The 71,165-nt window shown below is 44.7% G+C and overlaps 5 protein-coding genes and 1 long non-coding RNA gene across 6 annotated transcripts; 3 read left to right on the forward strand and 3 right to left on the reverse strand.

Annotated features, from left to right (window-relative positions):
* Positions 1-5,235: 5,235 nt before the first annotated feature.
* Positions 5,236-6,021, reverse strand: LOC123177402 (oleosin G). Its single transcript, XM_044591172.1, has one exon. It carries the CDS (start codon positions 5,862-5,864, stop codon positions 5,361-5,363), a length of 504 nt encoding a protein of 167 aa, XP_044447107.1. The 5' UTR covers positions 5,865-6,021; the 3' UTR covers positions 5,236-5,360.
* A 3,840-nt stretch (positions 6,022-9,861) lies between these two features.
* On the reverse strand, positions 9,862-14,815 carry LOC123183226 (protein CHUP1, chloroplastic). Its single transcript, XM_044595994.1, has 9 exons — positions 14,355-14,815; positions 14,221-14,270; positions 13,406-14,134; positions 11,423-12,727; positions 11,142-11,273; positions 10,871-11,052; positions 10,579-10,690; positions 10,289-10,432; positions 9,862-10,205 (listed from the first exon to the last, which is right to left on the reverse strand). The coding sequence occupies exons 1-9, from the start codon at positions 14,431-14,433 to the stop codon at positions 10,104-10,106; spliced, it is 2,835 nt and encodes a 944-aa protein (XP_044451929.1). The 5' UTR covers positions 14,434-14,815; the 3' UTR covers positions 9,862-10,103.
* Positions 12,684-15,103, forward strand: LOC123183228 (uncharacterized). Its single transcript, XR_006492476.1, has 2 exons — positions 12,684-12,748; positions 14,788-15,103. It is a non-coding gene; the product is annotated as an uncharacterized lncRNA (long non-coding RNA).
* A 16,411-nt stretch (positions 15,104-31,514) lies between these two features.
* Positions 31,515-36,720, forward strand: LOC123183229 (mitogen-activated protein kinase 17). The gene is made up of 11 exons (XM_044595995.1): positions 31,515-31,954; positions 32,918-33,323; positions 33,422-33,552; positions 33,639-33,698; positions 34,150-34,299; positions 34,702-34,857; positions 34,967-35,104; positions 35,189-35,262; positions 35,414-35,515; positions 35,887-36,070; positions 36,284-36,720. Exons 1-11 carry the CDS (start codon positions 31,604-31,606, stop codon positions 36,347-36,349), a joined length of 1,818 nt encoding a protein of 605 aa, XP_044451930.1. The 5' UTR covers positions 31,515-31,603; the 3' UTR covers positions 36,350-36,720.
* A 5,638-nt stretch (positions 36,721-42,358) lies between these two features.
* LOC123177414 (probable auxin efflux carrier component 3b) lies at positions 42,359-45,466 on the reverse strand. Its single transcript, XM_044591176.1, has 5 exons — positions 44,141-45,466; positions 43,725-43,989; positions 43,394-43,637; positions 43,209-43,285; positions 42,359-42,730 (listed from the first exon to the last, which is right to left on the reverse strand). Exons 1-5 carry the CDS (start codon positions 45,273-45,275, stop codon positions 42,661-42,663), a joined length of 1,791 nt encoding a protein of 596 aa, XP_044447111.1. The 5' UTR covers positions 45,276-45,466; the 3' UTR covers positions 42,359-42,660.
* Positions 45,467-68,882: 23,416 nt separating this feature from the next.
* Positions 68,883-70,201, forward strand: LOC123161169 (DEAD-box ATP-dependent RNA helicase 21). The gene has a single exon (XM_044579019.1). The coding sequence runs from the start codon at positions 68,984-68,986 to the stop codon at positions 70,199-70,201; it is 1,218 nt and encodes a 405-aa protein (XP_044434954.1). The 5' UTR covers positions 68,883-68,983.
* Positions 70,202-71,165: the final 964 nt, after the last annotated feature.

The following is a 71,165-nucleotide window of genomic DNA, read 5'->3' on the forward strand; positions in this document are numbered from 1 at the left end:
ATACTGTAATATGCATGTCAGCCTCCTAATCTTCTTCACTCCTAATCTCGTTCACTAGTCTTATCTAATCTACACAACTATGCTTCGATTTGAGATATGTTGTACATGAAAAAACACATCGACGTTGTGGTTCCATTCAAGCAACTGGTTCGTGATTTCATTGATTGTACATGTTCAGTTTCGTGTTTATCTTTGGAGCTATTTTGGATGAATTTCAACAAATTCATCGCACACGGTCATCCGTTTGAATTTTCCTTTGACTAGTAGCTTCATCTATCCGTTTTGCACGACTTTCGCGTTCTATGTATTCTATTTCAAAGGTTGTAGACAAATACATATACATGTCACTAGTCCCTTCTAATCTTATGAGTGTACTTTACACCGTTTGCTTCGAACTTGTGGGAGTGCTCTCACGTGTGTGCTGTGTTCATGCGAACGTGTGTGCGCGCGCGCGTGTGCATGTGTTGTTCATGTGACCATGTAAACGTGTGTGTGTTGTCACGTGTATATTCTACTGTAACCTCTCTGTTTTAGTGTAGTTGTTAACTCCCAATCATGATGCATGTATACAACCAAACACTAGAAAGGAATTGCTTTTACAATGCAGACAATCTATATGCAGGTGACCAAACAATATGGAAACATCATATTTTGCCTTGTATCTTCTCGACCAGGCTCTACTTAGACTGGCCCGTTTTTTCCATGTAACTTCTAAATATCGGTGCAGATAGCCAAACTTGTCACTAGCAATGACGCATCCACCTCCTATTTATCCTTGCGATGGTAGGATCCGTGAATTTTAAAACCCTAAATTTAAAGTTTCCAAATTTTCCAAAAAATACACGTACACATAAAGTGTTGTCTACGAGCGTGTAAAGTTTCAACATTAAATACGTTAATATACACGTAACTGAGCGTAGCTTAGATAACTAGGTTCTTTGTTGTGAAACTAGCTCACCATGATTCAAGTCTTAAATTTGGCACTGGCATTCGTGTTTTTGGAATTTATTTCAGAATTTTGGTGAAGTCCGTTCAGTCGGAGGAGATGTTTTCATTAAATGCGAAGGTGTTTATGGTGATCACTTTATCAACCTTAAAATATTGTGCTGGTTCATTATCTCGGAGTTCTCATAGGAATAAGATGTGTGTGCGTGTATTTACATGGATGAGTGTAAATGCACTATTCAGTATAAAAATGTTCATGATTTTTATAGTTCACATCGTAACGTCTATCATCATAAAAATTACGAACTTGTAGAAACACCCTATGTACTATATGTGTATTTTTTTTCAGGATCCTTTAGCTTCAAAAGTTGATTTTTAGTTAGTTGTCGTTACTATGCCTTCAAGTTGAACCCTTCCAATCTACAATTCTCTTAATCAGCGGTATCTGGTGCATAGTGCACTATTCTTGTGGAGCCTTAGCACGATGATTGTCTGACTGTCTACTACAATAAGTTTTGTCCGGCTCCGATGAGGGAGGAGAAATGATAGCGACACACTTTTGGCTCACTCCAGATAGTTGGTCTATGAAACTGGATGTAACTTCTATTATTTCGGACCTTAGTTGTACTGCCATGAGATATGAAGAATAGATCCAAAGTTTTTGTTTCTTCCAAAAAAAGACATCCGAGGAGAACCCCAAAAAAAGATAGAATTAGTGCTCAACGTTGTGTGCACTTATGAGCAGAATTTCTTAGTATTTTTGCTTGCATCTTGTTGGATGTCATTTGGACAAAAAAAATTGCATGAACCTAAAATATTTTGAAGCTTCAGATTTCTTTTTTGTTATTTTTTTTAAATTTTAATCGAAGGTGAAATACATCCGTGTTTAGGTATTACAATTTTTTCTTTCCTCCTAGCGGCGATGGCGCGAGTCCACCCCCCCCCCCCCCCTCACGCCTTGTTGTTGTTCAAATCAAATTGAAACCGGAGCAAATCTCGTGAGTTATTCAGCCCACATAAGATTGAAGATGAGGAGGAGGAAAGAGCAAAGTCGGAAGGGGTAGATTCCTAGCCTAGTTGCCATGGGGATGTTGGCACTAAAGTGGTTCATGTCCATGCAGTTGGGGCGGCGGCAGCAGATCGTGAGTTTTTCCTCCTAAATTCAAATCACTGACAAAATGCAGCGGCTCGGGAGCAAAGTAACTCTCGGAAGGGAGGGGCAGAGAGCAGCAATGCAAGCGGATGCGCTTTTTCCGGATTGAGATCATTGAAAAAACTTGTCAATGCAGGTGTTCTTTTTGTTTGGGGGGGGGGGGGGGGGAGTCAATCCTAGTCGGATGGGTTATTTTTCCTGAAATTCAAATCATAGCAAAAAAAAAAGCTTTCGGAATGGAGGGGTGGAGAGCAGCAGTACAAGTGCATGTGTTTCTTTTCTTTCGAAAGGTCAAAATCATTGCAAAAGATCCGTGGTAGTACGAGAAAAAAGGTGATTCAATTCAAATCATAAAAAAGAAATTCAGTTGTGCTTTTCAGAAATTCAAATAAAAAAGGACTTACGGTCACTCTGTACATCTGCCCCCCTACACACACGAAGTCACATATGTGAGGCCAGCGAGCTAGGGTGACGGGCCGGCACGACCCGGCCCGGCCAGCAGTACTGGCCCCCTGCACACACGAAACCACATCTGTGGAGCCAGCGAGCTAGGGTGACGGGCCGACACGAACCGGCCCGGACAGAAGCACATTGTGACTGCCTTTTTGCCTCCGCACGCCAGGCGTGCGTCCTCGGCGAAAGATCGGTCAGCGGCACGCTATTTAAGCTGGAGTATACAGAGCTGAGCTCTCGGGGTGGTACAATACGTCTAGTCAAGTTGGGCTGTACACACACAAAACGAAATTAGTCGCCGCACGACGCATCTACAAGGAGGCTGACATCCTTCTTATGAAGGAAGTAATTGTGGCTGGGGTCATTGGGTTGCCGTAAAAACCCTCCTACTATGCTCTTTCCTAACGTGCCAAACGGCATAAGAGGCAACACAGATCTTTATTTCTTTCTGAATTAGTATGTCTTTTTGAAGGTATTGTGCCGCCACCTTTCGCGTTGCTGCGTTTATCCGAGTGATCCACAAACGACAAAAATCCTTCTTTTGCCTACCTTTATCTCGATGAGAGGAAACAAAAGATTTTTTTACCTGTTAGGTAATCATTTGATTAAGTCTTAAATGAGCCTCTTTAAAGTTTGAGGCAAATAAACGCATTTTTGTTCGTCGTCTCGGGGCTCTAACGCTTCACGCTGGAAGCCTCCTGGACTAATGCGATGATTGTACTGCAAGTGCAAAACTGCCATGAGTCCATCACAACTAATAAATACTCTCTATATATATTCCCGCAAAAGAAAATACTCTCTATATTAAAATATAAGTCATTTTTTACACTATGACACTGTCAAAAAACACCTATATTTTGATAGGGGACTATAATCTATGAATAAATAACCAATTGTTTTCTGTAACAAATAACATATCTAGTATCTTCACTTTGCACTAAACTATGGCTGCTTTAACTCATAAGGCATTCGGACGCCTTAAAAATTCTCAGACGCCCCGGCTATTCAGCGTCACTCATATTCACCCAAATATGGGATAAATATAAGGCGACCCCGAACACGTTACTCATATCCAACTAAATAGTATGAGACAAGTATGGGACGGTCCGGGCACGTCTGCCGCGTCAACTCAGCCCAGCCCTGGTCCACGCATGCCACACAAATATCCCTATCTGATTTGCCCTAGACCGCAATCAACTTCAATCCCCTCTCCGTCCACTCCACTCTTGATTCCTTCCGAACCATTCGATGGCCGACGACCGAAGCAGCACTGGCTTGGGTGGGAAATCCGGCTCTGATGACGACTGGACGAGCCTGCGCGAAGCGGAGCCCGATGATGTGGAGGTCACTCTCTGCATCGCATTGAGTCAAACGTAGCTCGACCAAGGCGGATCCGACAGCGGCGAATCTACTTCGTCAGCGTCCGGTGCCGACCCCTCTCGCCCAGCGTGCAGCTCCGACCACTCCGGTCCACGCCAACGACCAGAAGAAGAAGGGATCGGCGAGGAAATGGTGATTTCCTCCGCCCTTCCAAGTCTGTAATATGCATGTGCACTGTTCAACGATGAACTTCGACAAACTATGGTCCTTGTCCGGCGATGCAGTGGTGATCCAGCGCAGTGGTGATCCGGCACGTTGATGGTGTTCTGCATGGGTTTGGGTTTCGGATATGAACGTGGATGTGAAAGCTAACATATAAGGGGTGCCTCAGCGCGTTGATGCTCTGAGTGAGGCGAATTTGCCAAGTCTGTAGATGCTCTGAGTACCCGGTTGTTGATGCTCTGAGTGAGGCGAATTTGCCAAGTCCGACTGTAGATGCTCTGAGTATCCGGTTACTATCAACTATACCTGGCCATCCCTCGGGCCGGGCCGAGCTTCAGGCCAGGCCTAACCAAACCCAACATAGAAAACCCAGGCCCAGGCACCGTCCAGTCCATGCGTCGCTCATAGAAATCAGGCCTAAGCCCTACCCGTCAATGTAAAAGCCCACAGGGCCTCAAGCTGGGCCTCTTTGTTAAATAGCAAATATGACGGGCTCGGCCCAGCCTTCGGGCTCAATATCCAGGCGCAGGCCTAGCCCGTGAGCAACGTCGGGCCAAGTCGGGTCGGGCTTTTTCGGGCCGGTCAGATCAGGCCGTCCGGGCCCGGCTGCACATAGCCGGGTATACTGTCAACCACATAACTCTGATGAAATATTAATAAAAAAGAAAAACATAAGTCGATGAAAAGCGCCGTCCGGATATATACATGAAAAATGTGATGTATATACATGAAAGATGTCCACACTACGACAGATGTATACCACATGAAAAATCTGTATACGATATTTATGAGCTGAAAGTGAGGCATCGATCGGTCGACATTGTGTTGCCAGACCTACCCTGTTCCTCTCTCCTCCTTCGTCCCCAAGGCTCTGAATCCCCTGCAGTTTCCTCTGAAGAACTCTGCATCCGAGTGTAACTGAAGAACTCTGCATCCGAGTACAAGTGTGTAACCGATACATTTTTTGCTCCACTATGCAGTCTCTGCTAGTGCGTGGCCAAGATGGCCGTCGGTCCAACGCGATCTACCTACAGCGCCAGTGCATGACCAGTTCATCGCCGGAATTAATCAACATGATCGCCGGAGGTACGCCTTATGATCGTCGATCGATCTGACTAAACAGTACAAGACGAGACAAGAACTAACAAACAAACGAAACTAATAGTAGTTCATACACGTGAAGACGACGAGATTACCAACAGCTGGGAGAGTACAGAGACGCAAAGAGAGAAGAACATATCGTAATAACGATCTAGCCGCGACGTGCCTAGGCGCCCGGGGCGGCGTCCTTGGTGCGGTTGCCGAGGTATCCGCCGTACTCGCGGCGGGCGTAGTCCTTGACGTGGCTGGCGGTGTCGGCGAGGCGGCTGCGGGCGCGATCCACGCGGTCGGCGCCCACGGGGTGCCGCCCCGTGAAGTACCGGTACGCCCAGGTGGCCGCGGCGAGGGCGGCCACGGCGAACCCGACGAAGGAGAGCGCCGCCACGGCCACGACCAGGAGCGCGAAGGAGAACGGCACCCAGATGGGGCTGGTCAGCAGCGCCAGCGGGCCGAGGAAGACGAGCGCCACCACCGCGCCCGTGAACGTCAGCCCCGCCAGCACCAGCAGCGCCGCGCCGGCGAGCAGCAGGGTCAGCAGGCCCACCACCTGCGTCGCGTTCGGGAGGTGCGCCTGCACGCGCTGCAGCAGCGTCGTCGACGGGTCGTCCAGGTCCGTGCGCCCCGGCCGCCGCGCCGAGGCCACGCCGCCCTCGCCGTGCCGATCCGCCATGGAAGGGAGAGTCTGCCGGAGGGAGCTAGCCTAGGAGGAGGAGGAAGAGGGGTGGTGGCAGCTAGGCCAAGCTGGGCTGGGGAGAAGGAGACGGCATGGCGGGGCAAGGAGTTAAAGGGGAGGAGAGGGACGCGGGCGCGCGGGCACGTGGCCGGGGCGCCGACCGTGCATGCGCGACGTGTGTGCGACGACGGACGGGGCTGCTCTGCTCGGCTCTGCCCCCTTGTCTATATTCCACCGTGCTCCGCGGATCGGGTTCCATTTTTACTGTAGTTTTTACCGGCGGCACGGCAGGATATGCTGCTGGCGTGATGCCGTTGAGTGGGCATCTGGTGCGGCACGTGTGCGGCGGGGGCGACGGTTCGAGGCGCTGCTGGCTGAGTGTGACACTGACACGGCGATGCCAAGCAGGCCACGGCCGACGGGTGGCCAGGCATGCCTGCGTACATGCTTTGTCGTTGCGCCGGCGGCACTGTTCACAGCGGCGATCTCCTTTTGGGCATCCTGCTGGTGACGCCGGCCGGAGACGTGGGCGACGAGCGGCGTGGCCTCGGTGGAGAGTCGTGGAGATCCACTGAGGTACGCGCACGTACCGACGATGTGTTGCGCGGCAGAGCTTTGGCGAGTTCGTGGTTGCTGCCGTGTAGCACAAATGCACGGCACTGCCTTTTCCTTAACACAGTATAGGCACATACACTATGCATATGCACATACAATCATCTTTATGAATGTACACACATCACCGTATACTTACAAGCACCTCTAAGAGATGAGATAAGAGTCTTCGTAGTCGACGAAAAGGTCTCCTCGTACTGAGTTAATTGCACGTTTGTACCATAATTAGGGCTAGGATGACAAACTAGTACCACTTTACTTTTTTCACAAATCAGTACCAAATTGGAGCAGACCGCAACAAATCGAACTAAACTCGGTATAAACCCAATTTGCAGAGCTTTCGTAGTCAATGGAAACGTCTCCTCCTACTGAACACACATCATCGAAAGGCCCGAAATAAATCCAGGGAAATGTGAGCACCGGTGTCAAGTCTATGACTTGAACCCTATTAGGCCAACTCCAACTGGCCAACGCAATCCCCTTTTTTGTTTGTTTGGGTTGGCTGAAGGGGCGGTGTTCGCCCTCGTCAGCGATATCCCTACTAGGGCGCCCATCCGGCCGACCCATTTGGTCCGCTCGACCTGTTTAATTCTTCTTCAAATTTTAACATTCTATGCATATGAATACATCATAGCTACAACCAAATAAAAATCTCATAGTTACTACCAAATGAATTTGAAATTGTCACAAATACAAATAAAAAAAATCTGATACATCTATTGATTGCCTAGGTGAGTCCATATATGCTCAATCAAATCATTTTGCATTTGAATGTGAGTTGTCCAATCACATATTTCATGATGAAATTGGATGAAATCTGCAAACATTGCCGGTCCATCATGCTCATCCTCTACTATCGTGTTGTGTATGATCACACAAGTAGTCGTCATATTCCACATCTACCACACAAGCAGTCATCACATTCAACATCTTATGTTGGCTCCATGTTCTAGTAGGGTGCCGAACAATAGCCCATCAAGATTGAAGCACACTGAAAGCACACTCCACATCCTTTCTAGCACTCTCTTGTGCTTGGGCAAACCTAACCCGCTTCTCTCCTACCGGCTTGAAGATTGTCTTCATAAGTGTTGACCACTAAGTATAGATGCCATCAAGTAGGTAGTATCCTTTGTTGTATTCACCTCAAAGTTGAGCTCCGGACAGTTGCCTTCTATAAGTCGTGCGGACACTGGAGACTGCGGAAACACGTTGATGTCATTGTGAAAACCTGCCATGCCGAAGAAAAAGTGCAAAATCCAGAGATCTTGTGATGCCACAGCTTCAAGTATGACCGTGCAAGCTTTAACATGCCCCTTATACTACCCTGCCAAGCAAATGCACAACTCTTCCACTTCTAGTGCATACAAATTATGCAACAAAACATCCATGAAAAGCCCATGGATTCATTGATTGCCAACAATCGAGTTGTATCTGCAGCATTTGGTTCTCTCAAGTACTCTGGAACAAATACTGCAATCACAACTTTGTAGAATCGGTACAATGATGCAAGGCATGTGGACTCACTCATGCGGATATACTCATCCGCAAGATCACCGGGGATTCCTTATGCAAGCATCCGGATAGTTGTAGTACATTTTCGATAAGAGGAGAAGCCAACCCTTCTGAGGGCATCATTCTTGTAGTAACCATACTCCATCACTCCCTCCCAAATACAGTTGAACACATGTCTTGCCATCCGAAAGCGTCGTCGGAAAAGCTTGGTATTGAAGAGTGGGGGCGTGCACTGAAAATAATCGCTATAGCATCCGAAAGCGTCGTCGGAAAAGCTTGGTATTGAAGAGTGGGGGCGTGCACTGAAAATAATCGCTATAGAATAGGCAACGGCCGCTCTCTCTATTATGATTCAATGTCGGAGCATGGTCCGGAATCAACCCCATAAACATTGGCAGCATCCTAGAAATGTGCTCATTGATGATCATAGTAGCAACCACAAAGTCCTCATCGTTGGACAAGGAATCGTCCAACGAATATATGATATTATCGTAGAAGAACTCATCCGAGCTCTCGACCATGGTACCTTGTGGCCAAAAGGCTGAACACCTTGCGGGCAGCGATGAAGGAGGGCGTGGTCGAGCCGCGGCCGATGAAGGGCAGCAGGTCTGTTGACGCCGTAGCCCTCCGATGGTGACCATGGAGGCGAGGGCGGTGCCAGCGACCCTTGGCAGGTGTCCCTTCTCATGCTACGACGACAACGATGAGTGGCCACAGACACTGACCTCGGTGGATGCGGCGGCGATGGAGAAGTTGGTGGATGCGCCTGGGTGGTGGTGTTGCAGCCGGAACTGGGTGCCGACAGCGAGGATGGGGTCGAGAGTGTGGAGGGGGAGGGGGAAGAATGGCCTAGATTACTTGGCGCCTTCACCATGGTCCGTGCACCATTTTCACACATGGTAGGTGGCCGGTTTAGTTTTTTTTAAGGAAAAGGTGGGTTGGTTTTTTTTAACACAGTACAGGCGTAAGCGCTCATATATACACGCGTAGACTCACCCCGATGAACGCACACATGCATACCCTACCCCTATGAGCACCTCCGAGACACTGAGCCGGCATATCATCTTGAGATTTTACGAAGTCATCGTAGGTGCCTCGTAGTCGACGGGGACATCTCCTCTCCCTGAACACGCATCGCCGAAAATCCTCGAATAAAGAATAAATGCGAGTGTCCACCTAACCGTCCAAGTTGGTTCCCAGGTGGCCTGGTTTTGTGGAAGGTGTTTTTGCCTCGCGGGCCATTGCGCGCCCAGAAGGCCCATAGCTAACCCCGTCTACGCCGCCTAGTGAAAACAGAAAAAGAAAAGGAGAAAGAGAGTACTATTGCTGGCCATTGTCGCCGGCCAGGTTCCCCTCCCGGCGGCGGCGCTGCCACCTGATTCCCCCAGTTCTCCGTCGTTTTTGAGCGTTGACGCAAGCCGAAGCAGCTCCGGCGAACCGAGCGCAGCCGCCCCATTTCACGCGGTGGGTTCTCTTCTCCCTCTTTCTCTCCCTCGGCCTTCAGACGGCGGCGCCGCAAACTCCACCTTCTCCCGGCTCGCTCCCCGGCCCAGAGCACGGCACCTAACTCAACTGGAATCTGCTTTGGCGCAGCCACCTTCTGTTGTTTTGTTCGCAGGGTCGCTCCGGCCACATAGCCCTGCAGTACCTCGCCACGTTGGGTTTCTGCTGTTCTGCCCACCGGTGCCATGTAAGAATCCTTCTCTTCAGCACAAGTTACTCCGGTTTTGCATACATTGCGTATGATATTAGCATTACCCGCCCGTCCTAGGGAGCTCGCCGGATTGAGTTCTAGGCATTTTAATCTGACGAGTTTTTCTCTCAAGACTGATGCAGACATTTCAACTGCAACAGATTGCCAGATTGGAAGTAGCAAAAACTAGGTAGTAGTATCTCATTACTGTGGTTCACTTTTTACAAACTGCCCGGTTACAGAATTGCAGCCGAACAAACAAACTTGGACAAAAAATCTGGTATGCTTATAGTATGATCTGAACCTGTAGACTTGACATATACAACTTGATTAAGACAACACTGGAATTTACACTTCTCTTTTGTACAGTTTAGCTAGCCAACTAGTTGTGCCCTCGAAGTTAACCTGAAGACTCCGCACTATGTGTCAGATGCCGGTGGAGCGGGTGTCTGCGTGCTGCTCATCTTGCTTCTCAGCTCCTCAAAGACTTTCATGCTGTCCGCGTCGAAGCCTCCGGCAAACTGCGCAATGGCGAACCGTAAGCTCTCGATTTGAAATTTCCATTTGCCTGTAAATACTCATATTGTTGATAAGAAGTACATACCTGATGAACTCGGAAAGCGAATCTGACGCCCTGGAGAAGCAGGAACTCCCTGTTGGGCTCTTTCTCGGTGCCCTGCAGCGCGTCGAGCTCCGAGGTGACCCTCTCCATGTACTTCTTTGCAAGCTGAACGGATGCCAGTTTGATCTGCAACCAACATATGAAGTTAAACTTTGATTCAAATCTTATTGCATATTCCGATTCAAAACTTATACATCTTTATAATGAATTAGTAATTGTATGCTCTTTCAAGTAAGTAAGGCTGCCAGCATAAGTAGTCTAGAGATGCACACCTTGCCAACTTTTCCTGAATCAGATAGCCAATCGACTGGTATTCCATACTCCTTGTACCGTGCGGTGGTCATGTCTCTTGTACGAAGAAGTGCGTAAACACTCTGCTCCACTCTGTCAGAAGTATGACACTAATTAGTTCACTGAAATTATGATTCTTAGGGTAAACCAATACTTATCACAAACATCTTGGAATTCGCAAAATATTGCCAATTATTTTCTGAAAAATTATTACCGATTTACTCTGAAGAACTATGCTATTTGGGAACATACTAGTTCAGAGAAGGCACTTACTTCTCAAGCAACGAATACATCCTCTTTAGAGCTTCTTCACATGGAAGTTTTGGATCGTCGACAAAGGATGTGGCCTTGTTCTCTAGTTTCACCAGGTCCTGATACTCAAAGGCGGCCTCTCTTAATGCATCAGTTTTGCTCTCTGGCCAATCGAAATGCTTTAGCACTGCTCTCTCATCAACCTAAAAGAAAGGTTAATTGATCTTTTTAGTAGTTGATCATGTGCAGCCTAAGTACAATATCTAACATGGATAAATTAATGGGGTCTTACCAAGAATGACAACTCCTCATCCAGCCAGTGTACAAATGCAACGACATCATCGATATTCGCGAATCTTGCTGCTCGGACCTCACTCGCCAGGGACTCAACAAATTCTCCTTGTGTCTCCACATCAGCTTTGACCTGAAACATTCCATGTTTTTGACAATATTCGTCATAATGAGCTGATTATATTGAAGTTATACCTACTGCCTACAATGATCTGCACTAATGATGGACGGCATGGATTTGGCAGGATTTTTATGCAAGGCGGGCCATCTGAAGATACTTACAGCTAATAGGAATGTTGATCTGTTCTCAATCTCTCCGATCATGTTGCTTCTGTTGTCAGAAACATTCGATGTTTTTGATCCCAAAGAGGTGGTGTCCTTCTTGGCTTCACGTTTCATGAGACTCTGATAGAACTCCACGACCTCCGGAGCACGGTGCACCTTGTCACCACCAGCAAGGCTCTTGGATAGAGAGCCGGGAGGCGGCGGTGGCGGCGGAGGGCCACCGGGTCTCCCTGGAGGTGGTGGTGGAGGAGGTGCACCTGGTGGGCGTGGCGGCATCGGTGGTGCACCGCTCGCGGTACTGGTAGCTCCTGAAGCAGCAGCGGCCGATGCCGTGGGTGGTGGACGGGGGACTCTTGGGGCCCTCTTCTCAATTTGGGCAAGCTTCAACTGGGTGACAGCCAGGGGGTTGTTCGGGATATCACTAGATTGCTCACCAGGTTCAGAATTAACTGCAGGGGCCTTCTTCTCCTTTATTTGAGCGAGTTTTGGGGGGAGTGCAGCTCTCGGGGAGGGAACCAGAACTGAACTATAGCCACCACCAAACCTTTGTGCCCTGGCTTGCTCGGCCTTCTCTTTGATCGCCTTCTCCCGTTCCGTCGCAAGCTTATGCCGGTCTTTGTAAGCGGGATACTTCTCATCAGCAAAGCCTTCCACATTCTTCGACATCAACTGGAATGAAGATGCAACATTTGCATCATCTGCGTCACCGGATTCTTGGTCCCTTTTTCCAAATGTTGTAATGGACATACCATCTCCTGCATTTCTGATCATGAGAGACTCCAGGGGCCCCTTTGGTTTCTGGCTCCTCTTCGGAGAGCTACTGGTCAGGGACCGCGAGGACGGGGATGACAGATAGCTGCCGTCATCCTTGCTCCTTCCCCACTTCTTGAGTTTCTGCATCAGGTTCGGCCTCTTGCTTAGGAAGCTGTATCTGCTGGAAGAGCTGTCGATCGAGGCGGTGTCGAAGTCTTCGCTTCTGGGGGAAGAAGGTGCGGAGGAGACACTGTCAAGGTCAGTGTCGCCCTGGCCTCGTTCAGACCCGAATTCGAGCATCATCTGTTTGGCCCTCTCCTGCGACCTTGGGCTGAGCTTCGTGCTGAGGTCGCGGGCAGAGATCTTCCCAGATGGTGTCTGGTAGTTGCGGAGCTCGAATCGCAGACAGGCGTTGACCCAGCGCAGGTACACCAGCTCTTCTACTTCACTGAATCTGTTCATTTGTAGGCCTTCCACTTGCTTTGTCAGGTCCTCGTTTGTATGTCTCAGGTTGTTGATCTCCTCTCTTGCATGGGCAACTACATCACTCTGCATGATGAATTGATGATGGTATGTCATATGTACATTATTGAGGAAGTATGCCATGAAAAAGTATTAAATACAATCTGACACTTGGCTAAAAATTAATTACTAAGTAGCATTCTTCATTTGTGGAACTTCTGGAATTGTGATTTGGATCTGAAATACTAACTCTCATTCTCTCAACATAGAAAAGCACCTCAGCTGACTGTTTGTTCTACTGAACAGGGAAGAAAATTGCATTTATCCTGATAGGAGCAAACCGTTCAATTTCTTGCCCAGATAACAATGTTATGGCGAAAATCATGCTGTCATGTTTAAGAGTAAAGTCAAAACTTGCGGTCCGTCTCATGAGTCTTATTGATTGGTTTGTTTTTTTAGGAAAAAAGCAATATAAAAGAGAGTGCATATCATTAGGTCCTACCTTTTACAAGTGGAAACAAAAGCAAAATCCTAATTTTGAACTAGAGACAAACTAAGAGGATAGGCCTGTACACTACACGGATAGAGACAAACCCAACAAACGTAGCAGAACCACTGCTAGCCTGCCACAGAAACTTGGACCGTCTAGGACCATGCAAATGATTAGGCTAAAAAAAACTGCTGCTGAATATTCTTGTGTCATGTACTAAAATGCAAAAGGCTTTACAAACTTTGCAGAGTAATAGTAACAGAGTAGTGCTATACCTCTGTTATTTTTCCTTGTGCTGCATCCAGCTTCACCATGAGATCCCTCTTCTCATACAGCAGCTCCTTGTTCTTCCTCCTCAGCTCAAGCACCTCCACCTCCAGGTTCTTGAGCTTCTTGAGCTTCTGTTCGATCTCGGCGTCCTTCTTGGCCACCTCCTCCTCCTTGGCCCTGAGCCCCATCACCTGTTGCTTCAGCAGCATCAGCTGGCCTTTTGTCTGGTTGGCCTCCATCTGTATCTGCCGCTGCAGCTCCTTGATCCTGCTCCTGGACGCGTCGAGCTCCTTCTTGGCGGCCGCGCCGCGGGCCACGTCCTCCTGCAGCTTCTTCCTCTCGGCCTGCAGCGAGCTGATGGTGAGGTTGAGCATGTCGACCTCCACCGTCTTGATCTTGAGCTGCTTCTGCAGCTCGGAGACGTCGGTCTCCTGCTCCTTGAGGCCGTAGTACTCGAGCAGCTCGCCCTCGAGCTTCACCTCCCGCTCCTCCAGCTCCCTCACCAGGCCACGCAGCCGCTCCATCTCGGCGGCGTTGTTGGCCATGTGCGCGTTGTACCGGGACCGCTCCTTGACGTCGTACCTGTCACCCGGTATCGGGATGTCGACCTCCCCGCCCAGGAGGCTCTCGATCTCCGAGAACATGTCGTCCTCATCGTCGTCGTCCACCGACGGGGCCGAGTTGATTATGCCGCTGATCGTCTTAACCTCTTCCTCCTCGTCTTCTTTCTCCCCCTGAAATAATCAGCAGAAGCGATGAACAAGACGCAGAACCAATAGTTCTTTGCTGTAAATTGCGGGCAGTGGATGCGTGTACATACATGTCCAGTATGCCGAGCCTTCTCCTTCCTCTTGCCCGCTTGGCCATTGTCTGAAAGAGGCCAGGCATAAGCTTGAGCGAGAAATTCAGATGGACAGAAGGAACCATTGACGGAGTGGAGAACTAGAGGAGTACCTTTCTTAGGCCCCTTGCCTCGCTTAAGAGTGAACGCGGCGAAGGTTGCTAATACCACGAATCCGAGTCTCACAAGCATGACTCCGTGCACTCATCACTGTCCGTTCCGGCCTCGACCGGCAGGAGGAGGGCAAGGCCAGGCAGCTCTGGCTCTGCTCATCACAGAACAGCTGCAAAAGCAGAGCTGGGAGGAGGAAGAAGCACGTGTGAATGGCCGTGGCCCTGGCCGGGGCTGCTAAATGTTCCTCATATCTTTAGTGAGCCAACGAACACCACCGGAGGAACATGTGGATTGGATTGTCTATCTATGTTTATCCCTCAGGAAAGACAGGCTCGTGTAGCACAGGAAGTCTCTTTTCTCTTCTGCTGTGTGTGTCCAATAGTGTGGGACTTGTTGGTAGCTGACAGATTTTCCATATGGTGATGGTACCAGGAGGTGGTGGCTGACAAAAATTTCATATGCTGATGATACACGAAACTGCGGAAGGCTTGTGGCTTTGGAAGAGAGTGGTAGGCTATTGTTTGCTGTGCACAGAAATGGGTGGTGGCTGGTGTGCCTGGGTGAGGGTGAAGCGGGGGTTGTAGTCTGGGTGATGGTGATATATCTGGATTATGATGATGATGAGGCTCACAGGATGGAGCATGGCAGTGCTAGTACCCTCTCCTGGACTCTAATCTGGAGTGGTTTTTGTATATGAAGCAATACTAGCAGGGAATTCGCCTGTTTTTGTATATTGTTAAATACTTTATTAACTTTTTCAAATACAATTTTTTCAAAATTTAATATGTGTTAAATATTTTTAAAATACAATTTGATATTTTTAATTATACAAATCATTTATTTTAAATCTGTGAACATTTTTTACATTATATCAACATTTCTAAAAATGGCCTGAAGATATTTTTCAAACAAGTGAACATTTTTTACATGTAACATGCACATTTTTGAACATGCGAACATTTTTTGAATGTCACAAACATTTTTAAATGTTATTAACATTACTTAAAAGTTGCACGGACATTTTTTGTACACTGCATGCGTATTTCATAAATGTATCCCTTAAAGGTTAGCTTGTTTTTCTTTCTTTTTTGTTTTGTCTTTTGTTCATGTTTTTGCAAATATTCTAATTATATGAATTCTAAAACTTATAATTACTTCAATTTTTTTAAATGCAAATTTGAAAAATATTAACATTATGTAAAAATTGTTAGTGTGGTTTAATTTTTTTGAGAAAATTTAAAAAAAGTTGTGACATTTTAAAAAAATCTCATCTTTAGAAAATGTACAATACATTTTGCAAAATTTATTATACAATGTAAAAAATGTTTGTGTAAAATGTACATTATATTTAAAAAATGTTAACGAATTTTATAAAAATGTTATATACGATGTAAAAACATGTTCTCATAGAAAAATGTTTTAACGCATATTTAAAAAATGTTGCAAAAAATATTCAAAATATGTATTTCAAAAAAATTCTTAATCATGTATTTAGAAAATGTTCAATGTGCATAAAAATTGTTTCAGATACACATGAGAAATATACAACATGTGTTAAAAAATGGTACCTAGGGCTGGATTAACCAGCTGCTCGACTCGGCTCATTATCATTAAGCTCGTAATCACTAAGGTTGTTAATATTAAGTAGCACATATGCCCGTGCGTTGCAATGTGCAAGCATAATGTCCCATAGCACCGGATTCACTGTGAAGAACATGCTGCAACGCAGCATCCTTCTACAAAATGAGCATAAAAAAATACGATGCAATTTAGCCATGTTCATATTTTCTTTCCCGGGCATAATCTCCCACTGATTTCATTTAAATATAGTCCTTCCTTTAATTACCATGACATCCTCACCTGTTTTAGTCGGGAATCAAATCCTACCTTTTCTAATTTAGCAGCCCCAACACATTGAAGCATACAAATCCTTTCTTTTAATTATCCTACCTTTTTACCTCAAGTCATTTCTTAATTAGCCACATCTATTTATTAAGACCACAATCTTTCTTTTAATTATTCCACTGATTTACCCATAATTCTTTCTTTAATTAGCCACATCAGGTTAAACATTTTATTTAAGCCCACAATCCATCTTTAGTTAGCTCATTCGCTTAATTAGCTCGCCCTAAATATGAGGACCGCCACTCATATATTTGAGTGAGTTGGGATTAGTAAATATGATTGGCGCATAGGTCATTGGTTGTTACATTGAAGATCCAGACAGGAGGTCTGGTGTTCAATTCTCACAATGTTGATTTATTTTGACCCAAATATATTTCGCGGTCTCTATGAAAGCCCATAAAAGGCCCATCAACATACAAGTACCTGGCCCAGATCGCTTAGCCTGTGTACGAGCCAACAATACAAAATTTTATTGTGCACTCAAACCAAACAAAAAGGACTAAACCAAACCAGAAATATCTATTCCCTTTAATAGTAGGTATAGATGAGCCAAAACTTATGTTCGGCTTGGTTCGTTTCGTTAAGGTAATAAAAAACATAAAAGAATCTCATGATCCCTCTTTGGCTCTTTATCATTAAGCTTGTTAATATTAACGAGCCAAAACTTATGTTCGACTTGGTTTGTTATGAGCTTATTAAGCCCGCGAGTGTTCACGGGTGCTCGTTAAGGTAATAAACAACATAGAAGGATCCCATGATCCCATCAAAAATCCACAATGGCCTAAATTAAACAAGGACGTTAAGGTAATAAACAACACAGAATAATCCCATGATTCCATAAAAAATTCACAATGGCATAAATGAAACAAGGACATTCAAATGGTAGCAACACTAGCAGCAACAACATGCTCAACGCACAAATCAAGTGCACCTTTGCATAATTTGAATTTTAAAAATAGTAGCAACAAGCTACAGTCAAACACATAAGCTTCCCATCACAACAGAGGCTAGGGCAACTTTCTTTCTTGTGTGTCGGAGAAATTCGCAATAGCATAAATTAAACATGAACGTTCAAATCAAATGGTAGCAACACTAGTACGCATCAAGTTCAAAAAAAACACTAGTACGCATCAGCAACAACACTAAAGTATGGTGCACCTTTGCATAATTTGAACTTTAAAATAGCCAAACACGAAAGCACCCCATCACAAATTCACAAATAACATAAAGTAGCAACACTAGTACACAACAACAACCACACACACAACTCTGGTGCACCTTTCACCTTTGCATAATTTAAACTTTTAGAATATTAGCAGTCCAGGAGCCCAACACGCTATAGTAGTAAAAGAACTTTCCACAAGCTCTTCCACCTTGCTGCCTATACCTTAATGAAGTTGCTATTTTTATAAGAAGTGCCAAAGGCATTGCAGAGTTTTCATACATGCAAATTTCAAACAAACAAAAAATAGACTATCAGGTTTCTTGTAGTAGACCTTAAATGGGATAAGGATTAATAGAAGAAAAGGGCATTGCACTATAAATAGTACAAGAGAAAGAAAGTAAATTTTTAAAATAAAAATCTCAAGTGTCAACTAGTAGACCAACCTGCTAGTTGCTTTCCACCATAGATTCGGGAAAGGGAATGAACTCAACATCATTATCAATGCCATCCTCCTACAAAAGGAAACACAATTTCAGTTAAATAGTCCATTTAGAAATAGTATGTCAAACCTATAAGTAATAGATAGTAAAGAGGAACCAATATTACCACTATGATTCTAGGCCTAATGTGGGTTTCTTTTGATCCTTTAATGAAGCTAAACGCACAAACAAGTGCCTCAACCATGTTTGGCCCTAGAGAGCTACGACAGTCATCGAGAACTCTACCGCTTGTAGAGGAAGTCGGCTTCGATGAGACACTAGTAGCTGGTATAGTCAAGAACTTATTTGCCACGTTTTCCATAATAGGATATCTATGAGCATTAAGCCTCCACCAACATAATGTGAAAGTTGGATCCTGAATGGGATGAGATAACTAGTTAATTAAGACTTGAATGGCTCTGAATTTGTCTCCTCGAGAAAGGACTGAAACCCACTCAATAATGTGGCCATAGATGTAGTTGCTTGCCTACTTGAAGTTGAACTCTGCTTATTGGTGTTCGAAGTCTCATTTTGAAGATTTTCCATCTCATATGTGTCATACATATCAAAGAAATCTGTTTTGATATATCCTGCCTCACTACTATCCTTCTCTCGGCCATACATTTTCTTAAAACAATACTTCACAAGTTTCATCTTAAATCTAGGATCAAGAATGGTGGAAATCACCATAACATTGTTCCGTTTCCGGGCACAACAGAGCTATCCCAATATTTATCAAACTTATCAAGCATTTCTTCCCTCATCATTTTCAATTTGTCATCCCAGGACAAAGCATGCTCTACTATAGCAATCACAATATTCATGATATATGGATAAGAAATGTTGGCAGTGGGGTAGGTAGATCCTGATAGTATAGTGTGTTACCCTCAGCAAAAGATTTCAAGATGGGTTGGATTTTGCCATATAACACCAAATCTTCATTGTCAGGCTGCCATTCATAATTAGGATCTGATTGTGCATGCTCATTGAAAGCTTCCTTATACAAAGTGTAAGCGTCCAACATTATGTATGTAGAACTCCATCTAGTTTCTACATCGAGGCATAATCCTTTCCCAACTTTAATATTCAGAGACTTGCAATCTGACAAGAAGTTTGCCATGCGTGATGGGGATTTCTTTTCTAGTACTTGACGGTTTCTCTAAGCTTGCATATCAAAAGTTGCAATGGTTCGGTGCCATCATTGACTATAAATTCACTATGTGTGCACGGCAGCAAACATGGAAGTACTTAGATATGAATTTGGTTGATCTCCTAGCAATGAACTTCTCCATCAATTTCTTAGCAGCAGAATCATTCGGGGGAACATTATCCATGGTCGTTGCCATGATCTTAGCTTCTATTTCCATTCTTGGGAGCATTCAAAAACATTTTGAGCTATGGAAAAGCCTGAGTGAGGTGGGTCTAACTCTATCAAGTTTAAAAAAGGACATTGCAGAACCCAATCATGATCTATGTAATGAGCAACCACAGCTAGGTAGGGAAGATCCTAGTTGGAATTCCATATATCAGATGTCAAACTAATGTTCTTTGTAGACTTTAGTTCCTTCTTAAGTATTTCTTTCTCAGAAAGGTACACCTTCATGCATTCGGCTCTAATTTTCTTCCTACCAATGAACTTGTACGATGCATTCATATATCTCATGAAGATATTAAACCAAGCATGCTCTACCATCCTAAAAGGGTATTCATGCACAATTATCATCTTTGCTATGATTTTAACGACTTCCGCGTGATCATATTCATGATTCACTAGCACCTGGCTTTTTAGGATCCAAGTTGATTGTACCTTGTCATAGTTGTCTTCCTTCTTGTTCAGATAGTGAGCACAGACTTATGTATGATGATTGAGACTAGTAGTTGCTCCCCATGGAGTATAAGCAAACAACCCACAACGATGCAAGCATTTTGCCTTCATGATGACCTTCCCCGGTTTCTTCCCGCATACAGCTTTGACCTACTTGAAATGCTGGCAACATTTTGCACGCTTGCTCTAGTTTTCCCCACCTTGCCTTACCAACATGAGTTGTCAGCCTTTTTTCTTTTCCCTCTTTGTCTTCTCAGTGCCATTGACCTCATCTTCTTCATCATTTTCATTGTCACCCAATCCTAAAGAAGGCTTTGGCGTATCATCATCCATCTCATATGCATCTACCTCATCAACCTCTTCATACCCTTCATCAACTTCTACCCATTCCTCTATATCATCATCATGTGCACAAAGAAATAGCATGATTTTGATAATCATATTTGGTAAATCATCATTGCATGATTTATTAGGAATATGAATAATGAAGTTCTATTATTTTATACTGTAACTAGAGTCCTATATGAATATACCAAAAGTTGCAATGTACAAAACTGTAACTAGAGTTCTATACAAAAATTGCGATGTACAAAATAGAAATCGAAACTCATTGAGTGAAATCTAGTAGTGCATTTAACTAGTAGCAAGACAAATGGAGTTTACATGCATATTGCATTGTTAACTTTTATACATCTAAACACATGTTGTGAGCACACAAGAAATTTACACTCCTGATCCGGCATCACCATCAGAGATTGTTGCACCCACCCTTGGCCTTTTCTGTGGTTGTGTACCTTGTGGTCGAAGACGAGGAGGCTTCGCTGCGGTCGAGGGTGAGTCCCCCGACGTACCATCGGAGGCCACAGGCTTCTCCGCAACTGCATGCTTGCAGTCAGAGCAGAAGGTGATGGGGCGCCGGCGTTGATCCAGATTTCGGGCGCCCGACTTGCAAATCGCAGATGGGAGATGGGGAGAGTAGAAGACAGTGGAGGTAGGAGGTCGAGACTCGGTGTTCTGCTCAGGAATGCAGATGATGGAGGAGAGAGCTGCGCGAGGGCGGGACGCCGGACGGTTGGGATGGTTGGCGGCTGCCGCCATACCTAAGCAGGAGGGGAATCAACGACTCAACGCCATATCCGTAGCCGCCGCCCTCGAGGTCCAGGCTCCATCTTTCGTTTGGTCTCCTCACTCCCGAGTCTTGTTGAATCGATACCCTATCCTCCCTTGTAGACTACTAGAGATGAAGGAGACCAAACGAAAGATGGACCTTGGACCCCGGAGGATGGCAGCTAGGGATAGGGCGCTGAGTCATTGACTCCTCTCCTGCTCGAGTACGGCGGCAGTCGCCGACCACCCCAGCAGTCTGGCATCCCAAACCCACGGCGTCCCGCCACGGCACACCTCTCGCCTTCATCATCTCCATTCCCAAGAAGATGCTTGATGATGACGATATCTCTTCCACAATCACACCCAACATGACTCCTACACCAGTTATTTCATCTAGACCTATGACTAGAGCACGTGACAGATAAATGGCTAGGTACTTTCGCTCCTCCACGCGGACAATTTAAATAACAAGAATATGATGGTACACTCACATTCTGATTTACTGGTACTCAGGAATGTGAGAGTTGAGCACTGGACACAAAAATCATACACAGAGATAGAAGAAGGGGGTCACTGTTTATTTGAAACAACCAGCCATGGCATGCAAGAATATATCACATGCAAATCCATCTACGAGGTGCACGTCAATGTCAAGTAGTAAATCAAGGAGATGGGCCCCAAAGGTCATGCGTGTTGAGAGCCATGACATGCACATGGATTAGTTGCTCTTTTTTTCACCATGATGGGAATGATCCGGGTGGTATTCGAGACTGATTCATAGCTCTTATCTGATGCCCTAGACCTGCGGAAGGCTGACTCATCTGCTTACTCGGCCGTCATTGAGGATATCAAGTTTCAGCTTAAGCTTTGGTTCTCCAAACATGTCATTTCGTTCTATAGGCCTAGTGCGGATAAGGTTGCACATGAGCTTGCTACTCTGGAGCGTGTGTGCGAACCATACCACTATGTTATGTGGGAGTCGGATGTACCAGCCAATGTGTCTGCTTGTGCGACGGGCAATTTGGCTAAGAACCATTAAGTTATAAAGTTTGCATTTTCCAAAAAAAATACGTGGGCCTAGCACCAGCTATGATTTGTAGCAGCCAAAGAACGTCTACGTGGCGTACGTCGAGGCGGCGAACGATTCATATATACTTTGGGTTTAGACTCGGGTTTTATTGTATCATCTAGCCATCGTTATAATTTGCATCAACAAGATGTGTAGGACTACCGCCTTATTAGACCAACAACGGAACCCCAACTTGTTCATCTCTTTCATGTGCTCAGTTTATTATCCGCAATTTCAGATTGCAATTCATCATAGTTCTTGCCAGTTCTTTCGGTTGCTTGCAAGAACTTGAACCTCATTGTTCAGGTTGATCGTGACTACGACAAGATCAATAACCATCGGAGATTGGTTTAGCGGTTGTCGGGCGTATCGTCGGGTGCGGTATAGATGGATCGTCAAGGTCAAAATTCACCAAATCGATAGTTATCCCCACTCTCATCAAAAGATCGGGTCTGCCATCACATCGAATGGTAGCACCTAGTCCTAAGATCCTGCCTCCACCATCTCCAACTCCATCTCCCATCTGCAATCTGCAAGCCCGGTGCCCGGAAGCTAGGAAAATGGATCAACGCCGGAACCCATCACCTTTCTGCTGCAACTGCAAGCATGGAGTCATGGAAGAAGCATGCGGCCTCCAATGCTATGTCACAGGACTCGCCCTCGACCGCAGCAAAGCCTCATCGTCTTCGACCACAAGGTCCACAAGCATAAAAAAGGCCAAGGGTGGATGCGACAATCTCTAATGGTGATGTCAGATCAGGAGTGATAAATTACTTGGGTGTTCACAACCCGTGTTTAGATAGTTAAAAGTTAACAATGCAGTATGCATGTAAACTCCATTTGTTTTGCTACTATTTAAATGCACTACTAGATTTCACTTATGAGTTTGGATTTCTATTTTGTACTACATCGCAATTTCGGTATAGAACTCTAGCTACAATTTTGTACATTGCAATTTTTGGCATATTAGTATAGATCTCTAGTTACAGTATACACTAATGGAACTTAATTATTCATATTCCTAATAAATCATGCAATCATGACTTGCCAAATCTGATTATCTAAATCATGCTATTTCTTTGTGCACAAGATGGTGATATAGAGGAATGGGTAGAGGTTGATGAAGGGTATGAAGAGCCTGATGAGGCAGACACATATGACATGAATGATGATATGTCAGAGCCTTCTTTAGGATTGGGTGACGATGAAAATTATGGAGAAGCTGAGGTCAATGACACAGAGAAGACAAAGAGAGGGAAAAAGGAAAAGAGGCAACAACTAATGTTGGTAATGTTAAGGTGAGGAAAACTAGAGTCAAACATGCAAAATGTTGGCATCATTTCAAGTAGTTTAAAGTTGTATGCAGGAAGAAACGAGGGAAGGTCGTCACGAAGGAAAAATGCTTGCATTGTTATGGGTTGTTTTCTTACACTCCAGGGGGAGAAACTACTAGTCTCAATCGGCATACAGAAGTTTGAGTCACTATCTGAACAAGAAGGGAAGATGGCTATGACAAGGTACAATCAACTTGGATCCTGAAAAGCCAGGTGCATCTCTTATAGTGTACAGATGATCATGCGAAAGTTTTTAAAATCATAGCAAAGATGATAATTGTGCATGAATATCCTTTTAGGATGGTAGAGCATGCTTGGTTTATATCCTCATGAGATATATGAATACATCATACATGTTCATTAGTAGGAAGAAAATTAGAGCCGAATGCATGAAGGTGTATCTTTTTGAGAAATAAATCCTTAAGAAGCAACTAAGGTATATTGAGAGCATTAATTTGGCATCTGATATATGGACTTCCAACCAGAATCTTTCCTACCTAGATGTGGTTGCTCACTACATAGATGACGACTGGGTTATGCAATGTCCTGTTTTAAACTTGATAGTAGACCCACCTCACTCAGGCTTTGTCATAGCTCAAGAAGTTTTTGAATGCTGCCAAGAATGGAAAATAGAAGATGCGATCATGACAATGACCATGGATAATGCTGCTGAATGATTCCGCTACTAAGAAATAGACGGACAAGTTCACTGCTAGGAAATTAGCAAAATTCTTATCTAATTATTTCCATGTTTGCTGTTGTGCACACATAGTGAATTTGATAGGCAATGATGACATGGAACCATTGCAAACTTTGATATGCAAAGCTTAGAGAAACTGTCAAGTCCTTGAAAAAAATCTCCACCTCGCATGTCAAACTTCTTGTCAGATTGCAAGTCTATGTATAAAGTTGGGAAAGAATTATACCTAGATGTAGCAACTAGATGGAGTTCTACATACAGAATGGTGGATGCTTGCACTTTGCATAGGGAAGCTTTCAATTAGTATGCACAGTCAGATTCTAATTATGAATGGCAGCCTGATGATGAAGATTGGGTATTATATGGCAAAATCCAACTCATCTTGAAATCATTTGTTGAGGTAACCTCTATACTATGAGGATCTACCTACCCCACTACCAACATATTTTATCCACAGACCATGAATGTTAAGATTGCTATAGTAGAGCATGCTTTGTCCGGAGATGACAATTTGACACTGATGAGGAAATCAATGCTTAATAAGTTCGATAATTATTAGGATAGCACTATTGTGCCACATAACAAAAATCGGAAAGATAAATAAGGTAAGAACAATGTTATGGTGATTGCCACCATTCTTGATCCTAGATTTAAGATGAAACTGTGGACTACTGTTTTTCAGAAAATGTGTGGAAGAGAGAAGGGCAGTAGTGAGGCAGAAGATATCAAAACACAATTCTTTGATCCATATGCCACATATGAGATGGAAAATCGTCAGAATGAAGCTTCTCACACCAATGAGCAGAGTTCAACTTCAAGTAGGCAAACAACTACATCTATGGCCATATTGTCGATTGGGTTTCAGTCCTTTCTCGAGGAGACAAATTCATAGCCATGCAAGTCTGAATTAACTAGTTATCTTGAAGAAAAAACTCATTCCATTCAGGATCCAAATTTTAGATTACTTGACTGGTGGAGGCTGAATGCTCATAGATATCCAATTATGGCGAAAATGGCATAGAAGTCCTTGGCAATACCGGCTACTAGTGCTTCATCAGAGTCGACTTTCTCTACTTGAGGTACAGTTCTCGATGTACTGTAGTTCTCTACGCCCAAACATGGTCGAGGCACTTGTTTGTGCTTCTAGCTCATTAAAGGGTCAAAAGAAAACCACATTAGGCCTACGACCATAGTGGTAATATTAGTTGCTCTTTACTGTCTATTACTTACAAGTTTGACATACTATTACTAAATGGACTATGTAACTGAAATTGTGTTTCCTTTTGTAGGAAGATGACGTTGATGATGATGTTGAGTTCATTCCATTTCCCGAATCTATGGTGGAAAGCAACTATCAGGTTTATGCTTGGATACTGATTGAGACTTGTGATTTTAGTTTGCAACTTTATTTTATTTCTCTTCTACTATTTATAGTGTAATGCCCTTTTCTTCTATTAATCCTTCTCCTATTTAAGGTCCGCTACAATACTGTATGAGAAACCTGAAAGTTTACTCTCTTTGTTTGGAAATTTGCATGTATGAAAACTTTGCAATGCCTTTGAGACTTCTCAGAAAAATTGCAACTTCATGAAGGCATAAGCAGCAAGGTGGAAGGGCTCATTGGATGTAGCGTGTTGGGCTCCTGGACTGGTCTGTTATTACTGGTTGTAGCATGTTGCTACTATTTTAGAAGTTTAAATTATACAAAGGTGAAAGGTGCACCGTGTTTGGCTGTAGTCTGTTTTCTACCATTTGATTTGAACATCCTTGTTTAATTTATGCTATTGTGAATTTGTGATGAGAAGCTTATATGTGTTTGGCTGTAGCGTGTTGCTACTATTTTTGAAATTCAAGTTATGCAGCACCAGACTTGTGTGTTGATGTGTTGTTGCTGCTACTGGTGCTACTATTTGAATATCCATGTTTAATTTATGCCACTGTGAATTTTTATGGGATCATGGGATTTTACTGTGTTGTTTATTACCTTAACGTCCTTGTTTAATTTAGGCCAGTGTGAATTTTTAATGGGATCATGGGACTCGTCTATGTTGGTTATTACCTTAAGGAGGACTCGTGAACGCTCGCAAGCTTAACAAGCTCATAACGATCCGAGCCGAACATAAGATTTGGCTTGTTAATATTAATGAGCTTAACGATGACAAGCTTAAAGATAACAAGGCGAACCAGCAAGCAACTCGTTATTCCAGCCCAAGCCACGTATCGGAAAAAAAGAAAAAAGAAAAAAAGAAAAAAATGAAGAAAACCTGATGAAAAATCGACAGGAAAACACATAGAAACGAAAGACCACATGATGGTTCTAAAACTGGTCCATAGGACCTTCCTAAAACCGCTACAAGAACTAAAGTGTTGTGCCGCCTCATTTAGTGTGGCGCAAGAGGCGAGACCGAAGGATCTCTCATAACAGGCGAGAAAAATCCCTAGCCAAGGCCTAGAGGGAAAAACACACGCTTGTTAGTCTTGGACTTTTGGGCTACTTGTTCTGCATTTGCCTGTCATCAAATAATCATGTAGATTTACTACCCATTATATAGACTATACATAGGGTATATTTTCCTAAATATATGTGTTATAAAATAAAATATTTATAAATTAGTAATAATAGTTAATTGGGTTACCCGTGGGTATGAGTATGAATAAGGGTGAAAAGGATCAGATTTGGACGGATAATCTTTACTATATCCTATTCCAAATTTATTTTCAGATTCGGAAGCAGAATGGATGCGGATTCAAATACCAGATCATGCGGATTCGGACATGGTACCAGTGGCGTAGCCAGGATTTTAGGCCTGGGTGGTCCAGTTCACATAAAAAATTACACCACAAATTTAACAAACCAAAATACCATTATATAATATATCAAAAGCACATATCAATAACATCTAAAGGAAGCGCATACTAATAAGGTCTTTCAAAGCATATTAATAAATTCATTGTTAAGTCCTAAATTAGCATGAAAGAAGATAACACACCTTATTTGTTGGGATAACGTCTTCTCATGACCATGAAAATCTCGATTATATCATCTTCATTCACTTTGGAGAAATCATATCGCTCGATGCATGTGACTAGGTAATCATCCAAAAAGATTATCACCAATCTTGTTTCTCAATTTGCTACTGTTGCAGAAGAAAAGAGATGAAAAAGTAGCAGCAACCTTCTTGTTTGTTGCATGTGTGCAAAAGCTGATGCAATGCCTCCGGTCCTCATCTTGAACAATTCTACAAAAGAAGCCTCCGGTCCTCCTCATCTCAACGATTCTACAAAGGAAAAACCAATTTATCAATTGTTAGTTGGAACAAATCCCTAATATAAATATATAATCAATCAGTCCTTACCAATTATTGCAAAAAAATATTTAAAGTTTGCGCTCTCAGCTTAATTTTTCAAATCTTCATAGCAAAAGCAAAAATATACTAGTTTGAATCGACAAAGAAGAAAACCGTACATTAAATCAGAGGAGAAGAAAACCGATGATGTTGCACTTCTTCTGTGTGGCTGCTTCACAGACTCGACATATTCGTCTGTGCGTGCTTCGCCGGCCGCCGGTGGCCGGTCCGCTGCTGCGGCATGGTCGCGCTTCGTCGGCCACCCGTCCGCCGCCGAGTGCCCTGTTGGCCGCGCGCTGGGTTTCGGCGCTCGATGATTATGTGATTAGTACTTCGCCATCGCTGGACGCTAGGGTTCGAGACCTGCGAGAAGGCCACAAGGGAACTATCGGGATCAGACCAACATTGAGCATACAGAGCAGTACACTTTTTTTTGTTTTGAGACAAACAGAGCAGTACACGTACGACGAGACCAATGGACCGGACTGTTCACTTATACATGGGCTGAGTTGGGCTTAGAGGGGTATTATTACATTAATGGGCTGAATTCCAGGCTGGACCACCCTGACACCCTACACCTTTTTTTTGTAGATGCATGGTACGGTAACGGAACGGTGTCAGATCGGAAAAGGTCATTTACCATATTCATATACGAGGAATATATGAATGCTTTAAACAAAAAATATACATAAACAATGAACAAATATTAATACTTATACACTTTAAGAACACACAAAGAACTAGATGGTACTCCCTCCGTCCCAAAATTCTTGTCTTACATTCGTCTAGATACGGATGTATCTAATACTAAAACGTGACTTGATACATCCATATTTAGACAAATCGAAGACAAGAATTTTGGGACCGAGGGAGTATTAAAATAAGGCAAATAAATCACTAATAAGCATGTCCTATCAACCGGACTCGGATTTCAGATGTAAAAAAGCTCTTACCGTATCCTATAAAAAATGGATTCGAAAATGGTTTCAGATGGAAATTATCCAAGACACTTTCACCTTTATGTACGAAGTTATCCCTATCCCCTACCCACGACTAATTCGGTTACCTATGAAAGACTCATGGGTGAAGTCAACAATCCATATCCTATATCCTACCCATTCGGGTCGGGTACACATGGTCCCTTGAACCCACGAGGATTGTCATCTTGACTCTAGCTAGGGTGAAAACGGTGCCCTTTCTATATACACTGCCGGAGTCTTTCCTAAGCAATTGGTCTGATTATGCCCAACAAGAAAAGTTGAGGGAGTACAAACACATCACACATCACGCATCGACCGGTAATCCTAGCCTTTGTCTCGCTTTGTAGGTGAGTTTCTAGTGCAATGTCTAAATCCTCATGGACATGATGCAAAATTTTTGGTCAAAGATGGTGACAGCTGAGTCCTTAGTTTTTCATTTCTATGTGGTTGTTCTCCACTCCTATTGATATCAAACATGAATCTTGAGAAAAACAACCTACCATGGGAGATAGATGATCAAACTTTTAGAAAAAAAAACTTTTTTAGTTGTTGTAAAACAAGTTAGCCCAACTTCAAGAACAAGTACTTTTTTTTCAAACAGGAGGGTTAAAGAAAAATAATATAATAGTGGTCAACTCTCATAGTAGATAATTGCACATTTCAAAATGATTGAGATTCTAGGATTTTCCTAAGTCAAGCTCAGTAAAATTTGACCAAGTTTATAGAAATAAAGAAATAACACAAAGATATACTACATCAAATATTATAATATGAAAAATACGTTTCATAATTAAACTAATGTGATATATTTGATTTTGTAGACTTTGATATATTTTTATATAGACTTGGTCAAACTTGATGAAGTTTAACTTAGAAGAATCCTAGACCTTCAATTATTTTTAAACGGAGGGAGTACTATGGTAATAGATGACAGTCTATTTTAGGTCAAAGAGAATAACTAAATCTCATTTTGAAGACATGATAATTTAGATCATGATTGAAACAATTGAAACTTTTTAAATTCCTTTTGCCTGTTTTTTTAAAGTTATTCTTAGAAGAAACAATATATCTATCTATATCTATATCTATATCTATACCTACTAATAAAGCAAGGTGCGTTTCTCCTATTTTTTCATCCGTTCACCGTCGAAATTTATTTTTCTATCCGAGGTGGTACTACATTTTTGAGCGTCCGTCAGTTTTTTTAGCAATCCAGAAATTTCATACTTGACCCGCACACGCTGTGGCCCATCGAATCCAGCCCACTTATTTGCCTGCCATGTAGCCGTAAAATGCCTATTTATCGGCCAGTCCGCTAGATAGGCAGAGTTCGCACAGGGCGCCCAAGACTTAGCCGTCCCACTTTTTTTACCATCCAAATTTATTTTTATTTTAACATTATTTCGTAATTAAATTTTTTAAAAAGTTCAGAATTTAAATATTGTCAAATTTCGAAAAATGTCCGAATTACATTATTTTCTCCCCCCTTTTTAATTTTTTTGGAACATTAATTTATTTTCGTTTCAATTTTTTTTCAAATTCAGAAATATTCCTTTTTTGGAATTTTAAAAACATATATTTTAAAAATATTCGAAATTTTAAATATATTATCGTTTTAGTAAAATATTCACAAATTCAAAATAATGTCTGCATTTAAAAACACATTTTATAAAATTATTCTGAATGTTTAAAACATGTTCCGATTTCAAAAGTTAGTGACAAACTAAAAAAATATTTGGGTTTTGATAAAAGGTTAATGTTTTCAGAAAATGATGTTGTTTCAAATTTTGTTCATGTTTATTCGAAAATGGATGGAATATTAAAAACATTATTTGTAATTTAAAAAAAGTTCACGTTTCCAAGAATATTCGGCAATTCAAATTTTTAAAAAGTTCAAAAAATGTTTTAAATCCGACGTTGCACTATGTTCTTAAATATTGGCTCTGGCCATTGGTTCGCAGTAGGCATTTTTGCCGTGGCTAGCGGCATATTTTCGGTTCCTTAAAGTCATGTGTTGAATCATTCAACACGTCGTTTTTTGGACTATTACTCATGCCTTGCATACACAGGTTATTTCGGTGCTTGCCAGTGGGCTGGCCCAGGCGCGAACTGTTGTGCGTCCCAGACGCTATTTGACGTAACTAGCATCATATAGTATCTCCCATGCAGCTGTCCTAAGAAAAGAAAAAAAAATACATATAAATTTTGTTCTGTCCATTCCACACGTAGTTCCCTAATTTTTTCGGTTATCCCCCAGGTGGCCAAACTGGACCTACCGTATTTCTTTTTCTGTCGGACGGACGAGCAGCAAAAAGTAAAGGCGTGTGGGGATTGAACTATGGATCTTCCCTATTGCGCCGACGGATAAAACCAACTCAGGTAGCTTACAATTATGATAGGAATAGTCCCATCTTGGAATTTTATACTAAATCACACCAGTTTTTATATGTCTCTAAATTGTCTGAAAATAAGGAGGTTGTGTGAGAATAAGGAAGTTGTCTCGAGAATTATGAGCAGAACGAGTTAAAGACTCTATGCTAGCTGGCTATAATGAAAAAATTATAGGCACATGCTAATAAAAGAGAATATGCTGGTTTTGCTCTAATTAATAAAATTTATGGGCACGTGAGCGCAAAAAATAGTTGAGAGAATAAATCTTGGCAATGAAGGGACACTCATGCCTGGTTATGCGCTGATTATGCTAATGAAACATAATTTATGCACTGCAATTAGTAATCCATCCGGTTACATCATGGTAGGGGAAAGTGGTCGAAGTAACTGTGCCAACTACGAGACGGAGATGGGCCCAGAGGGGGAAAAAGGTACCGGTTGGGTGGTCGCCGCCACACCGACAAACGTCACCACTATCAAGACCTCGCGGGCCAAACATCACCCGTGAGAAGACCGCAACTCCTTGCTCTGTCGCCCACCACCGTTGAGACCGTTTTTTATGAATACATGAATTATCTCTCCCGCTGCTTCTTGTAAAAAAATTTATCTTCCCGTTGCAACGCACGGTCATATGTGCTAGTAATAATAAATAAATAAAAACAGGTTAACAAAAGAAAGCAGTTTGGGACGTGTTGGCCACCCAGAGTCAGTACACCGGGATTCAAACGCCGTCTCCTCCCCGTAACCCCCACGTTCCACCCATCAATCCCCTGCCCAACCGCCACCTCCCCGCACGCCCCTCCCCCGCGCGCCGCGCCCGCTGCCCCCTCCCTCGCTCCCCGCCACCGCCGCGCCCGCGGCGACCGGGCAGCCCACCCGCCCACGCCCGCCTCCACCACGCCCGCCGCCCAATGCGCCGGCCCACCCGCGGAATAGGCAGCGGTGTATGGGCGGCCGCGCCCGCTCCCTCATCCGCTGGCTGCGCCACCACCGCTCCCGCCGCGTCTCCTCCGCCTCATCCTCTTCCTCCTCCCACCTGACCGCGCACACCAATACATCCTCCGCGACCACCGCCACCAGCGACCTGCGCGCACGCTCGCTCCCGCAGCCGCAGGACGACGAGGTCCACTGGGAGGAGCAGGAGCAAGAGCAGGAGGAGGTCGCCGACGGCCCCGAGTCCGACCCCGAGGGATACATTGTGCTCGAGCGGGAGGGGGAGGCCGGGAGCCTGCGCGTCGTCGTACCCCGCGCGCCCGCGCGCACCAACCCGCCGCCACGCATGGATCCCGGCAAGAAGGTGCGTCCTTGCTTGGGTCGCCGCCGTGCCCCCCTCTTCTCTTTAATTTGTCCCCTCCCCCCGCGACCCCCTTCCGCCGTTCCCGTTCAATGTCGGTTGCCATCGATCTCTCTCGGCTGAAATATGCTGCCGTGCTGCCGGGATTGCTCTGTTCGCTTCATGGATTGGGGAAGATCCACCCTTGGGATTGCTCTGTTCTTGCTCCCTCGCCAGTTCTTTGCGGATCTGTTTTCCTGGAACCACCGATTTTGATACGGTGACGGTCAATCCGGCATCCACAGGCCACAAGGCCAGTTCTTGGATAGTTGTTAATTAATGTCATATAGTAAACTCATAATATTCGCTTGTGCAAACTGCGCCACACATCAATGCCGTCCGTGACAGCCTAATAAAGCGCGGCATTTAGGGGCAAGCAGCGTCACGGGAGCCCTGTTTTCGCTGTTCATGTCTCATCTCAGACAAACATGATGTATGGTGGAAGAGGTTATGCTTTTGCTTTTCAATTATTGGTCCTTGTTGACGATTCCGCGTTTGCCACTTTTGGTAGCAGCAGGTAGATATATATTCAGAAAAACATACTGTTTAAAGTACCAATGTTCAACCACTTCGTGATTCATTCAGTCCAAACCCAGCACAAGCAAGAAGCTGTCCTGAGTGACTTTCCAGTTGTGTGCATGTCTTCTGATCCTTTTCGCCCACCACTATCATTGTTTGTAAGGCCATCGGTATTTTTTTCGGAAAGGGGAATACCCGGGCCTCTGCATCACAAGGATGCACACGCACAGCCATGTAAGGCCATCAATATTGTTTCATATCTTTGTGAGGCCATCGGTATCTTCAATTGAGATGTTCTATCTTTCTTTTTCTCGGCGCGTTTTTACCGCCACTCGTAAATCAGTATGCTAGCACCATCTAGCACTCTGAACTAATGGTATGAATGTGCGCTTGCTCCTTCCTTTTCAGACCTCGGAATCCGAGTTCTTCACGGAGTATGGTGAATTAAACCGGTATCAGGTCAGCGAGGTCATTGGCAAAGGGAGTTATGGTGTTGTGGCTGCTGCTATCGACACCCAGACCGGCGAGCGTGTGGCCATCAAGAAGATCAATGACGTCTTTGATCATGTCTCCGATGCCACCCGCATCCTTAGGGAGATCAAGTTGCTCCGGTTGCTGCGTCACCCGGACATAGTTCAGATCAAGCACATTATGCTCCCCCCTTCAAGGAGGGAATTCAGGGACATATATGTGGTCTTTGAGCTGATGGAGTCCGATCTCCATCAGGTAATAAAAGCGAACGATGATCTCACACCAGAGCATCACCAGTTCTTCTTGTATCAGCTGCTCCGGGGAATGAAGTACATCCATGCAGGTGATTAGACTCCACAAAAGGAAATCGATAATGGTTCATTCGACCTTTTTCATCTCATGTTGCTGTACTGATTGTTTGTTTACATGATGGTTTTGCAGCGAGTGTTTTCCATCGGGATCTTAAGCCCAAGAATATTCTAGCGAATGCTGACTGCAAGCTGAAGATTTGTGATTTTGGGCTTGCCCGTGTATCATTTAATGACGGGGCTCCATCAGCCATATTCTGGACGGTAGCCATTTTAGTAATATTGAGCAGATACTGTTTATCCTGAGCAGCCAAATCTTGGTTTCTGATGATTTTGCATGCCTTGTCTAGGACTATGTTGCAACTAGATGGTATCGTGCTCCAGAATTGTGTGGCTCTTTTTTCTCAAAGGTGATGTAATTTTCATCCTAACTTCATATTACCAACAACAATACCCAGGCTATTGAAAAAGCACAATGACCATACTATAGATTTTTTCTTCCATAATTGTTGTTTTAATAATGATATGTTTCTATGCAACATAGCAATACTATCTGTTGATTAATTTCCATGTTCTCAACTAAAATTCCCTTCCCTTTTAGAGAGAGTTGCTACTACAGTTCTCAAATGTCGGTTCAACCTGTCATGATCTGTATTTCATATGTTGCACTAAGTTCTCTTCCAGTAAAAATGCCAAAAAATTGTTACTTATGGTGTTTTGCCCTCTTCTTTCATATAATCGTAGCTGAATGTAGCGACGCGGCTTGGGCGCTAATTCAAACTTGATGATGTACTTGGTTCTTAATTAATGTCTGTGCATGTTTAGCAAATGCTAAAAGCAGCTGAACTTTGAATTTTGCAGTACACTCCTGCAATTGATATTTGGAGCGTAGGGTGTATCTTTGCAGAAATGCTCATAGGGAAGCCACTCTTTCCAGGGAAGAATGTTGTCCATCAATTGGATCTCATGACTGATGTACTTGGCACTCCTTCAGCAGAATCTCTCGCTAAGGTATGCTTACTCCACACTAGTCACCAGCAAGTTAGAACAGCAGTTGGAGTTATATGTTTTGCCACTTCCTATTTTTCATATTTTCATAATATGTGAATTTCCTGCAAAATTGAACCTTGCATTGATAGCTTGTGTACATGGTTATGAATTTATTATTGGCTTATTCCATTTCTCTCAGTATCTTTTTTGCATCCACGCCCAATATTTACAAACTCTGATTTTCCTTAATATGGTTGCGTGCTTGGTTACTGAGCTACATGGACTACGGATGTCGGCACAAATTGGCATCAATATCAGCACAATCTCTTGCATGTTATATATTTTTCATATAGAATGAAATGTGAATTGTGGGATGATGTTTAAACCATATGTCTTTTACACTCTTTTACCGAATGGTTGCAGATACGGAATGAGAAAGCTCGGCGATACTTGAGCAATATGAGGAAGAAGCCTAAAGTTCCCCTTACCAAAAAATTTCCAGGCATCGATCCTATGGCTCTCCATTTGCTTGAGCGTCTTCTTGCTTTTGATCCTAAGGATAGGCCAACTGCTGACGAGGTACGAATGGCTGAGACCAACTTCTATTTACTATAAAGATATATTGCATCATTGAAAATGTTGGGTAAATCACTGTCCTCAATACTGAGATATGAAAATTTTCTTCAAGGCCCTGACAGACCCATACTTTACCGGATTAGCAAATTCAGAACGTGAACCCATAGCACAGCCCATCTCAAAACTTGAGTTTGAGTTCGAGAAGAGAAAGTTGGGCAAAGATGATGTCCGAGAATTAATTTACAGAGAGGTATTATTGCTCAGCTATTTTGTGGAGATACAGTAGAGCTGCTGCTCGACTCTGTAGTTAGCTAACAACTTCTACTTCTTTCAGATTTTGGAGTACCATCCTCAGATGTTGCAAGAATACCTACGTGGAGGAGACCAGATGAGCTTCATGTACCCTAGGTGAGACCATTATTTTTCCTTAGAAACAAGATTTACTTGTGTTGAGAATTTTATGATGACTATGCTTTACTCTCTTCTGCATACACTGAATTATGTATGATTGGTTGATGGTATATTGCAAACTCTGATGTTTGTGCATGTATGGTGACAGTGGGGTGGATCGCTTCAAGCAGCAATTCGCTCATTTGGAAAAAGGTGGTGCGAAGGGTGAAAAATCCAGTCCACAGTTGCGACAAAATGCTTCCTTACCAAGGTAATATGCTGTGACCGAGACTTAAATGTATACTTCCAAGGCATTACATTTCTTTATGTAGAATGGGCATGTGGATACTTATGGACGAAATTGTTTGTTTTCTAACCAAAATTTCTTTCCTTTGACAACCTTGTACAATTTTCCTAAAGACGATCTGTTTGGACTTGGCAAGAGTATTCAACAAATTAAAGACTTCATCATAAGTATCATATTTGTTTTGCTTTTTGCAAGTTGCCAGAGATTTTAAATCAAATATTTTTGAATGTTAAATTTGATAGAGAATAATGTTTCACATGATGAGATGTTTATATATATAAAAAAAGACAACCTTTTAAGTTTTTGTATCTAACAATTCTCGCATCTTGTCTCAGGGAAAGAGCAATTGGCAATAAGCACGGAGATAGTGACTACCAAGTAAAGCTGAATACAGGTGAAAAGCCAGTACATGCATCAGTGACAGATGGAATAAGCAAACCCCTCATGAGTGCTCGGAGCTTACTGAAGAGTGAAACCATGAGTGCTTCCAAGTGTATAGGTGAAATAAAAAATAAAGATGTGAGTTCAGCTCATCCTTTGTTACTACAGTAAATATATTTGCTCCTCTTTTCTTACGAAATTGCCGGTATATTTGAGTTCCATACTTGCAGGCTGTCTTTCACCTTTTTTTTTTTCCTTTGGAGTGTTTAATTGTTTATATCTCTAAGACATCTCTATCTAATTTGAGCAATTTCTTAGTTAATGCTGCAATGTCCATTCAACATTTTCCAGGATGAATACGAGAGCGTGGATGCAGCTGACGGCGTCTCTCAGAAGGTCGCTCAACTGAAAACCTGATTTTCGAAGGTTACAGAAGCGATCGGTAGTATATACTATGTACAACAGCATGTCTATAGGCGCTCAAGATCAGAATGATCTTTAACCGAAGCCAAGAATTCTATACAACAAATAAGACCACAAAATCATCTGTTATGGTAACCTTGTTGTGCTGTAATGTAAAATTTTCTACTCGTTTTTTGTACTTTGACAAAGAAGAACCATGTCTAACCGACAAGCTAGTTCCCCGTCCTTTCCTCGGAGGAGCTGCCACGACCCTGTACAATTTTGTCAATATGAAGTACCATGCCCCTATATTTCTGTTAATATGCTGTTATTCTGATCTTGTAAACCTTTTGCAATCAGAGATGCTCTTTGCCTTTGTTAATTTATGCAAATGTTTGTCCAGAGATGCTCTTTGTATCTGCTATATATGCAAATGCTTGCCCTGTTTTCCATTATTGCGTGTTTCAGTTGTGGCCATTAGATACGGCAATCTTCTTTTTCGTCGATGGAGTTAACATATCTTTTGGGGCAGTCGTTAGACACCCGTACAAGATGAGGGAAGAAATGGTCTCCTCATTGGACTTGGACAATGTTTATAGATGATATTTAATGTTCATTGTGAGAATTGGCCTTTGGTTAGATCAGATTCAGCGCACGTTTCAAAGCAGGTTGAAGCAAAGACCAGCAGCTGCGTCATGCATCGGTTCCACAGCCTCTAGCATATTTGGATCGGAAACTTCAGAAGAAAATAAAAACCTCATCCGCTTCCTCCCAACTACTCTCTCTTCTTACCATAAAAAAAAACTACTCTCTCTTCTTTGCCCCTCACTCCCCAAACGATAATTCTACACCTACGAAAAGAACCTACGTAATCTTACTTACCCTTCCATAAATACTCCCCCCCCCCCTTGATTTTAACCGGGGTGGGCCCAGCCACTAACCCTAAACCAATTAATTAGGTCCAAATCAGCCTTTACGTAAAAGCCTCACGTAACTGTACGTGGGTGTAGCATTGCTCCTCCCCAGATTCCCTATAAATTTGAAGTGCGAGCAGTGGTTTCTTGGGGAAAATATGTTCTTAACACCACAACTTCGTTTTTCTCTGATTGTTGATAATGTCGAATGATTCTATTTATGAATGACGAACATTAGTAGTAAGGTTGGAAATTTATGGATGAAAAAAAAGAAATCTGGGGGGGGGGGGGGAGGGGGTCAAATGTCCTCCCCTCCAGCTCAAGGTGGCAATGTTGTTATCCAAACTCGTCGCGGGTTGCTGTGGTGGCCTCACCGACATTCCCTTTGACCTCGATCGAAGATATGTGATGCATGTGTCGGCTGCCTTCCCGCCTTTTCCGCTTCGTCGCCCTCATATTCATCGTCGTGTCCTCATCCTTCTTTGAACCATTATTATTTATTTCTAGGTAGTGCATTTTCACGACCCAAACTGACGGATGGGACGAACAACTGGATTGGTACCAATAATTGGATACAACTTAGGGATACAAAGAGATTTGAGGTGAGAAATCAACAAGACGCAGGGCCTGACAGAAGTAGCGGAGGAGTCAAGGAACGGAGCAGAGACGAGAAGATGAAGATGACACTAATTCAATCACTGCCTCCTCCTATGCTCCCTCGATTGCATATGTAGCCCATGCTGGTGGGACCTAGCCCGCAAATGACCAGCGCATCTCTAAGCCCAGGCCCACAGACATACAATGACATCCCATAGGTGGGGTGTTACACTCTCCCTCCCTTCAAATTTGGCTTGCCCTCAAGCCGACGATGAATATCCTTGAATCAAGAATGCCGCCACACTTGTCAAGCCGAAGAGTCAATCCACTTGGATCATATGGTAGTAGTATGTGCTTGGGGGTGATCATGCGGCTAATCACCGGCTGATGAAAGAAATTGCAATCCTTCCCATAAGTGTGCTTGGTAGTGTTCAGTTCTCCCAACTCAATGCTAATTTTTTGAATATTTCCACTGCACCACCAAGAGGAACATGTTAGCCTGTGCAGAGCTGCAACTTATCCTTTGCCTGCAGGCAGGGCAACAAAGAAACAAGCAGTTGTATAATGGGTTGGAGATGTTGCAACAACATTACTGCAGTTCTTATAGTCCTTTCGTGTTGTTGATGACTCTCGATTTTGCTGGTGTGAAGGAAGATGATGAACTGAGAGTACAAGTACCCAGCTAAACCATCTCTATATATAGAACTCAAGTGCTAAGAGCAAGCGTCCATAAAATGTTGCACCCTTGTACTCATATTTGTGAGAAGACCTATTGATAGTGACCATCTCTCCTAGAATCAAGTTGGTCTGGCACTCACTAGTACAAACAATCAGAGGAGAGCAACAGATTAAACCAGGCTTGGGATCAAAGGTATATACCATTTCTTATGCTTGCACCCATAACCAGAAAGAATCAAGCTGCTGGTAAGTAGGTTGGACATGTTGCAACAACATGACTATAGTTACTAAGGTGCCTTGAGGTTGATGATCCATCTCATAATTCAGCCCTGCTATGAACACCAACACATGCTTATATATAATATGAGGATATTGTGATGCAAGGTGTCAACACATTACTGGATCTTGTATCATATAAAACCATAGAATATATGAGCATTGGATCCGAGAATAAAGCTCAGTTCTGCTGGTTTGAATAAATGCAAGGAGCTGAAGGTAGAAGCGCACAACTAAACCATCTAACCACTATGGTGATGATGATGACTCCGGTTGCATATGGTCCAGCCCATAATAAATTGCAGTGAACTCTATGTTTATGTGTAATATGGTGCCAATAAAGTATACCGAAGTTCCAAGAATAAAATGTACGATGCCGGGGTCCAGTGTTGTCCATAAAAATATACCCTCTTGCACCAACAAGTGAGAACACTGAACCTGTACATAATACAGTCCCTTGAATGATAGTGTAATTTCCCTTGTATTGCTTATGTAGATGATCAAATCCAAACTCGACAAAGTTCTTGCTGCCATGGTTTACCTCTACACGCTCACTTGTCAGCACTTGTTCGGGAGGTGGCCATGGTGACTTCCAAAGCCAGTGACTTCATTTATGAGGGAAGGAAACCATAGAAGTCATGTAGTTTTGTATAGGAGGGTACCCCCATGTTTGTACCGGCCGCAGGTGGTGGCCAATGTTGTAACCAAGTTGTGCCCCTGGGGAGATTCACTATGTTGGCAATAGAAAATGCCACTTCAGGTGACAACCTTCCATTGGCATCATATCTTTGGTCATAGGTTTGCGAGAAATAGCCAACTCCGCTCGTTTTATTACTCATAGATTCCACTAGAATGCCACTTAACAAACCTTGTGCTTTCTATTTCGAAATTAATGTAGCATCACCAACGCTCATGCACTTCAAATAACTTGCTCGATGAGATGAACGTCACTGTTGCAAATATGCATATTGGTATTGCCAATGACCACAAGGCCTCCCAATATAATAGAACTCACACCAGCAACTTCTCATTGCAGCAAATACTTGTAAATAATGCCCATCATAAGAGCTAGTCCAGTGCAAGACCAAACTGGCAGCACAAAAATTGAGACCCTCATGTGCCTGGCATGTAGATTATTTCCCAAATATACATTGAGTTACTGGACGTGGATCTTGAGGATCGGTTGCTTCTGAATGCCATTTAAATGATGGCCATGGTATTGGACGTAGCATTTGTCCTTGTTGCTTTCTATTCACATTCTCATCAGCATGTACATGGGGGTCAACACGGCAATGCGGTCAAAGCATATGGTCCAACCTCGTGTTGACGCCATGGTGTCCTATGGGATGGGAAATGGCCACCACGCTGAGGTTGGCTCGGCCTCTGGAGGAGCTGTCGAGAATGGGATCACGCTCCCCATGGTGAGGGGCACCTCCACATAAGCATACGTCAGACCACCAGTCAAGCTTAAAGCAGGTGTTGTTGCAGCAACACTGATGGCTTCCATGTCGAGGTTCTCTTTGCACACAGCAGAGGTTGCAGGCTCAGAGAAGATGTCAATGGTGGGGTCACAACTCGGGCACTCCGTTGAACATGTGATAGGCGTTGGTGCGGCAAGGCTATTGCTGTCAATGGCGACGATGTCATGGTCTACACCGCACTCTGCTAGGGTAGCGTGCCCGAGAAATACGTCTGTGACTATCACCGTAGGCATGAGAATGTGAACACCATGGTCGTCGTCAAGTTTTTTCACAGCCATTGCCGTCTCCTTAGCGATTTCATCCTCTCTTATCCGGGCAAGGGACGAAGCACCAGTAATGCTTGATGGAGATCGCGACCGCGCGGCACTTGGATATCTTCCCGCAAGCCCATGATGTACTGGTGGAAGAAGCTCTTGATGCTCAGGTTGGGGTTGATATCCAGTACGTGTTGTAGGCATTTCCAGAACTTCGTCGAGTACTCGGCCACGATTGTGGTCTGCTTCTGCTTGAGCAGCGAGCACAAGTGCAGGTTGTACTCCAACGACATGTCTTGAATGTCGAGGAGGCAAGCACGCTCTCATAGATGCACCTGCCATGCATGGCCAGAGCCCGCGTTGCCCTGCTTCTTGATCGAAGTTGAACCACCGCCTCCACATGGTGGATTTTCTGGAACACGGAGATCTTGAGTTCTTGACCACGCCATACACTGTAAACACCTGCTGCAGTGTCTCCTTATTGATCAGGTAGTACACATGGTGCACAGTGATGTGGAGAATGCCACCGGTGAACACTTCTTGCTGGCTGGACATTTCGTCGAACACCTGGTGGGCAGGAAGTGGGTGGTGATTATTTTATTGGCTCTGCGCTGAGGGTTTGGATGGCACCGTTGCTCCACTCCAAGACGATCCAACCTAGCCTGGGGATTTTGTGCGATTCACCGAAGCAAATCACACCCAGGTCAATGGATGTTACGGATCTAGTCGATAGAGTTGAGGAACACACATCGGAAGCACAATTTTGAGGCTCTGATTACCAATTGTCATGACCCAAACTCACGGATGGGACGAACAACTGGATTAGTACCAATAATTGGATACAACTTGGGGATACAAAGAGATTTGAGGTGAGAAATCCGCAAGAAGCAGGGGAGAGACAGAAGTAGCAGAGGAGACGAGGAACAGAGCAAAGACGAGAAGATGAAGATGACACTAATTCAATCGCTGCCTCCTCCTATCCTCCCTCAGTTGCATATGTAGCCCATGCTGGTGGGACCTAGCCCTCAAATGACCAGCCCATCTCTAAGCCCAGGTTACAGACATACAATGATATAGCGCGCCCATAGGTGGGGTGTTACATGCATCTCTTCACTTGATCCAGGCATCTGTTGCTAAAAAAACTTAATTCAGACAGCTCCTCGCTCGATATAGCTACATGTTCGCCTGATTTTTCATCCGCCTCCGAGGAATAATTAGATGGGCGACTCTTAGAGTCCATGGTGTGGGTTGAGAAAATAGTAGGGAATAACAAACAGAAGGGAGGGTTTATAGATGGAGCATATGCACCTATAATCCAATCAGAGCTTAGTGGCGGTGGGGCGGGGGGGGGGGGGGGGGGGGGGGGGAGGTGAAGTATCCATTCATAGTCCACATGAAATTTGAGAGATGATAGGTGAGTCAGAGCATAGCTTATCAATGCTACATCCCATCACCGATCCAATGATCTCTATCCTCCACCTTACAATGCACACATCTTCTGCTTTTCAGGAAAAAGATTGAGTTGATGGGCCCCCACCACAAAAAAATTCCATAGAGTCATGTGAGACTGTAGGGGATAGGAGAATAGTTTCTAGGATGTCTCCACCCCTATCTATCAACATAACAACATGTACTTGTCTTTACGTGTCGTGACTCAAGGTGGTAATGGGAATACCCATATGGATATTGTTACCCATCTCCGTCCCCATTCTCACGTGCGAGGGTAAAAAAAGAAAAATCACACCCCTGTCTCCATCGGGAGAGGGAGTGGGCAAATGTTGGCAAATGTCCGCCTCTCCAGCTCCTCTGATTCCACCATGTTGCTGAAAAACAAACATAATTTTTCCCCGTATCTTTCTTAATTGCCAAATACATATAGAAAACACAACAACTTTGTATAGTTAATCCCTAATTAACAAACTATACTAGCCATCGGGGTTTATTTCATGTTACAGTAGAAAATAACCGAAGTTTGCTAAACTTCTGTGCTTCAAACTCAGCGGAGCATTTTGCATCTATAGCATAAGAGCAATTAAACTACGCCGAACCAATCTTGCGTCGGAACTCCTGCATCAATTTGATCTCCAATGACGCGGGAGAACATTTCGTTCATGGCGAGTCATCCGTCATAGCAGCCCAAGGATGATGTAGTAGAGCAGGACGATCGGAAGCGCTATTAGCATGCCAAATATGACCCTGCAGCAAGGCAAAAAGAACTAGGTAAGTAAACATTTGCTCGTAACTAAACACTTGACCGATTAATGTCATTCTTCATTTCAGATATACTTTAAGTGCGGTTTTCGTCCCATAATTGGTCTCGAATTAGAATTTTCGCCAATGGTATGTTTCTCGACATCGACATCGCGTCGAGCCTGATCCCATTCCCCTCTTTCGATTTTGACCCGCTTATTTTTATTAGGGCGTCAGTCGATTGAGACTTAACCAAGTCTCAGTCAAGTGATATAGTATAGTACTCCTATATAAGAAGAAAAAGGAAGATTTTAAAAGAGATTTTTGTACAAATATATTTAATAGCGACGCTTCCTGTTATGACAAACCACCAAATACGTTACCTGAGCCGAACCAAACGCGTCGTCTAGAGTACTTCCAATTGGAGGGGATATTTGATATTAATTGTTTTTTTTAGAGATGATATTAATCGTTCTGGGCTTACCCGGTGCACAGAATGGCGGCGTGGAGGTTGTACTCTTTGGCGAAGACGAACGGCACGATCCCTTGCGGCAGAGCGGCCTACGTACGTACACGGCAACATGTCACGTACGTACTTTGTTGGAATTGTCATCGTTGTCATGTATTGTGTTGCACTGGAATCGTACATTCGTACCAGCAGCCACGTACCTGGACAACGGCGATGCGCAGCAGCGTGCCTCGGAGGCCGACGGCGGCTGAGGAGACGGCCATGACCGCGGGGCCGAGCAGGAAGCGGACGGCCATGGTGGACGCCGCCACGGATTTGCCGCAGGCGATGAGCTTGGGCTGCAGGGCCATGAACAGACCCAGGCTGAACATGGCCATCCCCAGCCCCGCGTCGGAGAGGATGGAGATGGACTTGGCCACGATCGCCGGCATGGTGACGTGGTACCTGCGGCGACGAGTCGGCACGGCCGTCGTTATGACTGATCGTCACTGATCGATCGAACAAGAAGGAGGTGGGTGATGGATCACGTACCGGAACTCGATGAGTGACCAGACGAGGCCGACGACGCTGGCGTACGTGTTGGGGTTCCGGATCAGCCGGCGCCACACCATGGTCAGGATCAGCCGCAGCATCACGCTCGCCGGCGGCTTTCCCACCTCGCCGCCGTCCTTCTTCGTCTCATCCTGCTCCTGCTCCTTCCCCGTCGCCTCCGTGCCGGCCTCCAGCCTCTCCAGCGACTCCTGCGCTGCCGCCCCGGACTTGACGCGCTCGCCGCCGGTCGCCCCCGGCCGGTTCGCTGCAACAAAGTTCACGTTCGAGTTTTTCTTTTCTTTTGAGCAAAAGAGAGGTTTTCGTTCACGTTCGACTACGTGTGCGTTTGTGAGATGATCAGATCACTGATAATGCGGAGTCAGTTTGGGGATGTGGACAGAGACTGATGGGCGTACATCTGGAGGAGTCGGAGTTGATGGACGTCGCGTCGGAGGGGGCACGCCGGCGGCCGCTTTCCTTGGCGCTGCTGCGGAAGACCGGCAGGCCGCTCACCTCGGACGCGCCGGACGCGCCGGAGCTCCAGTCGAACATGTGCACGTTGTCCTTGGGGTCCTCCACCGGCGCCACGGCCGCCGCCGATCTGCCCCGCGGCGCGTGCTCGTCGTAGCTGGCGGACGGCCTCGGCGTGTGCTGCCGCGACGAGTGCAGCGAGAACAGGTCGGCCGCGCCGAAGCTGGACGCGCGCACCGCGCCGTGCGGCGGTGGCGGCGGCAGAGCAGGCGCGGCGGCGCCGCCGCCTCCCGTGGTCGCGGAGAAGTCGCCGTGGGTGAAGCTGGAGGACCCCCTGGGCGTGTGGTTTCGAGACGAGCTCACCGAGTAGATCTCCATGCCGGTCAGGTTCGACCCGCGCGGCGGCGACATCCCCGCCGCGGCGTCGTTGTGGAGGGAGCGACGGGAGACCGACGCCGCGGACCGGCGCACGACGACGCGCATGCTCCCGTCGGGCGCGACCTCGGCCTGCGCCTCGGCGTGGCTGCCGTCGAGCGACACGACGTCCGGGTCGACGCGCACGTCGGCGACGGCGGCGGCCGGGAACCTCCCCGAGATGAGCAGGCGCGCGGCGCGGAACTCGAAGAGGAACAGCAGCAGCGTGCACCAGATGATGCACTGGAGCACGACGATCTGCACCATGAGGTCGCCGGCGTGGCGGCCGTACATGGCGACGAGGAGCGGGATGCCCATGATGAGCGTGTTGGGCATCGTGGCGGAGGAGAAGACCGTGATGGACCAGTCGAGCCCGGCGAAGGGGACGGGGAGGCGGGACCACACGGCGAGCGAGGCGAGGACGAGGAGCTTCTGCAGCGTGTCGGCGGCGGCGAAGCGCAGGTCCATGGCGTACAGGTTGCTGCCGGAGATGACCTTGAAGGAGAGCAGCGGGACGGCGAAGACGGCGACGAAGCGATTGATCCCGGCGCACTGGTCCGCCGTGATCACGCCCCACCACCGCACCGAGCCGTACGCCAGGATCATCGCCACGTACAGCGGCACCATCGCCGTCAGCACCGTGTACAGATCATGCCACGAGATCATGGCGCCGCCCAGCCGGCCACGTACAGGACCTCCTTCTCCGACGACAGCGAAGATCACCGCGCCGCCGGCCGAGCGATCTTTGACTGGGCGATCAGTGGAGGGATCGATCTGGAGTCGGTTGCATGCAAATCGATGGAGAGCGAGTGGATCGCGGGGCAGTGCGGTGTGTCCGTGCTCCTGGGTTTTGCGGCACGCGCGGGTGGGGACTATTTATACCGTGGGCCGGGTCTGGATCTCGACCGAGGCCCGCGAGGCATTCCGAACGGTAAGTAGTAGTAATTCACATCAAATCCCCAGTGGTTTTTTGCCTCGTGTTTCTTTCTATTTTCATCTCACGATGAAATCTTTCAACTTACAACGTGTTTCTTGCTACATTTTCGTCGCAATGAGCTGTCCAACGAGTAACTGAAATGCTGATAAGGAACGCCAGTTTGACCTCTGCCTTTTCGCGGCTAGATATTTTCTGGGTTTTGCGGTGGGATGATTGACGTGTCAACGTATGCATGTATGTTTCTATGTATATGTATGTTCGCGGTATTAATATATTTCATTTGTCAAAAAATGGTTCTGCAGATACATTATATGATTTCTGAGATGTTGATACTCTACGTATCTAGGGCATTAGATGCATGCGTCTACAAAATAGACGAAATGCACCATAAAGTTGTATGTGTAGCAAAGCGCACCCGTTTAGTGATGCATGAGATCTTCCACCGAAGAAGGAACTCACCAATGTAGCCAAAGAATAGACGTTGGTGATTCTGAATCTCAAATGATAAGTGCCACACATGCGGCACGAAGCATCCTGACCTTGACATTTTTTACAACTAAAGTTGCCATATACGAAAAGAAAAAAAAACTTGCCATCCGAAAAGAAAGTTGTCATCATCGTGTCACTAAATTTATCAGGGTCACACGTGTTCATGTACTTATCAGGGTCCTTCTAAATTATGTAGGTAATAAGACTGTAACATTACATATGGGGCATCCTATAACCACAAGTAGGTCAGGTGCTCTCTACTCGAAAGTTTGGCTAAGAAATCTGCAACCCTATTTTCAGTACAAACAATCCTTGTGTGTTGTTTATCATAGAAAAAATGGACATCATTCGTCCGTGTTGATTTTTTTTTTGTAAGATGTGATGACTATTGACTAAATATTGCATGAGAAAATTACAGTCAAAACATGAATCTGGGCAGTCAAAATATGCCTTATATTCTGGAACATGAAGAGTATGTATTATTATTTATTAGGCGTGTTTTTTCAGCTATTTTGTATCGTCATTTCTATAAATTCTGCCGTTGTGTTAGGATTAGATGATGAATCTACCAAAGGACAGGAAATAGTCATCCATAGTACCTGAACATCTTGATTCTTGAACGAACATTTATAGACTAGTGAGGTATTTCACTAAGTATATTAGATTGTAGTAATGAACAAATTCGTAAGTGTGCCTAGGTGAAAAGCATAACCTTTTCATTTGCCAAGGAATGCGAAAATAATGTTAAATCCTAGGTTTTGATATGCTTGTTAATTTTTGTAAAGGACAAACCAAGTTATGTACAAAAATAGTCAGTGCTATTTTTTTTATAGGAGCATCCTTTTTTTTAGGTTCGTGATTGGATGGTTAGAGGGACAGTGGTATCCCACTCCACCAGGGTTCAAGTTGTGGTTCTGGATTTATTTCAGAATTTCCGGCGATGCGCTTTCAGTGGGAGGAGACGTTCCCGTCGACGACGAGGCGCCTACGGTGACTTCGTAAATCTCAAGATGATATGCCGTTTCAGTCTATCGAAAATGCTCATAGAAATAGGGCGTGCGTGTGTGCGTTCATGGTGGTGAGTGTATGCGTGTATGTATGAGCGCTTGTGTCTGTGCTGTGTTAAAAAACAAAGACATGCACAATATGCATTTTTTTCTTGGAATCTGTTTGTATTTGTAGTAATAAGAAAAATAGTATATCCATTTTATGAGTACGTGTTCCCCGAGGACTTTTGATACTAACATATTTTTTTGCCGTGAGCCATGCATGCATATCTGTAGTGCAGCGGCACCACCGCCTGGCAGCTCCCGGAAATGCTGGCAAACCAACGAAAATGGTAACACACGGCCAGTGCGGATCAATGGAATCCACGCGCCGATGGAAGGATCGATCGGCGCCGCCGCTGATATGTTTCCATCGACATCCTCGCGTTTCTTTCTCTCGTTTCTTCTTCTTGTCACAAGTCACACCAAACACGTGCAAAATCGGTGCGGCGGTGCACCGTGCACGCGTGATGCTGCCGACGACATGTACGTACGTATGTGCGAGAGAGAGGGGAGCATAACTGTACGTACACGGCCGCCTGGAGCATAACGCATGCAGTGTCTGTCGTCGTCACAGCGAGCTGTACTACGTCGAAGGAGTAACAGGAAACGCTTTGCTAAGGGTGTGTTTGGTTAAGGTACCAACTGTCATGGAATGGAATGGTTTCATTTCAGAGGAACGGGTCCATTCCATTCATGTGTTTGGTAGTAGTAAAAGGGAGGAACGGGTTGGTTCCGTTCCGGTGTTTGGTTGGAAGCACGGAATGAAAAATGAAATGACATAAAATTCAAAATTTCAGTAGCATTTCGAAATTCCCAAAAGCAACCAAAGTACAATAGAGTCATACATGTCCAGTGCACATACTTCAGCCACACACGTTAAGTTCACATATGAAATCTCCAAAAGCCCGTAGGTGATTCGATCTCTTTCATGCATTGGCCCATAGGTAATCCGTGGTCTTCTTTTCCTTATTATAGCCCGAACAATGACCACCATTGCAGCTAGTGCAACAAAAACAACAGCTCCCCTAACCATCTTTTTTTTTGTTCATCTTCTTGACCATCTACAAGTGATGCATACAATAAAAAATATGGCTACCAATGATGCTTACATCAATATATATATTGCAAAGATACACTGGACAGCATGTATTTTGGTACAGATTAGGAAAAGAGACCACTGATTTTAACAACATAAAGCAACAAAAGTGAATCAAGAACAACCATGAGTCATCACAATAATCTCTCCATCTCTGTGTATCACTCTCGGCTGGGCATATCCATGAGCAGCAGGAGCATATACAAGGGGAAGGAATTGAGGTTTGTACCTTGAGATTGGGTTGTTCTGCTGGGCCTCTGGTACCGCTCTCAGCCCGCCGGAAGCCGCCGCCCCGCTGCTATTCCTCTGCAAGCCACAAAACCCGTAGATCCAGATCGAGCCCCCCTGGTCTTCTGCAAATCGTGAGAGGAAAGAGAGGAGTCAGCGGGCAGAGAGGAAAGGAAGGAGGTGGCCAGCGGGGAAGTGATGGATTGGCCGGCGGGGAAGGGAGGAATCGGCCGGCGCGGCTCAGATCATGGAGGGGAAGAGAGGAGGGGGAGGCGGCGCACCTGGGAGTGAGAGGCGATAGGGTTGCGAGAGTGCGAGAAGGCGAGCGGTTCCGCGTGGTCCGGCCGTTTTCAAGGTCTCACCTTGTTCCGCATCTGGGCCGAATATTCGGTCCGCAGGAACGAGTTGGTGCCGTCCCATATGTCCAACTGAACGCGAGAACGATGTTTGGGAACGGGTCGGACCCATGCCATTTCAGTCCATGACCCCAACCAAACACATCCTAACAGAAACTACAGGAAACGCTAGTTGACCTTTGCGTTTTCGCGGCTATATCCTCTGCGTGTTGTTTAATGGGAATGTATACGCATGTATGCTTCTACTTCTACGTGTTTATTATTATATTATTATCTTTCAGATGCTGGTATATGAGAAGTATGCAGACTATTTGATGTGTACTACGTTTCTTAGACACTTTTGCTTCGGTACAACCCTCTTAAACATATCAACGGATGAGATATATCCACGTCCCTTCATAATAAAGACTAGAATGGTCTTTTTAATTTAAAAATACTTTGCCCAAGCCGAGTGCGCCGATACGCAGCCTATGTACGTCCTGCTCGTGCACGTGGCATACTCAAACCGTATTTGACACCCTCAACTTTTTTTCTCTCTCTCTTTCTTAATCTTCAAACAAAAAGTGCTCCGCGGGAGAGTAAAGGGGAGCACTACGCGTCTACCGGTAGACGTCTAGTAAACATCCACCACTTTGACAGCCGTCGGATCTCCGCGCGCGAGCCGTCCGATCTAACTCCTCACACGCAGCTCGTCGCCTTCCCGACACACTAATTCCTGAAACAACAAACCAGTTGCAGAAACAACGGCCGCATTGCAGAAACAATCCTGAAACAATGATCGCGTTGCAGAAACAATTCCTGAAACAACGGCCACGTTGCAGAAGCAATTCCTGAAACAACGGCCGCGTTGCAGAAACAATTTCTGAAACAACGGCTGCGTTGCAGAAACAACTACTATGTTGCAGAAATTTTGAAGATCCACCCTCGAACACCCGCACACGAAAGCGGCGGTGCCTCCAGCATCTCCTTCAGGAAAGCTCGGCGACAATGCGGTCTGCAACAGGGGCTGAGTTGCAGAAACGCTTCTAAAACACGGGTCAAGTTGCAGGAAAGTGAAGTGACAGAGGTTGGCTACTTACCGACACGGACACGCCATGGAGATTGAGGATGCAAAGCTTAACGAGAGGATAAGGACTGGGTGGCTGTAGAGGAATCTAGAGAGCACTTCTACACCGTGCGATCAAGTTAGATCAGATGGCAGCTAGACCGGCCAACGCAACCGTGGGTTTCAGCCGGTTGAACCTAAGACTTTCCCGAGAGTAAAACCCCAAACCTCAAGGTTTGGTTCAAGTTCTATTAGCCAATTAGGACAAGTTACTTGTTGTGCCCATTTGCTTTTTTTTTCACTTCTATGTGGCAAATATGACTTCATGAACTTTCAGGCCAGTTTTTGTCGTGTTTTTTTTAAACCAGGGTTTTCTTTTTCCTTTTTCTTTTTTCTTTTTCTATTTTTTTCAAATGTGTGTAAAAAATCAAATTCGCAAACTTTTTCTCTAATTTGTGAATCTTTTTAAATTTCTCAAACATTTTTTTAAATCTATGATTTTTTTAAAAAAAATCTGTAAATAGTTAGATTTCTTTACAAAAAAATCACATTTTTTTTAAAATCTCACATATATGTAGATGTTTTTTTTTTTGCAAATTCTGCAAAAAGAATTACAAACCTACCATCATCACATGCGCCCTGGTCGAGCTCTACCAAACCCACACCCAAACCCGATGGGTCTGTACACTGCACAACAGAGTCCATTCTCAGCCACCATTTGAACAAAAAATGAGGTTGGCATTTTATTTAATGTTTTATTGTTACTTTGTACGTACCCAATAAGTCGCGCCAGACATTTCTGAAGGGACAATGATATGAGCATTCTCTAGACTGCTATATATAGGTAGAGCTCACCTCACACACGCTCGACTAGACGAGGTTGTACAAAAAAGCTAGCAAGCTGCGCTGTCTAGCATTTGTGTCGTGCATACAAGGCATGATACGTGCTGCTCAGTTTGAGTCTGCTTGTCTACTGCGCTAGTGGGCCAATGTAACTCTGTTATTTATTATGCTACTATGGCCGATCTCTCTCTCACAATATGCACAGCAAACTAGATGCAACCGCTCAAAAAAAAAAAGCAAACTAGATGCAATAATTTCTAAGAAAACTCGTCGCCAAAAATATTCAAGTCATGTAAAATAATATTATTGTCAATTATTAATTTAATCGGGCGACCCCTGGTTAACCCACGGGCACAAACTCATACTCATACCCTACCCACTACTAATCAAGTTTCCCATGGGTATAATCCATGGGCGGAGAGCACGAGTCATACCCTACCCATTCGGGGTAGGGTGCCCATGGGAGGCCATACCCATGGGTCGAATTGCCCGGTTGAGATGGGAGTGATGACATCGCTTAGTTGGGCCAAGGTCTAAGTGTTTTTTTATTTTTCTTCTCTTTTTTTTTCAATATTATTTTCTCCTTTGCGAACTTATTATTCTTTTTGAAACATATAAAAAATTTGAAAATTGTTTTGAATACCAAAAAATGTTTTTTTTTCAAATATTCTTTACAATTTTAAAACATCTTCTGGAATTTTCAAAAATATTCATGTTTTCGAATTTTTTGTTCACAAATTTATGAAATGTTTGAATTTTAGAAAAATTGATAGATTTTGAAAAAAGTACGTAGTTTTCATTTTATGTTCAAAATTTTAATCAATTATTAGGATTTTTAAACAATTTTGAAAAAAGTGTTCAAGTTTGTAAAATTTTCATAGACATTTTGATATTCCAAAATTGTTGACAAATTTTAAGAAATGGTTAGGACATAAGAAATCTTCATGTTGATTGATAGAGATGGAGATTGCAAATAATAGAAGCATTCAAATTAGGAAAAAAATACATGCTCATGGGTGCACCCGTTTGGCCTAGTCACACTCCTCTCAACTGGTGGGTTTTATCAAGTATGGATAAATGAGCCTAACTTATTGCAGCAGTCTAACATAGACATATGAGGCATTCATGTCAGGTTGAACGACTTCCGACACCGTTTGCATGTTGCGACACGTCCAACCATTTATCGGCCCTTTTTCACCGAGAAAACTCCAGAAAATGCAAAACTTATCGAAAATGCAAACAACTTTGGCATGAGGCCTTGAATTGGTCGTAGAAGCTAGTGGAATTTTTTGGTCCATTTGCAGGATGTCAAAAAACAACGTGCTTTCAAACAAACCCTTCTGGCCCTATTCGAAGACACTCCATTGAACATGGTCTTTTTTAAGACATCCTTGAACTGACCCCAACTTCTGCAAATAGGTGGACATACCCATGGTAGGCATCCATGTCTAATTTGAACAACTTTTGACACTGTATGCAAGTTGCGATACGGCTGACCATTTATCGCCTTTTTAACCGAGAAAACTCCAGAAAATGTAAAACTTATCGAAAACCCAAAAAACTTGTCATGGTGTCTTGAATTGGTTATACAAAGCCATGAAAAAATTGGGCCATTCAAGGGATGTGGAGAAACGAGGTGCTCCCAAACGGACCCTTCTGACCTACCCAAATACTCTCCGTTGAACATGGTATTTTTTGGAAATTTCAGGACTGACCCAACTTTTGCAAGTAGGTGGGAATGCCCTGTTAGGCATTCATGCCAGGTTTGAATGAATTCCGATGTTGTTTGCACGTTGCGACACATTTGACCATTTATCACTCTTTTTAGACCTAGCTAATGCTATAAAATGCAAAATTTGTCGAAAAACAAAATAACTTGACATGGTGACTTAAATTGGTCATACAAGAATGGAAAAAATTGGGGAATTTCCAGGATGTCGATAACAATGTGCTCTCTGACGAAGCCTTCTGGCCAACCCGAACACCCTCCGTTCAACATGGTCCATTATTGAACATTCTTCACATGATCCGAACTTTTGCAAGTGGGTGGGCATGCCCATGGCAGGCATACATGTCAAGTTCGAATGATTTTCCAACACTATATGCAAGTTGCGACATGTTCGGCCATTTATCGGCCTTTTTTGACTGAGAAAACTCCATAAATACAAACAAAAAAAATCGAAAACCAAAACAACTTGGCATGGTGCCTTGAATTGCTCATACAAGGCCGTGGAAAAAATTGGGCTCGTTTCGAGGATTTCAAAAAATAACATGCTCTCAGACGGACCCTTCTCACCTACCCTCGCACTGTCATTCTTTTTTCGGTGAATTTTCCCCTGTTTTCTGGCACGACAATGTGCCGGCCAAGTCGGGCGGTTTCCTGTGCGTGGCACTGTCTACTTGACGCTACTCCTCGAACGTACGAAATTTCCTATTTTGCCGCATTTTACGCCAAATAGTTGGGTAATCACACACACGATCATATGATGGGCCGGCCCATCTGAGCGTTCGAGCCACCGGCATTGTGAATCTTCTGAAAGGTTCCTTGCCGGTTTTAGGAACCTTGCTAGTTCTTTCTGTTTTGGTTTTGTTTATATTTTTTTCCTTTTTTATTTTGTGTTTCTTCTGAAAAAAAACATAAATTTCATAAAATGTTCAACATATTAAAAGTCTGTTCATTTTTTCTTCAAAAAATGACCGGAATATCTAAATTTCGATGATGTTTTGAAGAATTGTTCACATTTTAGAAAACAAAACAACATTTTTTTAATTTTTTCATGTTTTCCAAAAATTGTTCGGAGTTTCAAAATTTTCTTAACACTTTCAAAAACTGTTTGCAATTTCAAAAAATGTTTGGAACTTCATAATTTGTTAGTGTTTTCATAAAAGTTCAGAGTTTCAAGTTTGCTTGTGTGAACAACTTTTTAAAAACAGGGAAAATTTGGATTTTGTTCGCATTTTTTAGAAGTTGTTTGGAATTTCAAAATGTGTCCAATTTATAAAGATTATTCATGTTTTCAGAATTTTTTCTCATTTTAAATATTTTTCACAGATTCAAAAAAAGTTCGCAAAAAAGAAAATTCGTGTATTTCAGAAAATGTTTGCATTTTGAAATTTGTTTTGTAATTTCGAAAAAATTGGTTTTCAAAAATTATTCGCAAAATCTAAGAAATATTCGGTATTTAAAAGTTCACAAGTTTTAGTGAAATGGTTGAAATTTTATAAATGTTGTTTCAAATGTGTTACTATTGTGTTAGAAAGGGCAGGCTAAGGTTAGGACACAAGCTGCTAACTGCTTGGGTGGTTAGTGAGAGAATATCCTATGGAAACCAAGTTTCAAAGAAAACTTCGTGGAAACCACATTTAAAAGTTTTGGAAAAACCTGAGAAAAATACAGGATATTTAGAGGGTGATGTTCTATTTGTTGGAATATGCCCTAGAGGCAATAATAAATGGTTATTCTTATATTTCTTTGTTCATGGTAATTGTCTATTGTTCATGCTATAATTGTATTGTCCGGAAATCGTAATACATGTGTGAATGCATAGACCACAACGTGTCCCTAGTAAGCCTCTAGTTGACTAGCTCGTTGATCAACAGATAGTCATGGTTTCCTAACTATGGACATTGGATGTCGTTGATAACGGGATCACATCATTAGGAGAATGATGTGATGGACAAGACCCAATCCTAAGCATAGCACAAAAGATTGTGTAGTTTCGTTTGCTAGAGCTTTCCAATGTCAAGTATTTTTTCCTTAGACCATGAGATCGTGCAACTCCCGGATACCGTAGGAGTGCTTTGGGTGTGCCAAACGTCACAACATAACTGGGTGACTATAAAGGTGCACTACGGGTATCTCCGAAAGTGTCTGTTGGGTTGGCACGGATCGAGACTGGGATTTGTCACTCCGTGTGACGGAGAGGTATCTCTGGGCCCACTCGGTAATGCATCATCATAATGAGCTCAATGTGACTAAGGCGTTAGTCACGGGATCATGCATTGCGGTACGAGTAAAGAGACTTGCCGGTAACGAGATTGAACAAGGTATTGGGATACCGACGATCGAATCTCGGGCAAGTAACATACCAATTGACAAAGGGAATTGCATACGGGATTGATTGAATCCTCGACATCGTGGTTCATCCGATGAAATCATCGTGGAACATGTGGGAGCCAACATGGGTATCCAGATCCCGCTGTTGGTTATTGACCGGAGAGGCGTCTCGGTCATGTCTACATGTCTCCCGAACCCGTAGGGTCTACACACTTAAGGTTCGGTGACGCTAGGGTTGTAGAGATATGTGTATGCGGAAACCCGAAAGTTGTTCGGAGTCCCGGATGAGATCCCGGACGTCACGAGGAGTTCCGGAATGGTCCGGAGGTGAAGAATTATATATAGGAAGTCAAGTTTCGGCCACCGGAAAAGTTTCGGGGGTTACCGGTATTGTACCGGGACCACCGGAAGGGTCCCGGGGGTCCACCGGGTGGGGCCACCTATCCCGGAGGGCTCCATGGGATGAAGTGGGAAGGGAACCAGCCCCTAGTGGGCTGGGCGCCCCCTCATGGGCGTCCCCCCATGCGCCTAGGGTTGGAAACCCTAGGGTGGGGGGGCTTCCCACTTGCCTTGGGGGGCAAGGCACCCCCCTGGCCGCCGCCCCCACCATCCAGATGGGTTTGGCCGGCGCCCCCCCTCCCAGGGGGCCTATATAAAGGGGGGGAGGGAGGGCAAGAACATCTCAGCCTTGGGCGCCTCCCTCCTCCCCTGCAACACCTCTCCCTCTCGCAGAAGCTCGGCGAAGCCCTGCCGAGACCCGCTACATCCACCACCACGCCGTCGTGCTGCTGGATCTCCATTAACCTCTCCTTCCCCCTTGCTGGATCAAGAAGGAGGAGATGTCGCTGTACCGTACGTGTGTTGAACGCGGAGGTGCCGTCCGTTCGGCACTCGGTCATCGGTGATTTGGATCACGGCGAGTACGACTCCGTCATCCACGTTCATTGGAACGCTTCCGCTCGCGATCTACAAGGGTATGTAGATGCACTCCTTTCCCCTCGTTGCTAGTATACTCCATAGATGCATCTTGGTGAGCGTAGGAAAAATTTAAAATTATGCTACGATTCCCATCACTATTGCCATGAAAAGAACAAATACAGCAATGAATAGTGATGTGTATTGTTCGGCACTATTCAATGCTGATTTTGTTTTTTTGTACCTCGTAAATGCTAATGTGTTTGAACTTGGGAATTTCACATGGTAATAGAACATCACACTCTTAGCATCTCTTTTTTTTTTAGATTTTTTCGAAACTTTAAAACATCGTAGGTATTTGATACCGGTGCGGTTGCTCATATTTGTAACTCAAAGCAGGAACTACGAAATAAACGGAGACTGGCGAAGGACGAGGTGACGATGCGCGTCGGGAATGGTTCCAAGGTCGATGTGATCGCCGTCGGCACGCTACCTCTGCATCTACCAACGGGATTAGTTTTAAACCTCAATAATTGTTATTTAATGCCAGCTTTGAGCATGAACATTGTATCTGGATCTCGTTTAATTCGAGATGGCTACTCATTTAAATCCGAGAATAATGGTTGTTCTATTTATTTGAGAGATATGTTTTATGGTCATGCCCCGCTGGTCAATGGTTTATTTTTGATGAATCTCGAACGTGATGTTACACATGTTCATAGTGTGAATACCAAAAGATGTAAAGTTGATAACGATAGTCCCACATACTTGTGGCACTGCCGCCTTTGTCACATTGGTGTCAAGCGCATGAAGAAGCTCCATGCAGATGGACTTTTGGAGTCTCTTGATTACGAATCATTTGACACGTGCGAACCATGCCTCATGGGTAAGATGACCAAGACTCCGTTCTCCGGAACAATGGAGCGAGCGACCAACTTATTGGAAATCATACATACCGATGTGTGTGGTCCAATGAGTGTTGAGGCTCGCGGAGGATATCGTTATGTTCTCACTCTCACTGATGACTTAAGTAGATATGGGTATGTCTACCTAATGAAACACAAGTCTGAAACCTTTGAAAAGTTCAAGGAATTTCAGAGTGAGGTTGAGAATCAACATGACGGGAAAATAAAATTCTTACGATCAGATCGTGGTGGAGAATATTTAAGTCACGAATTTGGTACACACTTAAGGAAATGTGGAATAGTTTCACAACTCACGCCGCCTGGAACACCTCAGAGAAATGGTGTGTCCGAACGTCGTAATCGCACTCTATTGGATATGGTGCGATCTATGATGTCTCTTACCGATTTGCCGCTCTCATTTTGGGGCTATGCTTTAGAGACTGCCGCATTCACTTTAAATAGGGCTCCGTCTAAATCCGTTGAGACGACACCGTATGAATTATGGTTTGGGAAGAAACCTAAGCTGTCGTTTCTAAAAGTTTGGGGATGCGATGCTTATGTCAAGAAACTTCAACCTGAAAAGCTCGAACCCAAGTCGGAAAAATGCGTCTTCATAGGATACCCTAAGGAAACTATTGGGTATACCTTCTACCTCAGATCCGAAGGCAAGATCTTCGTTGCCAAGAACGGGTCCTTTCTGGAGAAGGAGTTTCTGTCGAAAGAATTGAGTGGGAGGAAAGTGGAACTTGATGAGGTGATAGTCACCCCTTCCGTGCCGGAAAGTAGCGCAGCGCGGGAAGATGTTCCTGTGGTGCCTACACCGACTGGGGAGGAAGTTAATGATGATGATCATGAAGCTTCGGATCAAGTTGCCACTGAACTTCGTAGGTCCACAAGGACACGTTCCGCACCAGAGTGGTACGGCAACCCTGTCCTGGAAATCATGTTGTTAGACAACGGTGAACCTTCGAACTATGAAGAAGCGGTGGCAGGCCCGGATTCCGACAAATGGCTAGAAGCCATGAAATCCGAGATAGGATCCATGTATGAAAACGAAGTATGGACTTTGACTAACTTGCCCGATGATCGGCGAGCCATAGAAAACAAATGGATCTTTAAGAAGAAGACGGACGCGGATGGTAATGTGACCATCTACAAAGCTCGACTTGTCGCTAAGGGTTATCGACAAGTTCAAGGGGTTGACTACGATGAGACTTTCTCACCCATAGCGAAGCTGAAGTCCGTCCGAATCATGTTAGCAATTGCCGCATACTATGATTATGAGATATGGCAGATGGACGTCAAAACGGCATTCCTTAACGGCTTCCTTAAGGAAGAGTTGTATATGATGCAGCCGGAAGGTTTTGTCGATCCTAAGAATGCTAACAAAGTATGCAAGCTCCAGCGCTCAATCTATGGGCTGGTGCAAGCATCTCGGAGTTGGAACATTCGCTTTGATGAGATGATCAAAGCGTTTGAGTTTACACAGATTTATGGAGAAGTCTGTGTTTACAAGAAAGTGAGTGGGAGCTCTGTAGCATTTCTCATATTATATGTGGATGACATACTATTGATGGGAAATGATATAGAATTCTTGGAAAGTATTAAGGCCTATTTTAATAAGTGTTTTTCAATGAAGGACCTTGGAGAAGCTGCTTATATATTAGGCATCAAGATCTATAGAAATAGATCGAGACGCCTCATTGGTCTTTCGCAGAGTACATACCTTGACAAGATATTGAAGAAGTTCAATATGGATCAGTCCAAGAAGGGGTTCTTGCCTGTATTGCAAGGTGTGCAGTTGAGCACGGCTCAATGCCCGACCACGGCAGAAGATATAGAAAAGATGAGTGTCATCCCCTATGCCTCGGCCATAGGGTCTATTATGTATGCCATGCTGTGTACCAGACCTGATGTAAACCTTGCCGTGAGTTTGGTAGGAAGGTACCAAAGTAATCCCGGCATGGAACACTGGACAGCGGTCAAGAATATCCTAAAGTACCTGAAAAGGACTAAGGATATGTTTCTCGTTTATGGAGGTGACGAAGAGCTCATCGTAAAGGGTTACGTCGACGCTAGCTTCGACACAGATCTAGATGACTCGAAGTCACAAACCGGATACGTGTATATTTTGAATGGAGGAGCAGTAAGCTGGTGCAGTTGCAAGCAAAGCGTCGTGGCGGGATCTACATGTGAAGCGGAGTACATGGCAGCCTCGAAGGCAGCACAGGAAGCAGTCTGGATGAAGGAGTTCATTACCGACCTAGGGGTGATTCCCAATGCGTCGGGCTCGATGACTCTCTTCTGTGACAACACTGGAGCTATTGCCCTTGCGAAGGAGCCCAGGTTTCACAGGAAGACTAGGCATATCAAGCGTCGCTTCAACTCCATTCGTGAAAGTGTTCAAAATGGAGACATAGATATTTGTAAAGTACATACGGACCTGAATGTAGCAGATCCGTTGATTAAACCTCTCCCTAGAGCAAAACATGATCAACACCAGGACGCAATGGGTGTTCGATTCATCACAATGTAACTAGATTATTGACTCTAGTGCAAGTGGGAGACTGTTGGAAATATGCCCTAGAGGCAATAATAAATGGTTATTATTATATTTCTTTGTTCATGATAATTGTCTATTGTTCATGCTATAATTGTATTGTCCGGATATCGTAATACATGTGTGAATGCATGGACCACAACGTGTCCCTAGTAAGCCTCTAGTTGACTAGCTCGTTGATCAACAGATAGTCATGGTTTCCTGACTATGGACATTGGATGTCGTTGATAACGGGATCACATCATTAGGAGAATGATGTGATGGACAAGACCCAATCCTAAGCATAGCACAAAAGATCGTGTAGTTTCGTTTGCTAGAGCTTTTCCAATGTCAAGTATTTTTTCCTTAGACCATGAGATCGTGCAACTCCCGGATACCGTAGGAGTGCTTTGGGTGTGCCAAACGTCACAACGTAACTGGGTGACTATAAAGGTGCACTACGGGTATCTCCAAAAGTGTCTGTTGGGTTGGCACGGATCGAGACTGGGATTTGTCACTCCGTGTGACGGAGAGGTATCTCTGGGCCCACTCGGTAATGCATTATCATAATGAGCTCAATGTGACTAAGGCGTTAGTCACGGGATCATGCATTGCGGTACGAGTAAAGAGACTTGCCGGTAACGAGATTGAACAAGGTATTGGGATACCGACAATCGAATCTCGGGCAAGTAACATACCGATTGACAAAGGGAATTGCATACGGGATTGATTGAATCCTCGACATCGTGGTTCATCCGATGAAATCATCGTGGAACATGTGGGAGCCAACATGGGTATCCAGATCCCGCTGTTGGTTATTGACCGGAGAGGCGTCTCGGTCATGTCTACATGTCTCCCGAACCCGTAGGGTCTACACACTTAAGGTTCGGTGACGCTAGGGTTGTAGAGATATGTGTATGCGGAAACCCAAAAGTTGTTCGGAGTCCCGGATGAGATCCCGGACGTCACGAGGAGTTCCGGAATGGTCCGGAGGTGAAGAATTATATATAGGAAGTCAAGTTTCGGCCACCGGAAAAGTTTCGGGGGTTACCGGTATTGTACCGGGACCACCGGAAGGGTCCCGGGGGTCCACCGGGTGGGGCCACCTATCCCGGAGGGCTCCATGGGCTGAAGTGGGAAGGGAACCAGCCCCTAGTGGGCTGGGCGCCCCCTCATGGGCGTCCCCCCATGCGCCTAGGGTTGGAAACCCTAGGGTGGGGGGGCTTCCCACTTGCCTTGGGGGGCAAGGCACCCCCTGGCCGCCGCCCCCCCATCCAGATGGGTTTGGCCGGCGCCCCCCCCTCCCAGGGGGCCTATATAAAGGGGGGGGGAGGGAGGGCAAGAACATCTCAGCCTTGGGCGCCTCCCTCCTCCCCTGCAACACCTCTCCCTCTCGCAGAAGCTCGGCGAAGCCCTGCCGAGACCCGCTACATCCACCACCACGCCGTCGTGCTGCTGGATCTCCATTAACCTCTCCTTCCCCCTTGCTGGATCAAGAAGGAGGAGACGTCGCTGTACCGTACGTGTGTTGAACGCGGAGGTGCCGTCCGTTCGGCACTCGGTCATCGGTGATTTGGATCACGGCGAGTACGACTCCGTCATCCACGTTCATTGGAACGCTTCCGCTCGCGATCTACAAGGGTATGTAGATGCACTCCTTTCCCCTCGTTGCTAGTATACTCCATAGATGCATCTTGGTGAGCGTAGGAAAAATTTAAAATTATGCTACGATTCCCATCACTATTGCCATGAAAAGAACAAATACAGCAATGAATAGTGATGTGTATTGTTCGGCACTATTCAATGCTGATTTTGTTTTTTTGTACCTCGTAAATGCTAATGTGTTTGAACTTGGGAATTTCACATGGTAATAGAACATCACACTCTTAGCATCTCTTTTTTTTAGATTTTTTCAAAACTTTAAAACATCGTTTCCATGTAGTTTTCATTGGTTTCCACTGAAACTTGGTTTCCGTGTGATATTTTCTCGGTGGTTAGCAGCTCTCATTCATGGCTAGAGGACCGCCAATTCGAGTCTTGGCAGCAGCAACACCCCTGTTTTTTGCGACTTAAAAGTCATGCTCTGTTTCGGTACCTGCTAGGGGCCAGCCCAGTAGCGGCCCATCTGTGGAGAGAGGATTTGCAGCACCCGAGCTGCAGTGCTCTCTATATTTGAACATTTTGAAATTCGTATTTTTGAAACATATACACATTCCAAATACCCGTGGCAAGTTTTGGTAGAAATATCATTTTGTTATGAGCTATAAAAAACAAAATTCCAACAGTATATAGGAGAAAAAGGGTTCCATTTCTGTTAGAATTTTATTTTTTCTGTATTTCCCAAAATTCAAAGTATTTATTTTCCAGATTTTTACCGGGCCTTAGAAATATGTGTATGTATTCACGTATTTGTTTTAATATTTTTTTAGTACTGGAAGTATCTTTTTCAAAAAATTCAAATACCAAGAGCCATGGAGCTCGGTAGTTTTTGGCACTTTTCGGTCATCTATGTGTCTGCCCGTACATATATACGGGGTATACATCCCGATTGGCGATCTACCATACATACGAATTGTCAAATGTCCATATTGCTCTTTATACGTTTTGTGAGGGGGTTGCACTGAAGCGGAACTCCTTTTTAAAATGGACGGCGCCGGCATCTCTTGCTTGCATCATCAACACAACCCCCTTCCTCACTGTAGGCTCAAAGCAACACCCGTTTTTGTTGGTAGCACTATGTCCTCGTGCTTGCAGGATCGGCGGTGCTCACAACATCACCTCGGTGCACTCGTAATATCTTGTCCTCATGGCCATAGCATCTATTGTGGCATCCCTAGCTAGCTCGAAGAAGCGCCCATCGCCTCTGGTAGCACCACATCCTCGCGTTGGCAGGTTGTAGCACTAGTAGCCATCTGTTGCAGGATCACTGGTGGCCGGTCTTCCAGTCACGAGTGGGCACCTGTAGCAGGACCGGACTCGTAGCATCGACAGTTGGCCCTCGCAGCATGGACAAAACAGTGGTGGCTGATGCATAGATCTCGTCTAGGATAGCAGTAGTGGAGGGAAGGGGATAAGCTGCCATGGTGACGACTTGCAACCTTAGAGAGAGAGAGAGAGAGAGAGAGAGAGAGAGAGAGAGGATGAGGGGATCGATTTGGGGTGAGGGGGGGGGGGATAAAAGCAATGGGCTACAAAAGATACGGATAAACAACAGTGAAGAAAGAGCGGCATGGTGTCCACATGCACGTGGCGGCTCATCAAGGCGGCCCAGCGTAGCGCGCCGGTCAGCCACCCAATAGAATCCTTTACCTTCTAAAATATGCATGGATACATCATGTTTTCAAAATACAAGACAATCTTATTTCTTATTGTTTTCCATCTTTTCTTTTTGAAGGGATGATGTTCGGGTTAATTCATGCTAACTATGATTACATCTCACAAAAAAAACTGGTCCGCATGGAGTTTTCCGAGAGTGAACTGACTGGAGCCGTTACATGCAAATCAAGAATGAATTTACTGGACCCTAAAAAAAAGAAAAATGAGTTTGATGGGCCTGAGAAATGTTGATGTAATGTGTCTATGCATTGTTTTCTTTTTAGAGAGGGTGGGGGTAAATTTTATTACATTTTTTGAGGTGGGGTTTCCGTTGCGGCTGATATAACACGCGGCAGCTATGTGTCGCCCGTACCTATTCCTAATAGGAATCGCATACGAGCGACCACTACAGGCTGGCCCATTTAGCGCGGTAGTCTCTGCCGCTCGTAGGGGTCGCTGTAGCTTCGCTCAGTCCGCTATTCTCCGTTTTTTGTTATTCGTTTTGTTTTGTTTTTTCGTTGATTTTTTTTTTATTTTTTCACGGTTTCTTCGGGGTATTCCTTCAGTTTACTTTGGTTTTCTTTGTTTTCCTCATTAATTTTTCTTTCTTTTTTCTTTCTTACTTCGTTATACTTGTTTTTTTTGCTTTTTTCTTGGTTTCCTTTGGTTTTTTTGCTTTTCTTTTTGTTTCTTGGTGTTTTTTTATCGTTATCTTTTTTTGAAGTCTAGTTTTTTCTCGATATACAGCGTATGTTTTAGAGCACACGTGAAACATTTTTCTAATACTCGTTGAATATTTTCCAAACACATGATGTACATCTTTAAAAAATTACGCGGTAACATTTTCAAAATATACGTTGTGCATTTATTTAGTGATATAAACATTTTCTTACTATCCAAACATTTATATATTTGAATAGAATCATTTTTTCATTTTTTTGAATATTTGAACTCTATTTTCTTCTGATAATACACTCTCTTTCTTTTGAGACTCAAGCATAAACTCTCTCTCTCTCTCTCTCTCTCTCTCTCCCTCTCTTTGAATGCACAATTTTTATTTTCTTGAGACAATTTACATGATTCATATCTCTTAAAACATAATCATCCTTTATATATTTGAATTCTTGGCAGCAAGACCTTTAAAACAAGCTCTTGGATACATTTCAACAATTTTTTTTGCAACGAGTGAAATTAGTTCTTTTAGTCAAGTGAAATATGTTTTCGAGAATGAGTGAAATATTTTTTTTGAAACAAGTGAAATAATTTTTTGAATTGAGAAATATTGATTTTTGGAAAATGTCCAAACTGATCAATTTTTGAATTGAGTGAAACATCGATATTTGAATTGAAATAATCAGTCAACCTGCCCTAACCTATCTCCACGAGAAAATCGTAAACCCGTCCCCATCCTCGTCACGGTGCACTGGGCTACTTTTTGCCCATCCACTAAACCCGCCAGGTCTTCTAAACCCACCGGAAATTGGCATATTTAAGCAAACATAGTAGCAACAAAGAATAGCGTTTCAGCTATAAAAAGAGCATATTTCAGCAGCACAACTTGAGTAAATTTCAACACAATACAAATAACACATGGTTCAGTAGCTGCAAGGAGCATATTTCAGCAGCATAACTTGAGCAAAAAGATCAATAACAACAGCTACAAGGAACACTTTTCAGCCCAATACAATACCCCATTTCAGCAACAAACATGAGCATATTTCAGCCATACATGGCTTAAGATGTCCAATTACACAAGTTTTGAAATAGAATTCATGGTTTACACAAGAAAAAAAAGCTTATCTTGCTGGTATTTTGGGTTTCGAGTTCCGGGACTACTGAAACGGGTGTAAACCCACCAAAAATGCCGGTTCTATAATGTGTGCAGCAACAGCCCCGCGGGGATGAAAAGACACCAATCCGCGTCCTCTAATAGAGGAAAAACCCACGGGGACGCTGGTTTCGGGGCCCATTGCCATCTTGAATTGTGGTACATGGCTTTCAAAGGCTGGCCATGCAAAATTAAACTATGAAGTTACATGCTAGCCATGTTTTCAATCTACGCTACTCTTCATCAACGGCGGCTTCTACTTGCCGACTGTCTACTGCTTTTGCCCGGTTCGGCGAGGGAGGGGCAATGATAGCGGTGCGCCTTCATCTCGCTTCGTTGCTTGTAGTCGTCGCTAGTGGCCTACGGATCTAGATGTAACTTTTATTATATCTGGTGTTTGTTGTACTGCCATGATTATGATTGAAGATGAATAAATTGAAACTTTTTTTAAAAAAAAGTTACAAGCTGGTTCTCACGAAAAAGAAAGTTACATGGTGGTTACAGAATTTCTCTCTTATAGTTCTCCGCGTGTCTGCATCTGTACTATATATATGTTCAAAGGGAAAAAAAGATGATGCCAAATATAATAGGGAAATGTTTGTGAGCGGCGGACCGGCCGAAGCTTGGGCCGGTCGCGCACGCATCGTTGGATGAGAATGAATCCATCGCCCTCCGCCTGCTCCACGTAGCACTGGCCCACCCATCGCTTCGCCACGCCTATCTTATCTCTTCGCAGAAGATTTTTATCATCCACTCATTCCCTTTCTCCCTGCTCGCGACCAGGCCCGGCCCATAGGCCGGGCAAACGGGGCGCCCGCCCTGGGCCCCCAGGTGGCTGGGGCCCCGGCCGAGGTAAGTAGGCTGGCCCAAGGAATATGCAATGGAAAAAAGGGCCCGAGGAACCGTGCTAGGGAAAGCCCCAAGGAATTTCCTAACGGACGCTCGTCGCGTCAAATTGTCGAGGCTTCGCACATAGGCGAGCGAACTAGCGATCAAGATGGGCCGGCCCAGTTACGAGATAGTGCAAGCGGTACTGCGTCCGGTTTTGGGAACCTTCTGGAGGGTTCCCTAACGGTTTTGGGAACCTTCTAGAAGGTTCTTGAACCGGGTTTTCACCGGTTTTTTCCGTTTGTTTTTTCTGTTTCTGTTTCTTTTGTTCTTTTACTTTCTTTGTTTTTCTGTTTCTTTATTTCATTTTTCAATTCCTTTTTCTTCTCTATTTATTTCTTTTTGTTCTCAAGAATTTCAAATTCTTTTCCAAAATTCTAAAAATGTTCCAAAGTTCAAAAAAATATTCTTTGCTATTAATTTTTGTTTACAAATTCAAAAAATGTTCTTCACTTTCTAAAAAATGTTCCCATATTATATTAAATGTTCGCTTTTCACCTGTAAGTTCAAAAAATGTTCATGTTTTCAAATTATGTTTGGGAGTTCCAAACAATATTCTAATTTCAAAATTTGTTTACCAATTTCAAAAAATGTTCATATTTTCAAATTTTGTTGCGAGTTTCCATAAATGTTTCCATTTAAAGAATTGTTCGCAAATTCCAAAAAATGTTCATGTTTCAATTTTTGTTCGGAAGTTTCAAAAAATGTACGCAAGTTTTAAAAACTATTCATGTGTTCATGTTTTGTTCGGGAGTTTCAAAAAATGTTCCCAGTTCAAAAATGTTCGAGTATCCAAAAATTATTTCCAAATTTGAAAAATGTTCCGGTTTTCAAAGAAAACTTTCACGTTTTCTATTTTTGGGAGATTTTACAAAAATGTTCCCATTTTGAAAAAATGTTTGCGTTTTTGGAATTGTTGATTTTTTCAAAGTTTATTCACAATTTCTAAAAGTGTTCGCTGTTTCATACAACTTTCACGTTTTTTTTCTAAAAAATAACGTTTTGCGTACAAACTTTTAAAGACGTTCGGATGTGCGCTCGGTTTTATTCTTAATATGTTGTGCTGCGTTAAAAACCAAGAAGCTCTCTAGGTGAACTGGCTGGCTGTACTTCTTTGAAACGTCAGGTCTCAGGTTCGAACCCTGCTAAGAGCATTTTTTTAGTTCCGTACTGGTCGCTAGCGATATGGGCCGGCCCAGTCGGGAGACCCGCCTGTGCGTCCGGTCGACATTCTGCCGCAAAGAGCGGCAGATAGGACCTCTCAAGCCCCAAACCTCACGAAAACGCTAGTCAGCCTGTTCGCACTGGACCATCGTTCTCGTCTCTTCCTCCGCTACTCCTAGAACAGCGCCGCGCCTCCCATGCCTCTCCGATCCAAGGTCGCGGCCGTGGAATCTAGGGCGCGAGTACTCCCCAATGGTCTCTACTTACTTTCTCAACGATCTGGTCACTCCCCATGAACTAGAGTTGGAGAGACCGAGATGGTACGTGTTCTTCTTTCTCGTAATCTCGTTACTCAATTCAAAGATTAACTGGTAAATAGCCCTGATCTCCGGCACTCACGATTCCACATCGCACATCGATCACATCTGCATAGGTCTTCATCTGCTCTTCATTGAATCCATATGTGAGAGAGCACTCAGGCAGGAGATTAGGAGAAAGGGGAAATTTATTCACTCCATGGCCTCATCTTCTTGTTCGTGCTGACTCTGGTTGCTGCGGCCTCTGGATCAAGCCATTTACATCCACGTCAATCTGTTTCCAGGTGCTCTAGTTCCCTCTATTAATAATGTTTATGCAGCTTGTTCAGTGACATGTCCCAGGAAAGTATTTGTCTGGTAGTGATAGAAGGAAGAGAGAAAAAAGAATAGAGGAATTGGTAGAATCCCAGAAAGATCAATTGCTAAGTTTTTCAAAACTAGTAATTCTTCTACAATTGATCCTTAGAAGAATCATTTACTGTTGGTAATTTTTATACTGTTGATAAACAGTCATTTACTGGATGGTAATTACCATCAATGTATATTCCATACTGTTCATAAGCAGACTGCTGGATGATTCTTGTGCAATGAACAACAATCATTTACTGTTGATAATTTTTATACAAGAAACTGGGACAGTCTGCTGGATGATAAGGCTAGGGATATTTTAGTTGACAAGGGCTCCGCGTTCCGTTCCAGCAACAATGTAAGTTCATGCATTAGCTTTATATCGCATGGTAAAACAATTTTTATCGTAGCAACCAGTTCAGACAAGGTTATTTATTTTGCAAAAAATAAATGATGTGTCCATTGTAACAATTAGGAAATCAATCTGTTCTGGAGCTGTTACATCAATCTATACAATGTACTGGATAGTTACATTGCTTTTGAAATATATACAAAATTGAGCTTTTGTGTGTCAAGAAGGGCCCCGTGTTCTTGTCTTGCCCCTGGGCTCCGTATATCTGTGGGCCGGCCCTGCTCGCGACGCATCTCATTCTTATCTCTTTCTCTCCCGTCTTCCGGCGACCACCAGCACCCAAGCAGAGCAGCATCACTTCTTTGTGTGAGGATGGTTGCAGATGCAATCGACGGCGGCGGGATCTGCGGACCTGGGTTGGTCAAGCTCCAACCGTGGGGACGGGGAGCTGCAACCCCTGGGTTGAGATTTGGAGGCGATGGCGACAAGTGCTGCAACCAGCAACCCGCCGGTGCTAGAGACGGCGGCGACTGGCATTCAGGCACATTTGGAGCCACTGCGACAAGTGCTAGAGATCCGGCGAGGGTCTTTTTTTGCTGGAAGCAGCCCCAAATTTTGTACCCATTTTTTTGCTACAACCGTTCTGAATTTTGCTATTATCGGTGTTGTCAATTGCTACATCCCTTTTTCTTAGCTCGGATGTGCAAAAGTGATGTTTTTTTCCGGTGGAGTTTTTTGCTACAACCATGTTTGATTTTGCTGGAACCGGATACATTTTTTGCTACATCCATGTTTTGATTTTGCTGGAACCGCACACAATTTTTGCTACATCCACCAACGGCGGTGTTGGTCGACGGCGGGGATGGCTATCTTTTTGCTGCAACCGTAGTAGGATTTTGCTACTACCGTTGGAGCTTTTTGCTACATCCATGTAAGGCGGAGCTGTGACCTCGCGAAGGCGGCGACGGCGTTTTGCTGCACCCGTTGTTTGATTTTGCTACTACCGGTGAAGTTTTTTGCTACATCCATTCAAATGGCGTTGATTGACTGGCGGCCGTCGTCGATGTAATTCCGTGCAGCGAGTATCAATGGTGAGGGGCGGCGGTGGAGCTACAACCATCGTCGTCAAGAGCTGCAACTGCAGGTGGAGTTGTTGCATGGGTCGAGGCGACAACGAGGCCGGGAGGGTGAGGACCGATGACGAGAACGACCGGCAAGGGCGGGGTCCGGCAGGCGACGAGGAAGACCGGCAAGGATGGGGATTGACGATAGGGACGGCCACCGGAGGGGACAGGAGGCGCGGTCCTCGAGCGGGACATGCGGATCCAGCCCGAACTGCGCGAGGAAGAAGAAGCTAGGGGCGATCTGTTTTTTTTGTTTGCCTGGATCCAACTGCTGCGCGGCTCACATCCAACGGCCTGGGCTAGACCGGCCGAAGATTTCGGCGGGTGTGCCGGCGCCTATAAGCGCCCAATATAAATAGTAGTAGGCATCATGGATTCCTCGCGGGATGATTATGGTCCGCGGTAATCTGCCGCCATTTTCAGCCGTTGACCGTGCCGGATACGAACTTCCCTCCGAGTCGGCGTCGGCGGCTGATCCGCCAGCCTTTATGTACAGAAGAAGAAGCAGCATCGAATCCTCCCTCCCGTCCCGTGCAAGCCGAACACCTCCGCGCGTCCTCTCCTGCCAGCAGCCCCGCCATGAAGCGAACGTTGGACGCCGCGGAGCCGAGCCCGGTATTCCTCTCCCGGGAAAAACGCCAGCGCCTCGCCCTCGAGCGCCGCCAGGCCGCCGTCGCCGACCAGCGTCGCTCCGAGCTCCCCACTCCGCCGCCTCCCCCTCACGATTCCTCCTCATCGTGCCGACACTACCAGGACCGGCACCGTGACCGCCGCGACAGAGTTCAGGACAGGAACGGCAAGGAGAAAGATCGGGCGGAGAAGGCGCGGGAGAAGGAGCTGGAGGCGATCAGGGATCAGTACCTCGGGGGATCCAAGGACAAGAAGCCCAAGACGGTCGCCAAGCCGCGGGACAGGTTCCGCTTCGACTGGGCGAGCACGGACGACACCAGCCTTGTCGACACAGCCGACGCGCCCTACCAGCCGGCGCACGGGCCCCTGCTGCTCTACGGTCGCGGCTTCCTCGCAGGCATCGACCGGCGCGAGCAGAAGAAGGCCGCGGCGGCCACGTTGCACAAGGAGTCCGGCGCCGCGGCGACGTACGACGCCCTGGACATGCGCGTGGACACGCACTGGACGGCCAAGCGCGCCGAGGAGATGACGGAGCGCGACTGGCGGATCCTGCGCGAGGACTTCGGCATCTCCTACAGGGGCTCCCGCGTGCCCCGGCCCATGCGGAGCTGGGCGGAGAGCGGGCTCGGCGCCGAGCTGCTCCGCAACGTCGACAGGGCCGGGTGCAGATCCAGATGGCCCGGCATAACCCGGGTGAGCGACCTCCGGGACGTCGATGCCGCGGGCGGCGAGGTCGGTGGTCACGAGGACGTTGAACCCGCCATAACCCCGCTCGAGCAGCACGGAGGGAAGTCACAGGACGAGAGGACGGCCAACCTCGACGGGTTCAGGAACGGCGGGTTCAACGTCCTCGTGGCCACCGACCTCGCCGCCCGCGGCATCGACGTCCCGGAGGTCGCTCACGTGATCAACTACGAGATGCCTAGCTCGATCGATCTGTACACGCATCGTATCGGGAGGACGGGCCGCGCGGGGAAGAAGGGGCTCTCGACATCGTTTTTGACACTGGTGGACACTGACATTTTCTTCGATCTTAAGCAGATGCTTGTGCAGAGCAATAGTCCCGTGCCGCCGGAGCTTGCCAGGCATGAGGCGTCCAAGTTCAAGCCGGGGTCTGTTCCTGGTAGACCTCCGAGAAGAAACAGCACCGTCCATGCATACCACTGACGGATGAGATTACCCGCGCGAAAGGAACCGAAGGTGCTTCGCCGTAATGAGATTGAACTTCTGCTAGAATGTGAGGGGTAAGATGAGGTGCAAACATTACACTAACCATTAGAACCATTTTATTGTTATTTTTTCGTTGTAAAACGAACATTTGGTTTGACGCAACTTCAATGTATTTCAGTGTTGATTTATGCAGGGTTCATCTGATGTATATGATCTTCATTTCAGTCAACATTATATTGTAGTCCTATGTGGTGACAAAACTTTCTTAATAGTTTTTTTGTATGCACTTAAGTATTCTATTTTGCAGCTTTTCGCATTCTAAGATTTCGTCCAAAGAAAGGGATCCAAAAAAATACGCAAATGTTAATGCCCACACGTGTGGCACGAAGCAACATGGCCCAAACGGCTCCATTATCATTCATTTTGCCACGTCAAAACAGATGACATCAGCGGGAATCTTTTTGGTTTTTCGGCTTAAAAATATTTTATCTCCTAATTAAAAACTCCAATTAAAAATCCGTTTTCGCCATTAAGTCCGCCTCGACGAGATCTTCAAAACTAGATCCCATGTTGATGTGTTTCGACGAATTTTTTTTTACACAAAAGTTGCCATAGTGTTTACACTAAAGTTGCCATGTGACAATTTTAGTTTATAGAGCATGGCAATCTTAGTATTTTGACCATGACAATTCCAGTACTTTGACCGTGAAAATTATTTTTTATATGAACCATGGCAATTTTAAGTGCATGTATCATGGCAATTTTAGTTTATGGTTCATGATAAGTTTAGTTTCTTAATTCTCTGTTTTATAATATGTCAAAATTTACTTTTAAATGTAGAAAAAAATAGCTGAAACATATCATGGCAACTTCAGTGTAAACACCATGGCAATTCATGTGCAATAGACATGAAAACTTTTAACCCCCCAAAAATGTCGTCGAAACATATTGATACGAGATC

This window comes from Triticum aestivum, chromosome 1D (genome assembly GCF_018294505.1).
Source record: "Triticum aestivum cultivar Chinese Spring chromosome 1D, IWGSC CS RefSeq v2.1, whole genome shotgun sequence".
In the NCBI taxonomy this organism is placed as follows: domain Eukaryota; kingdom Viridiplantae; phylum Streptophyta; class Magnoliopsida; order Poales; family Poaceae; genus Triticum; species Triticum aestivum.

Coding starts and splice junctions, on each gene's coding strand:
- LOC123177402 (XM_044591172.1), bottom strand. CDS start 5,864: ATGGCGGATCGGCACGGCGAGGGCGGCGTGGCCTCGGCGCGGCGGCCG.
- LOC123161169 (XM_044579019.1), top strand. CDS start 68,984: ATGAAGCGAACGTTGGACGCCGCGGAGCCGAGCCCGGTATTCCTCTCC.
- LOC123183229 (XM_044595995.1), top strand. CDS start 31,604: ATGGGCGGCCGCGCCCGCTCCCTCATCCGCTGGCTGCGCCACCACCGC. Junction 33,324..33,421: donor AATGAAGTACATCCATGCAG/GTGATTAGACTC, acceptor ATGGTTTTGCAG/CGAGTGTTTTCCATCGGGAT. Junction 34,300..34,701: donor CAGCAGAATCTCTCGCTAAG/GTATGCTTACTC, acceptor GAATGGTTGCAG/ATACGGAATGAGAAAGCTCG.
- LOC123177414 (XM_044591176.1), bottom strand. CDS start 45,275: ATGATCTCGTGGCATGATCTGTACACGGTGCTGACGGCGATGGTGCCG. Junction 43,638..43,724: donor TGGTCACTCATCGAGTTCCG/GTACGTGATCCA, acceptor TCGTCGCCGCAG/GTACCACGTCACCATGCCGG. Junction 42,731..43,208: donor GCCGCCATTCTGTGCACCGG/GTAAGCCCAGAA, acceptor GCCTTGCTGCAG/GGTCATATTTGGCATGCTAA.
- LOC123183226 (XM_044595994.1), bottom strand. CDS start 14,433: ATGCTTGTGAGACTCGGATTCGTGGTATTAGCAACCTTCGCCGCGTTC. Junction 10,691..10,870: donor ATGTATTCGTTGCTTGAGAA/GTAAGTGCCTTC, acceptor TACTTCTGACAG/AGTGGAGCAGAGTGTTTACG. Junction 10,433..10,578: donor ATTCAGGAAAAGTTGGCAAG/GTGTGCATCTCT, acceptor TGTTGGTTGCAG/ATCAAACTGGCATCCGTTCA.